Raw genomic sequence first — 72089 nt, forward strand, 5'->3', positions numbered from 1 at the left:
TCATATCAACTTTAAAGTTAATGACAGAGGTTTGTAAAGAATAAAGGTACAAAATGAGCCTTTTGTACAATTGAACAATTGGAAGCCTTCCAATTGTTCAATTGTAGAAATAACCCGAATCTTATCTGGTAATGATTCATTACAAGCCATTGTGTACTACGGAAGCGGTGACTGTTTTAAGCCATGTACTTTTTTTGAACTTATATTAAAAAGTGTCCTTCTCTTTCTTCTGCTAAATGGAATGTCCGTGTTTATTGTGAAGGTGAGCCATGTTCCATGTTTATACGTGTACCTGTTCATTCGTGTGAAAGGGCAGCAACACCTCATTCGGACACGTGATCCATCAATACATTGAACACGCCACCGGCAAAACATTTCAAAGTCGTACATACAACACTCCAGGAATATATAGAATGTTAGTAATATGTCTGTATTCTCATTCATTTTTTACTCAAAGCATATCTATTCATTAACGGACATAACCGTGGACGTATTATTTTCTATCATCGCAGCGGCGAGTTGGCTTGCAATAGTTCCTTTACCGGTTCCATGATGCAGTGCGCGCTAGGGTATACAAACCGTACCCTACTTATAGAACTTTTTATCCATAGGGTACACGCAGGGTATATTACCCTTAGAACTCTATGGCAGATTACACCCTGACCTATATTTTCGTCGCCGATGGATCGAATATATACGGGGCATGTTTTGGCATTGCAAATTGAGGTCATTCTTGAATAACAATCCGTTGTACAACACAAAATCAGTATGTTTTTGTTGTTTTGATTGTATATACGGTGTTTAATGTAGCCACAGCAATGCATTGTGGGATAACCGGAAAAGGTAAATTGGGGATATCATAAGCAAATACGGTAAATTGACCTCAATAAACTCGGATGAACAACATAACTTTTATTCGAAATAAATGTGTTTTAACCACATGTGAACTTGAAGAATTCAAATCTGAATGGGCTAGGGATAACTGTGAAATAAATGTAAACAACGTTTTATATGGTTGTACATAAATCCAAATATGGCTCGAAGTTGCTTCAAATGAATTTATTTAAACAGGGCCCAAAAGAGGATATGATGGATTACGTAATTAACGATGATGTTTAAACTTGGATATATAACGTCCAATAAATGCAAAAATTTTAGATCCCTTTAAAGGGCGAAACTCATGATAAGGTATTTCCTTTCTAGCTTAAAATGCTAGTGCAAGACAGGCGTTATATATATATATATATATATATATATATATATATATATATATATATATATATATTATATATATATATATATATATATATATATATATATATATGACATTACCCTTTACCAATAAAACCATTAACTACAAACAAATTGAATTTTAGAGTTAGAGGCTTTTAAAACCTTTATTCCCCTCTAACTCAGTTTGTTGAAAAAGTGAGTTACGCCCCTCTTGCACTGGGCCATCGATTTGTGCTGCGTCATACACTCGACTTCGTCTCGCGTGTCTGACTCAGCGCAAACCATGCAAGACAGTCATGCTGATGCTACACAGGAACGGGCGATATTGACAAATATGGCGACCACCATGCGGCCTTCCTTGCAAGAGTTGAGTGAAACAACCGATGCGTTGACGCTATACCATTAACGCGACGCCCATAGTCATCCAAACGTGGCCCAGGAAGGATACTGAAGCCAATAAAAACCTTCAGAACCGAACTTCAACTGAAGTTCACAGTTCTGTGGAGACAGATGTAACACCCGGTGCGTACACAACTACGTACAACAGCGCCCTATATTGACAAATGAGGCCAGAGAAATATAACCTTGTTCATCGAATTTTTTGGACCAAGGTTAAGGAGCGGCGAGCGAATTTAAAAAAAATTTAGGCCAAATGTAAACGCGGTCACTCGGACTTTTTTTGCAGACAAGGCAAAATAATATTTTCCCCTTTTAGGCTAACAAGAAATATCTCAGACAAGATAAACTGAAACTGATTATTGAATTCGACACAATATTTCAGACGTCGCAACAATGTGTTGACAGAGCTCAGTTCAGACACATCGGAAGTCTCATTCAGAATCCATCATGCCCGCGAAAACCCGACAAAGCGTAGGGCGCCGTCAGCGGCGGTACTTATTTGTAATGCAGAAGTATGAATCTGCCGAAATAAAAAAAAAATCGAAATCGGGCAAAGTAGAAGCGGCGATTCCGATGAACAATTTATTTTTTCTTTCTGACCTAAACTAAAATTATTAATGTTCAACCAGCACTGAGAGACAATCACAGTAGCCTGTAAATCAATAATACGTTTTAAAATTTATCAATATCGAGGCCTAATTAAAGGCGACATATTGGTGGCAGTAACGCTAACAGTGTTACCCCTATCGACTTTTAATATTATAAATCATTGGTACGGTCCTCTTATGTGTCCCATGATGATTTTCGCGCCAGGGTGAGTAAATCCTGTCATCAGAGGCTGATGATACCCTGCTACGATGCCACCAGAGAGAGAGAGAGAGAGAGAGAGAGAGAGAGAGAGAGAGAGAGAGAGAGAATTGAGAGTTTTACTGCGTTAAACACGAGACGAAGATGAGTGTCAGATGCAGCACAAATGACACGACTGGTGATACGACACAAGTAACAAAATTTTATAAATGAAAGAAAAATCCTTCAAGTTTAAGGTTTTACTTTTTCAGTGTGCATAAATGTGGAAATGTTATAAACGGTGTGGGCCTAAACAGGGTTCATTGATAATGTATACGGCCCGGTTTTCGCAGAAATCGACAAAAGCGAGACAAAGCCACCATATCTCAATGAACTCCCGAAGAAAGATGTCTTGACTCAAAAACAATATCATGGAAAGAGCAATCGTTTTTACAATCGTAACTGATCAAAAACTTCCCTGTGCTTTTAAGCTCTCGCGATAACGATCGCCGTACGGAGCGGAGAGAGGTGGCACTTTTGTTTAATATTCACAGTGAGAGTTGCCATGTCAACAGAATCGCGCTAACGCCAGGTGCTCCATTAGCTGCTTGGAGGTAGACAGTTCATTCTTGTTTTGACTTTTCGATTCTCCGTGTTGTGAGTTATAAAATCCTTGTAATTACTTGGAGTGTTAAAGGATGGCACTTGCGCTTTCCATATTGTGTATTTTGAAACATGATCTTTTGGTCCTTATAGTTGTATAGTTGTCGTAATTAAAACCCTGGCGGTGGTTCTATAAATGAATTTGTCCGAATTCTCATTGTTAGTAAAACGTGTGACTTCAAGTTAGCCAGAGTGAAGAGACAATGTTTGTACTTTTTTCTAGTAATCGAACTAGCTACACCTAATATGACGGTACGAAGAAGGCAATAAATTACAAAAAATTACATTTGCTATTTTTGTTAGTGATTACCTAAGCTTGTTTTTTTCCATTATTCTGCATAATTTAGGTGATTGAAAACTTGTCTTTAAATTCTAACATGATCTGTGTTATCTCAATGGATCAGGTCTGCATGATCTTTGTTATCTCATGCCTTTTGAATATTAAATGATACCTTTGCATTCACATCAAGAACTGATATGAACTTTAATATGGAATTCAAGCTGCTGGCTCGGTTTGAATAAGTAATTGAATGAGCTAGGCTTTAAAGTAAGGCTTTTAGCCTATTGTTTGAGTCAAGTAAAGTGCATCTTTACAACATTCACACCTGTGCAACTTTCATTCAAGCCAGGTATCAAATAGCAAATATTGCTAAGCGACGGTCACCGAAATCGACGGTCAGTCCTGTGATCGCGGCTCGTTGGTCGTATCGAGTTTATGGGTGTTTACTTAATGTCTCCTGTGACAGTAAAGAAACAGTTGCCATCACAAACAGACCAGCCATGAACGCATTATGCCAGGTGGAGCAAAACACTGTAATATTTAGCAAGACACAGTTCGCGAAATTTAAGGCTTTTAGGAACCATATTTCTCAATAATTTATGACCGGGCGGATACTAATTAATAGACTTGCCGGTTTCATCGGTACACTAAACAACGCTAACCCTTAACTACACCTGCTCCGTCACTTCGCTCGTCAACAAGTTGGACTCGCCGCTGTTGGTAAGTTTTCAAAACATCTTCTGTCAAACTTATTCATTTGTGTGGCGAAATCCTGCCTTATAAATGTCTTCAGTTCTACAACTACATCTTTGAAATTCACATGGTATTATAGTTGATTTAAAATGGCAGGAACGGTGTTATCGACATCATTTTTATCGTTCGTTATATAATAGCGGTAATGGCTGTTGGTGTTACCCTTACTGATTTCTTCAAGGTCACTTGCAACTTACTAATATATCGAGGTTTCTTATAATAAGTGCAGCTTCAGAGCTTTGTGTAGCCCTATATTGGAGCTGAAGTGGAGATCCACGGCAAGTATAAGCTTAAAAAGAGGCATTTGTTTCATAAACTAAAGCGGTGTTCTGCGCACTCTCCTGTGAAATTGCACGTCAAGTCCATGCAAAAGACGATAGATGGTTAACACACACCTTAAACAATAATTTGCAGTGGTTGATTAACATTTGAGATATGGTATAACCGAGAAAAGCAAAATTCGTATTTACCGGTGTGTAGCATGTAATGTCAGTCGTTACTAAGGGTGTAATATGTCAACCTTTAGACAGCTATATGTCTACCAGTGTGGGTGAGACGTATTCAGTTAGAAAATGATATTCACAAGCTGATAATAACGCACCTTTTAATCGCTTTACCTCCCCGTGTTCATCTCCCTCTGTCTCTTTGCGTCTAAGTTTTGATCTATCCGTCTGTCTGTCTGTCTGTCTGTCTCTGAATCGCTTACATCCTTCTGCCTGCTTGTCCGTCCGTGACGAAAGCCTATATAGTGATTCCGTATTTTCACAAATTACTTGCATGAATAAGTTATCACCCGATACTATGAGAACATCAAATCTCTGAATCCATCAGAAGTGTTCAGTATGTGAGATGTTGTAATAGAATTTATTTTTCTACAGCAATGAACGCTTTCGACCCGTCCTATCGCAGAGAAGGTCAGCTTGATTACGAACTAACCAAACTTCCACCGATTCCGTGCACAAAGTATGTCATCATAGGCGACTCGAAGAAGAGAAAGCAGCGAAGAACGAAGACGCCGATATGGAACCCTTACGGTGATCAGCCGATATGGATTCCCCAAAACAAGATGGACAAACGCTCTATCTACAGCGACAAGTACTTCGATTGCCCCGAGGAGGATTATTTCGGTGAGGGCAAAATTAAACGACACGAAAACGTCGACTTTGATGTTGATCACTGCCTTCTTCCTCGCCTGGCAGGGATAGATATCACCTCAAAACCGAGATCGCGGGGCTCAAGTCGACGTCGGCGGAGACGGAGACGACAAAGGAAGCAAGGGCAACGGCCTTCCTGCTGGAGATTCAACGAATATCACCTTGAGAAGTCGGACCACTTCTGCGAAGTACTCGGGCCCAAGTGCTGTGCGGTTTGCCACTCAAGGCAGACGAGAAACATGGCGGCGGCGTCTAGCTATGAAAGTTTGCCGGTGGTGGAACTGACGACAGCCAGCCTAGTTGCTCCGACCCTCGCATCTCAACTGCTGCGAGCTGCAAGGATCAGACGTTCAAATCAGTCACGGAGAAGGAACAGGGACGTGCTGAAGCGTGGTACCAGAGGAATCGAAGCATTGCCTAAAATCAAATTTGATAGAAAGTAATTCCTAAGTCACTACACTGAACACGTAAGATTTAATGATACAGCGAAAATTTGTCACACACTATAAATAATTAAGCAATAATTACATACCCCTCCTAGCCCATGATGGACGAAAGCAAATTTTGCATGACATGGAGTATTCAGTTTACTTCAGTCCGTTGGGCCGGGAGGAGGTGCCGTATTGCTATTATTTTATAGTGTTCGCAAAATCAGTGAATTTTTAGATGTACTAAACATCTTAGGCCACAACGCCGGATCGTCGGATACATCATCCGTAATAATCTTGCGGGATGACGTCACAAATTCACTGGTATTGACATTGAAGCTAAAAATCTTATAACGGATAACACGTTGCCCAGAACTAGATTTTACTCAAGCGAAAACTAAAGATGATGTGAATCATCGTGTGTTGCAACGAAATTTCTCCAATGATATAATATAGTCCTCCGCGTTGAATATGAGGTGTACCCAGTCGTAGTTTTTGTCTTTGTGTTGGTTTACCTGTACGTGGTAAAGTCTTCTGTTACAAATTAAATGAAATAGTTTTCGGAATTCGCCGATCAGATTCGAAAGTACGATGACATTTTAACATTCGACAGGTAGTAAGCTATAATATAATTTACGGTGCACTAAGCTTGATGCAGATCATGACGTGCGCGGTTCTTAAACTGATTAAAGAACAATATAAGACTACAGGCTTCAGCATTAAGTTGTACATAAATGATATAGTTGATATGCACGCTGCTTGTGAAATATTTTGATGCAGTTGCTGTGATTAATTTTGGAGAGACATGTCACATGACCTTAATTTATGACAAAGCGGTGTGCTTTTAACTCATTGTACATTTCACTACATGGTTTCCCCGATGTTTAAGACGGAAAGGTTTTACTAAGTCTCTTTGACCCTATGTTTTGTTGGATGTGCCCTGAAGTTTAAAGCAAGATGGTAATCCTCAGGCTTTTCGCTGTCAAACCTGCTTAATCGATAGCCGGCTTGTAAGGATCAATAAAATTATGAAGAATTGATCTTCCTGTGCCTTTACTCATGATTTTAATGTACTCTATCGTATGTATTACTAAACCATAAGTAATCGTTCTTTCTGGTTCAAGATGATTGTAAGATAGTATTATAGACCTTGTTTTGGTTGATTTTGTCTAACAATTTCACGGTTTTTTTTACTAAGGACGCACGATCTCGGTTTCATTCGCTTTTGTCGTTTTTTTTAACTTTATGCATACTTGATAAGAGGAATGTGTCAAAAGTGGTGATTATAAGTATGGCGTAGTAATGGTCGACTTTGGAGAAAAGGACATTACATTTCTCCACTGTAAATTTGCATTTGAATAGCACAATCTGAATTTAAATATTATTGTGTCTTTTCAGCCACAGTTAAAGTTTCTTGACAAAGTGTACATTCTTGACAGGCTTTGTTATTGTTTTGGCTTGTCACTTGATTTTTGCTTAGTCAAATAAAGTATCGATATTTTGAGAGATAAGCGTCATAGTGACTTGTATTATCCGTTATGTGCACTTGGTAATTTTCTCAGGCTGTAATAAACATTACCGTGAACTCATAGATGGCATTCAGTTATAAACTATATTTCGAATGTAAGTGATGAATTCATGGAAATATTATATTGTTTTGGGAAAACATATCTATATAACTGAACTATATAAATTAACTCATAAACAGGTAACAAAGGACAAGTACACCGTCAGTAAACTGGAATCCAACAGCTTTCATTAGTAGTGTCATAAATGTGTAAGTGTAACGTAGTGCCAGCTAGAGTACGAAAATAACAAATGTTTTGGGAATAGATGAAGGTTTAAAAGTTAGTTGTAGAAATTTAGCTAATTTCTACAAATGGCAAGAAACATCCCTAGAAGTCGGTAATAAAAGTGAACGTCAATTGGACGAGAAAAAGATACATTTTGACCAAAATGAGAAAGTAGTCCTAAAAGTTTGCATATTCAAATTTCATCATAATTTGAACGAAACCAATTAAGATTATCTGGGTGAACCCACTAAAAACTAAACCTGATTGTTCATGGATGAACAGTGCATACGTACAAGGTTTATCGAAAACTGAGAGAAAAATATCATCGCAAAACTAAAATAAAATCATAATATGCCATTGCATGATGTCGTCAAACACGTAAGAAGAACATCTCTAAGAAGCTGTATATACTCTCTCTCCCTGATACGCGACTGCAGACGGCTGCGAATAATTTATGTTGATCTATGATCTATGCTGTTAAGCAAATTTTATTGATTGTTATTTTATTGTTAAATCAACGTTTTAATAAAATGTGTTTCCTGGGTGCCAGCGGTTTGATCAAACACCACCATTATTGCACTACAAATAAGCAAAGGATTTCCGATGATATTGGTAATTTATTTAATTACGACGATTGTTGGAAAGTCTTGAAAGGTAAAAATACCTTGCTAAAACTATACGAAACTATCTAGACCCTCTATGTCTCTGTCTCCGTGTCTTTGTCTGTCTGTCTGTCTCATCTAAAGTATTGAAATCAAAGTATACTCTGCTCGGACGATGAATCACCGACCCATTGTCGGTCTCACACGTGAAGAGTAATCATCTGCAGATCTATTTATGTCATGTATGTTATTACCGATCGAGATTAATTTTGAGTATAAATTGAACAACGATTATTTTCCAAACCAGAAAAAAACGTTACTTAAAATTTTATCTTCCATGAATATTAAGCATTCACTGCATCCTTCATACCATAAACTCTTCAAATCACAAGGATTAACTATCACTGCTATAATAATACATTATCATTGTAACAATATAATGAAGACAAATGGCATATACATATAAATGTAAGATACATATCATTCTGCAGTCGTCGAGAATTGACTCCATCTTAACAAAACAGCTTAAAAATGCAATTTAAATACATTTTTACTAGCGTGTCATCTTCTTTATACTTGGTGCAGTGACACCAGAGATGATTTCTAAAGACGTTTTTCATTCTAAATTTGGGAACCTCGTTTTAAAATTATACCTTAGGTTAGTTTTTGCAATTGTCTTAACTATACCATATCATATTTCCTTGCAACGAGCCGTGTTGAACATTTTCAAGGTCGAACAAACCAAGGTACAAAGGAACCAGGTTCGGCAGGTGGAAACTGAAAAATAAAAACGGTAACCGTTATCACGGATAGCTCGATATTTTAAAAGCATTATGTCGCTTGTATAAAAGCGATAGCGTGAGTAATTACATTCGGGATTCATTTATTTCTATTGTGCTACAGACTTTCAACTTAAAGGTATACAGTCACCTGTAATCTAAATATGCCCAATTATGGCCAAAGATGCGTTCCTTGGTATTCAAACTGCCCATGTGAGGGCATTGTTTTTAAAAAGTGGCCACTCGCTTAAAGTCTGTGATTGGTTAGATTTTCTCCATCCATGGTAACTGTGGCAAATTTGGAACAGGTGACAGTATACCTTTAATCGATTAGTTTTTATCAGTAAAGCTATAACCTAGTAAAGCAGCACAAAGTGTGATGACACCTAACTATCGTCTAGCACGGATGAATATTAAAGGTTCATGTCTCTAGTATTTGACTACATTATTCACACGTCTGCCATTTTCGATTCCTCAATCAGTACATAGGCGACTATGTAACAACTTTGAACGCATAATGTTTTGACTGAACATTATGTATGAGCCCGACGAGATTAAGTTTCATTCGTTCCTAAGATACGTTCTCTCAAGTGTGGTGAATGAAAAAAAAAACCGTTTGGTCAAGGTTAAACGATTCATCTTGAAGGGGTTGCCTCATCATATCGAGCCGAAGTTGCATACGTTGAACCAACTTTCAAGAAATCTTGATATCAGGCAGCGTTTGGATATCTCTTTGCTTTTATTTTTAATCTAATTTCCTTTATGAATGAGGTAAACGTTCCCCGCTTCGTCTGTCTCACCATGCCTAACTGCCACCCCAATATATGTTTTCTCTTGCAAACGTAAAACCATTGATTGTGTCTCTGTGTCGTGACGGAATTTGCGTAGGTCAGGAAAGTAACTTAGAAGGCAAAACTACGGGAATGCGAAAAGTAATGATACCACAATAACGGTATTATAAAAGTAGCAAAGAGATGCGTAATGGTGTTCTGTTGTGGGGGGGGGGGGGGCGTGTTCGCTTGAAGAGAGCACTCAAAGAAATTAATTATGCTAAGCTAAGCGGCCTGGTTCTATTAAACATACACAGAGTCGCAACGGGTATTGTTTAAGGCGTGAAGCGGTTACGTATCCCATACATGTTCGCTTCGCCTCAGGTTGCTCTCGCCTCTCTTTTCCGAAGAGTGCCGACCATGCATCCTTCGGTAATTTTCGGATTTTCGCCAATTGTTAAGCGAAAGTATTTTCGGCAAAGTTTGTGTTGTTGTTGTCGTGTGGTGCTGAGCGAAATTGACGTGCTGGCGAAAACGGGAGTTTTTTGAGCTTCAGGAAAGTGAGTTTTACCGTTTTAAAAAATCCTCTCATATTTTTATGAATATATAATGAGTGTGTTTGAACCGAATTTGAAAGTCTTTTATCAATACTGTTTGTCTGGTTTTACTCAATGGTTTGCGGTCAGTCATACCGTCTTTTACACGTGCGTCAAGGAAGGACATGTTTATGAAACTGCTGGCGTGTTATGTTTTGATTGGCGTGAAGCAGTGTTTCTGGCCTGAGAGCTCACAAAGTAACTATAGTTGCTATCCGACTGGCAGTCACGATGCCATCTCGTCGTATTTTTCGCATAATCTCGTGCAATTATCAACCACAAACAAAGCCTCCAAAAAGTTTAACACCTTTGAAGCTCATTTTAATATGAAAAGCCAATAGTCTACCGAGACGACCATGGAACAAAAGGCATGCCGCGTTTCCAGTCTGTCTATATTTGTCTGTGACTGAGGGCAGGCCTTCTTAATAAATAATTTGATAAATATTAATTAATGATAAATAACTTGTGATTTGCTTTTTCAATTTACTGAGGCAAACTACATAATGCCTTGTCAAAGGCTAGAGTTTGCATTTTCAGACCCCCCCCCCCCCCGCCCATCAACGCCCGCTAAAACACAAAAACTTTTAGTTGTCATTAATAAACTAAAACTGAATATCTAAGTGGTTGATTGGTTGTCCGATGATACATACTACGGAATATCTTACAATATAACGGTGACCACTTCTCGATAAATTAAGTCCTATTTTCACTGCAATCAAACTGCAGACGTCACAGTTATAAAATGTAATGTGCTAGCGTATATAGGTACTTAAATCGATTTGGACAGATTTGGCATGTTGTGAATATCAAACGACAAAAGTGACAACATGTGAATTCAAATGACCAGTGCTAGTTTTCATTTCATCACTTTTTCTAGACGAATTCGACGAGGTGAAAAAGACTATCATAATGTAACTTCTCATTTTTATATAATCACGTTTTATTACAATAATATTGCCACTTATGGTAAGCTTGTTTTCAACTGTAACTTTATTTGATATCCAAGGCTTCAATTAGAATAATATAATGTTCTGTTACCTGTTCTGTAAAATCATCCTGGCAAGCCATTCGAATCGCCTCGGCAGTGGCCGGGCTGTCCAGCCGGAATATTCCGTTCAGTCCAGCATCTCTTCGGGCACTTGCGATTGCATCTTTAATGGCGAAGAAAACCGACATAGCTAAGAGCAAAGGAGGTTCTCCTACAGCCTGTGTCATGGATGTACACCGATAAAAACAAGAATTAAAAATAAAGAAATCAGACGGACAAAAGAAATTGCATGTATGTATTTATGGGGGATGTAGGTATGTACGTTACTGTATGTATGTATGTATGTATGTATGTATGTATGTATGTATGTATGTATGTATGTATGTATGTATGTATGTATGTATGTATGTATGTATGTATGTATGTATGTATGTATGTATGTATGTATGTATGTATGTATGTATGTATGTATGTATGTATGTATGTATGTATCTATGTATGTATGTATGTATGTATGTATGTATGTATGTATGTATGTATGTATGTATGTATGTATGTATGTATGTATGTATGTATGTATGTATGTATGTATGTATGTATGTATGTATGTATGTATGTATGTATGTATGTATGTATGTATGTATGTATGTATGTATGTATGTATGTATGTATGTATGTATGTATGTATGTATGTATGTATGTATGTATGTATGTATGTATGTATGTATGTATGTATGTATGTATGTATGTATGTATGTATGTATGTATGTATGTATGTATGTATGTATGTATGTATGTATGTATGTATGTATGTATGTTTGATTTCTATCCTTGACTAAATATCGCAGAACAGTTACAGAACAAAAGTATATTCAGTATTCAGAACTTCTATTACAGTAACTCGAGTTTCTTATATTCGCTTATTTCGGATTGACATCAATCTTTAATCAAACGATTGTGGTAAATAGAAGCTATGACTATGTCCAGTATTATGATTTTTTCCAGTAAGTTGGTCGAAATGCCTATAAGAAAAAAAAGTTCTCGTGTAAGCACTCACAGAATGATGTACAACCCTTATCATATAGAATATCAATGGTAATATCTCTGATATGAAAATATTGCTTCTGAGGGATATGTTTTATTAGATATATTTAAAATAGTAATGGCCAAGATGTAACAAATGTCATGTTTCTTGCTTTTAGATTCCAACTAAAGAGAGGTAAATCTTTAGTTTTCTGATGTGTATTTTTATTCAAGATAAAACATTATAAAGATATCACGTTTTGAACATATGTGTCTGTGAGTCTCGCGCAGTCCTCAACAGTTTAATTTTTTACAAAACTATACTCGTAAATATTTATTGCAAGTTTCATCTTACCTTGGAGGAAAATAAGAGAGCATTCTCATTTGGGCAGTTACTGAGTATTGACACATTGAATATAGAGGGCACGTCTCCAAATGAAGGAATTTTGTACATTCCCGGCCCCCTTGTTAGCAGCACTCCATTTGCAGAACGTCGAAGATCTTCCATTGTGAAGAGCCCATAGCCCTGCATGAAGGCACCTTCAATCTAGACAACATATCAGAAATGTGTAACAAGTCACGTAGTGATCAAATTAACACACGTGTTGTCAATTTATATTCTTCAGGTATTTTAACCGCCGAGTAAAATGCTGTTGATATGGTTCGTGTAAGAACGAAGGCAAGGCATAGGAGTTTCCGTAGATCAGACACAGTAATCATGGCTGAATGACTTGTTAACATAAGCTTGCATATCACTAAGATATCGTAATCATTGGCAAACGATTCGTCACAAATCTAAAATAAGCTTGCAGATCATCGGTATGACATACCATCAGAGACCGACATTCTTAGATCTAGATATTGGATCTATTCTAAAGAATGCACGTCTCACCTGGCCAATATCGATAGCTGGGTTGAGGCTCTCTCCGAGATCCATAACGATATCCGTGCGTAAAACACGATGATCGCCAGTAAGACAATCAATCTCAACTTCTGAGCATGCTGCTCCAACTGTGAAATACTTATATATGGCCCCGGGGTCATCGTCCCAGCTAAATTTCTTGACTGGTGTCCTAACAAAAGACAACAAGTCATCTAAATAAGTGGTTTTTTTTCAGTCATCGCGCCATCCGTAAGAGCACATGTGCTCTGAAGAATGAAGCTGCATCGGGTAAAAAATCGAATTTTCGATGACATAGCATCGGCAAAGAACACCGGAGATAATAGCTACCATTTTACCATTTTTACTTGAGTTAGACTGAAGGTCTTCAAAGTTTACAATATGAAGTCGATTTCTATGCTTGTTCTTGAAGGTATTACCGTTTTCTGGTGTCGTCAAAACTGTCGATGTATTGCTGAAATGCATGGAGATCCCTGTTATTTTTATATACCAATTTCACATGTGATTATCAATGAAAACCTTGGATGTGACTTTGAATTGTTGTTTCGCTTCAGTCAAACTGTCATATAAATTTCACTAAACATCATCTGTACTCTTACTCTAAACCTTCTGTAATTCGGGTAGGTCATTTTGATACAGACAGACGTTTTCGATACGCGGAAATTGAAACCTTCAATTACAGCATGGATGGTCATGCACATTTTGCATGAAAATTATTGTTTTCTAAGTAAGCCTCCAGCCTTTCTGCAGTGGTTCTGAAGGTTCTACTTCATCGGTAGATTATGGTTATCTACAGAAAGTGAGGGATTCTACAATTAACACTTTAAGTGCTGTAATTTCTCCCGCCAAAATTTTAGAGCAAAATTTTACAATTTTATGAAATTTTCTGTAATTTTTTGATATTTTTGGGCCAAGTGGACATTAAATTTCATTTACCACCGTTTTTCCTCAAAAGTTTGGCAAACTTCTCAGAAAATTGGCTTGGTTTTATTTATAAAGGGGACAAAAATAGACTTATAGCGTTAATGCTACCATACAGATGAATGAAGTTTCGAAAGAAATCAATAACAACAATTAAATTCAGCCAACGATTAAGGTACATATTTACGAGACTGTACATTTTCACAATGCCTTCCAATGAGCCAATTGTACTACTGTATTGTACACAATAATTGTCTCCTGAACATACAATCGTCTAGCTATGCAAATTAATTTTGAATTAAGTTAGCATCAGGTGATATTCCTCATTGATGCTTTAACAACGTAGGTTTTGTGTTTGAGTTTATCCAACATGAGGTTTTGAGAAAAAAAAACTGATATATATTATTTTGTGTATAGAAACTGAACACAATGATCATAAGTTACCAACTTACCTATAGAAACCAGTAGATGAAAGACAAGTCCTGTCAAAGTACGCAGCTTTAACCTAACATTATAAAAGCAAATCTTTATAAACATGGGTGTTACATGTTTCTTTAAAACGATAATATTTCTAAATATCTATGTCTAAAAGTCAATTAATGTTTATATGAATTAACGCCACTGGCCTGAAATAATAGGAGAAATCTACGGAATATGAAAAACCCGACATTTGGAAATTTATTACGTATGAGATAAAATTGTAAGAGGTTTATGTAAATCTCTTAAAAATCCATAGGGGATGTATATAGCCATGTATCCCATGAAGTAGGTCTGAGAAAAATTTGTGACTTCATATAACGTATTTTACAGACAAAAATTATGAAGATTTGATTTTTGTCCTTCAGTCAGTTTTCCTTCTTTTGTATTGAAGGACAATGATGACAAGGTAAAGGAGGTGCATTGTGCACACGTAACTTCAAATCGTTGAAATGAACTTAATGAATGGGAATAGATCTAGGGCACGAGGTCCAAATGACTTGATCTGTTGAGCAATACGCCGCGACTTATTTATAACGACTGTATATGTGATTGCTGTGAACTAATATTGCCATCTTACCCAATCTTCCCAAGAACCTTTGTTCATAAAAGGTTCCAGTCTTTGTAATATATTTTCACAAGCATCCTACAAAACAGATGAAACGTCTGTGACGAGATATATCAAATGTTCATGTTGTTATGCCAGCTTGTGCTATCATATTTACTAAAACCTGTAATTTAGTGTATTATATATATATATATATATATATATATATATATATATATATATATATAATGTTTATATATATATAATGTTTTATATATATATATATATATATATAATATATATATATATATATATATATATATATATATATATATATATATATATATATATATATATATATATATATATATGTAACCTCGTATTTTCCGCGGAACTGCATAACCTCTCGCCTTCGGCTCGAGGTTGCGCGGCTCCGCTAAAAACACTTGTATACGATGACGTCAAACAGAAAAAAATCCATGGGATTATATGTATTTATTCATACGTACTTAGGATGATATGATGAGTTTACATGGTCATTGTATGCTAAGAACAAGTTTACATAGTGGAATCTTAATGAAAAATGCACTTGAAAGAAGGCCGGCAGCATGTAGACGTAAGAAGGATCAAAAACTGGCAATATGTTTAAGAAATAAACGGTGTTATCTTTGAAGAATTTGAACATCTGCTTTGTGTCTGGTGTCCTTTCGCGAACCATTCCCATAAGGCAGATGCACTGATACTCTCACATGATCCCATATACACACTTATTACAAATACAGATTTCTGGGCTTTCAGAGAATATATTATTTAGTTGGGTCATGAACTATGCAGAGAATCCATTGTTTGTATCTACCCAAAGCTTGTCCTGGAATCTTTACAGAAATCATGATGCAGAAAAAGTAAAATATAAAATTAATGTGCTTACCCGTACAGCGTTACCATTTAATTCTGACGACAAACTGCCAGCTGTAGGTTGTGAATTCGGTACCTTGCTTGTATCGGTGTGATTTATGAAAATTTTGCTTGTAGGAATCTTCAAAATGCTACTTGCAACTTGTATCATCTTGGTGTGCAAACCTTGACCCATTTCTACTCCACCGTGGGATATTAAAACCGAACCATCTGCATAGACGTGCACTAGTGCTCCAGCCTTTTGAATGATTAAAAACAAAAGTTAAATCAATATATCAACAAGTCTAAGAAAAAGCAGTCAGAGCATTTGGCGCGGTCTATGCTAAAAAAGATTAAAATGCCTAGGTGCTTTTCTGTGCAAAGACGCCCTCATGGAGAGAGCACGTCAAATGGTTGGTGCTGACAAATCAAAATGTTAACAGTTGTGAATTGCTACGTCACCCACCAATGTCTACCTGCCAGTATAGGCAATAATGTTTCTCATTTTAGGGGAGATCGCCAACATGATTTTTGAATATGTCAGGTCGAAGAAACGTGTCACGTAAAATCATCAGTATGAACATCCCATCAAGGTGATGTTATGGAGTTATACTGCTCCGACCTGTAATCAAATCTCGTGAGGAACAAAAGAGTTTGAATACTAGGAACATGGAGGTCGGTTATTTCAATTTCTTCACTTTGAATTCTCGTAAATCTCCCTGTGGATGGGAAGATAATTGCATAATTTTGTCTGATGACGTTTCCGCGCTTACACCACAATATGGAATCTTCTTCTGAATTTCATCAGCCATCTGGACTTCTTCCAGCACTATGGCGAAGATCCCTTTCTTATGGCAGTGTCGAGGGAAACCCGTTTTCCGCAATGTACGCCCTCTGCTGGGTAATGGAGGGTATGAGATTGAGGCTGCCTCTAGAGAGGGATTTTGACAGGGCTGCCCAGACATTAAGTCAGGCAGACAAGACATATTTTATGAAGTCATACAGAAAGTCAGAAAGTCTGACAGTAAGTCAGTAAGTCAGACAGTAAGCCAGTGGGAGTAAATGCACCATGGAATATATCCTTCCTTTTTAAACAGACGTGACAAAAGGCCTTATACTTTATGAGCGTGGCTTGAACAAGGACGGTTGGGCAACAAATCGCTTGAGTTTAAATGCACGTTAGGTATAAAATCAGTTACCTCTAGCCAGGCGTATATTTTTCAAATACCCTTTAGTTTCTTAAAGAGTCCTCGACTCTGCATATCACAGATATGACTCCCAAACAGAGAGATAACTGGTTTGTTCCCCCTTATCATGCACGAAGCAAGGTTTCGTGCATGATCCCTTGCTTGGTTTGTAACTGTGAAATTTACAAAACTCTGCCGTGCGTCTTTGGCTGCAGAGCTCTTTAAAGCTCACTTTAAGCCACTAGCTGTTTTTTTTTCGTTTCCCCATTGCTGCACTTTTGGTAACATATTACCATCGGATGTTTAATTAGAATGGGACCAGCGAAAAAACGAGGATCTGGAGGGGTATTTTTGGTGCATTTCCCCCTACTACTAATGTTAATAAAAGTCTGCCATACCACAGGGGATTGAGGAATAGAGGAAAAGGGTCATCACCCCTCCCTCACTTACCCAGCCCTTGGTCCTTCTCATCAGAACGATGTTGAGTGGCTTATTATTTTGAAATAAGGCCAAAAATGGGTAAAGTGTTCCTGAACCAGCCTTTCCTGCGCTACTTTCAATCTTTGCATAAAGGGGGAGTTTACTGGGGTTGATTTTTAACAGAATGATGCGTTAGCTTTGGGGGTTGCTTTTATTTACAAAAGTAGACAAACATAGTAGCGGCAGTTTCAGTCTTGGGCTTCGTCAAAAGTATTTTGAATCATGGTGCAAAAACGCCCATCTGGTGCTTTCATCATGTGATACGGTAGGTACCATCTTCCGATGGGTATGGAATTGTTCACTCACTCACGTTCACACTAACATTCACACATTGTTTACACAACGGATACTTAGTACATACAATAATGCAAATGCATATAGCTGTAGCAAATTATATCTCATTAAGGCCAAAAAAAAAATTTAAAAATTGTTTCTCATCCTCGCGCGCGTCGACTTAGACCTGCCGCGTCAACCTTTTTTTACTGCTCATGAGGTAATAAAATGCAAAAAATAAACGCAAAAACACGTGACGATCGTGCATAACACAGTGCTGTATAAAACAGAACTGTAAAAAATAATTCTGAACTGTACACATACGTCACTGTAATATTAAACTGTTAAAACTGTGCATTGCTGTACAAAAAGTCAAACTGCAGAACTGTTGCGCTACGCAAATACCTTAGCAACACTGCTGTGCATTTATCTCTGCATACATTCATGTTGTTTTCATGTTTTTTGCACGTTGTTGTTGATCGTTGATGAGAAACAAAATTTTATTTTTCTTGGCCTTAATTGATATAATTTAAATTTGCACAGAGAAGGACTTTTAACATTTACAAATATATTCAAACCCCTCCCTATGTACGATTTTCTCTCTCTCTCTCTCTCTCTCTCTCTCTCTCTCTCTCTCTCTCTCTCTCTCTCTCTCTCTCTCTCTCTCACACACACACACACACACACACACACACACACACACACACACACATATATAAATACCTGGTTCATATGTCTTGCAGCTATCCCGACTGGGTATCTGACTGGGCAGATTGCTATTCCTCTCTTCTTCCAACGATTGTTGCTGGAAAAGACAGTTCTGTTTTTACCGGTTTTGACCGATTATCGGTAAATAGTAAACTTACGTTTGTGCTAAATATGGTTGAACCTGCGGGAAATCAAATTTATCAATGGTTTTGGCGTCATAACGATGGACAACTGAAGAGAAAACTTTGCATATATTTCGTCGTTGGTAGGCGACTCATTTCGAAATCGTTTCCTTTTCGGTAAACCCAAAACGGCGAACAACAAATGTTTGGTTGCTTTGAGACAGAAACTCGTATTTTATTTAATAAGTCTACTTTTGATCCCTGAACTAACAACCCTTCCTGCATCGTATTCCTGTAAACCGGCTCTTAAAGTATTGAGTACGATATGCAATGTAATAGTCAACTGGTGAATTCTTATTTAGACCAACATTAAGTAAATGGCACAGATGTTTACATGGAACAGTTATTTCCTTGTTTCCCAGGGAATAACTGACGAAGGGAAAACATTTCATATAGTCATGGACTGAGAAAAAAGTTCTTTTGAACATGATTTACAAGTATCTTTTCATTATTACTTGCCAGCTGTTCTCTGCTCATTAGTGGTTCCATAGTTTAAAAATATAATACTACCTATTAAAGATGCTAGTCTCTTCCTTACGACTTCTGAGATCGCTATCTTCCACACATTTCGTCCACATTTTTGCAGAGAGTGGTTTAATGTAACAGGATGATTGTAGTGGGTGACATCACCATCTTGATACATATTGATTTCACGAACCTAGATTAAAGTTGCAGAGAAACAATGACTTCAATAATTAATTCCATGTACACAATAATCTTTACGGCCCTGATACGGCTTTTGCGGCCCGAGGTCGTACTGCGGAAGGGCCCGAGCATGCGAGGGCCCGTACGCCCTACGACCAAGGCTGTGTTTACAAATGGAAAGTGTGTGGATAGCAACGCGCGTAGCAACCAGAATCGAGGTAGTTCAGAAATGTAAGCGATTGTCAATAATTGGGCACCGGGCCGGGGCTGACACTTTAAAAAATGTGCGGATGTGAGGGCGCTTTCTCCCACAGCTTTACACAGGCACGTGAATGTAGGTATATGATAATACTCCAACGTTTTTTGTCTGTATTTTAATACATAAGTATACATGCCAAATGTGTACATGAGAGTAAATTCTGTTGTATTTCTATCAAAATCACAAGATCAGTGATCAATGAAATATTGTAAGATTCATTTCCAAAAATCGGCTGACACTCAAATATTGGCTTTGAATTTTCTAAATTATGTCTTTTAAGGAAGAATACGCATTGGGGAAAGACATCGGAACTCTCAATCTTTTACGTTTTGTCTTCCTCCAGTGTAGGTTTGTTTATGAAGCTGAGAATGTAACTAAGGCTTTCATGGGGTTTTTCTTTAACTTCTAGTGTCGGGAAAAAAGGTTGCATGGTGACCCTACATTTTGATTCTTAACTTCACTATTGTTATTGTCATTTTCTATTTGTCCTTGGGCGTGGTAAATTATTCATTTACCTCGAATGATACTGATTATCGGATTTTTTTTGATGCGTGCACTTGACTTCAAAAGATAATGGTTTGAATGGTAGTAAAGAAGGGGTCGGGAATCGTTTCAAGGGTAGCGTTGTATATTTACGTATGGATATGGCTGCTGCGATGATGGGTGACCAGTGCAATTACATCCTGATTGCGTTACCACGGCCGCTACATAGTTCAGTGAAAACCACTGCTCATAGTGATGTGCAGGATACATTTGGCCCGGATGTTGATTATGTTGCTAAATGCTGACACTGCTTGACAATTTTTTTCCCTTAGTGAGAACAGTGAACGTCGTAATTGGTTAAATTGTGAAAAAAATATCAAAGGAGAGGGTTTATAATGAATGCACCTGAAACGTTATTTTATTACCCAAGCAAGATGGAATTCCAAGCTAACTTTGAAAGTCACTATAAGTGGATACTTTGTTTGAGTGTGAATACCACAGAACTAAAGTGTAAATCATAATTAATGTGAATTATCCAAACATAATATAGTAAATCATATGGACACAAATTTACATACGACCTGTCAAATAGGAAGACTTGTAACTTTCAAGTATACTGGATGCTTATGGCTGCCAATGAAATAACATCGCTTGTTACAAAATGAATGTGAAATCTAAAGAGGTAACAAAAGACTCATCCACACAAAAGTAACAACACTTATATTGTAATTACATACCTTTTCTTGACTTATCCCACATACGATTGCAATATCTGTTATCCATGTTTCTGTTACAACAAATGCTAGTGGTGTGCCTACAGCACGAAAGGCTGTGCCCGCTGGTATGTTGGTCCGGCATCCATAACCCCTGGCTCGTACGCAAGGTATGTTATACGAGTTGTCTAAACACAACATTGCTCGTTCCAACACCTGCAAAAAGAGTGTAAAACTCATAGTGTAGGGCTTTCCCAATGGGCAGACTACCAATACTTATTATAAAAAATACGATTACATGAGAAAGGATTTACTTCAAGGAATTGTTAAATTTTCTAATTTTGAATTTTTAATGACTATAGTCGATCGACTGAGTCACCCTTTAAGTCAAATGATCAAACAAATTACTTCAAGGTAATAATATCTAACACGATTGGAACTAGTTTTGGATGAATGGATCTTCATATATTTCAAATTTTTCAAAAATGTTAGGTGCCATATAGCTGAATGTTGCAATATTACAAATTACTCATAAAACAGAGTTTAACTTAAAAAGGAAAGCAGATGAGCTTACATTTTCAGATTAAACCGACATAACCTTACCACCCAATTATCCGAAATAGTACATCAGATAGATGTTTTGTATTTCTAATCCTCCGGCCACTATAATCAATTCCAATCGTGTTATCTGTTACTAAAGTTTCATGCATCCTACAATCATCAGACAGATAAAGTGGAAGGCTCATAGCCCAAAACTCTCTTTTTATATCTTTCGGACGTACCATTCTATTTTTAGCTAGTGTTAAAATTTCATAAATGATATTTGTTTTGGTGGCGACATTTTGAAATCATCGTACTACATTTCTCAGCATTGATAATATGTAGCTTTTCAAATATACAAATGTTGCATCGCTTGCTAATGCTAGAGTAGCTCGATGTTTTGTCAATATTTAATCACGAAATGTCAGAGACTTGGTCCTTGCTTTTTAAGCTCCATACAAATTTTGACACCTCTGTACTATTTTGTATTTTCGTTACGGAACGATTGCATGTGGCAAGTAGCCCGAGCGCCTTGAAGGTATTAATACTCTGGCGGATGTAAACCTTCTCTCTGTTGTCGTCCGTACTCCATCTTCGGCTCGAGTTGTGCGGCTGCGCGAAAACACGCTCGTATACGATGACATGAAACAGAGAAATATACCCCGGGAATATAACACGCGCACAGAGACCACACAAACACATGCATACATACATACATACATACATACATACATACATACATACATACATACATACATACATACATACATACATACATACATACATACATACATACATACATACATACATACATACATACATACATACATACATACATACATACATACATACATACATACATACATACATACATACATACATACATACATACATACATACATACATACATACATACATACATATATACATACATACATACATACATACATACATACATACATACATACATACATACATACATACATACATACATACATACATACACACATACATACATACATACATACATACATACATACATACATACATACATACATACATACATACATACATACATACATACATACATACATACATTTTCACAAACTTATATTCTCTCTTTAGGCTTTTTTTACTTACGAATACTGAGACGATATTGAAACAGCCCACGTTTAGGTACATCTTTATATCAAGGGCCTTGATGCGACCGTTGTTTGAACAGCCAACCTTATATTTTACCAAAAGTGGATGTCTCGTTCCTGTTGAAGACATGTCTATGTCACGATCCAGCATGCACCTCACTGGTATACCAAGCCTGAGAATTTGAAGAAAATAACTTGATCGATTAAACACCGAATAATTTCGCTCGTAAAACATCGTTTACTCGGAGCTAGAACCTGTGCATAAAGTCATAATTCAGAACAATCGCTCGCAAAATAATTTTACAAGATGGCGTCATGACATATTGACAAGCAATCTCAAAAAGGCCATTATTGATTGAGTTATTATGTAAGAGGGAAATGATTGATTTTTAAATCATTTGGAACTTTATCATCACAAAGGTACAGTATTTTGATATTGGTATTAAGCATGCCTATCTTAAAAATGGATCACAATGGCGATAGTTTCAAAAACTATTGTCATTTAACGAACATTACCTTTAGGAAAGCCATTTTAGCAATGTGTTCATCACCTTGACTGGGTTTGAGAGCTTTGCGTGCCAGTGTGTGCTTTATCGAAATCGAAAGTTGTGTGCAGGAAGAGATGTGTGAAGCACTGCTCGGTTATTTACCTACTCCATTTCAAGGATAGGGGTTAAGCCAAGCTGTTCTGACCGCAATCCTTTGCTAGGTAACTGGGTGCAGTCCGCTTGGCTTTTCCATCTAATAGGGAACTAACTGTGTGGATAGTTTGCTGATGGGTAAATTTATTCTGTTCCTGATTGTATATAAATTCTAGTTTGGCGATGTACTCAGTGCTTTGATTCAGTTTGTGTGCGCTGTATGATAGCAAGTATGTATGCGCGACGGCTTCATGAAATCAACAGCATAATTATGTTACAGCGGGTATGTACAAATTAGGTACTTTTTGAACTTTCTTTTTTAGGATGGAGGTTTAGAGAGCAGTTTTTGCAACGACGTCTTCGATAATTATATATGAGTCACTAGAAAGTGCATGTTGTAAAATCAGAGCTTATCGAGAACTATACTGAATTCACTCAGATATTGAACCTAGTTTTTCGGAGGTAGAATTCTGTGCAGCCGAATGGTTTTGATCGCTGACTTCTTGTTGGGTGATGAGGGGGCATACATGTAAGGTTGATATATTGTTCAAATCTAATATCAAAATTTGGTATTAGCAGAAGAATGCGTTTCAAAAACTGCTGATCTAGTTTTCCTGGTCTATGCCGGTTCTGATCCTGGCATGTACGGTTCCTGCTTAGGGCAATTCACTATCAAAAGGCTACTTAACAGCGCCCAGCGGGCACCAAACTTAACAAGTTTGCCAAAAGATATAGACTAAAGACCCTACCTGTGAGCTGCTACAGCTGCCATAGCGGACAATCTGAAAGAGGAAGACTCTTTACAACCAAAACCACCACCAATTCTCTTCACACGAACCGTAATTTTATGTTTAGGAATATTAAGAGCTGTCGCTATATCCTCCTGTAATGTAAAAAGGACGACTATAAACCTATAACGTTCACTTAAAAGAATATGAGATACATTTTAACGTCAATTAGATTCTACCCGTCTGAAGGATATTTAGGTGACATATTGATTCGTCATAGAGAATGCCAGGCATATGAAAATACGACCAACACGTGGTTCAGGTTACCACTGTGCTTCGTCGGAAAATACATTCTACCATTGAATGTGGATTACACATGAAATGTACCATATCCTATCAAACGTAATAACTGCCTAAAAGTGACACAAAGTAATGTTGCCTTGAGTCATACTATATCGTCTGGTGTACTTAATATATGCTGTCCTGTTGTCCATGGTTTTCTTCAAGATTCTCTATTATATTTAATTTGTTGTCCTCGACATGTAGCATGGTACTTCTGAAATTACAACGTTGACTTGTGGATAAAACTTGCTGACCTGTGCATCTTGTGCATTTAGCTTGTTTGCTTGTGCATTTCACATTTCGTCTTTTGCAATTTACTTGTTGTTCTGTGCACTGAACATGTTCTCCTATAGTGTAATTACAATGTTGTCCTTGGGATTCTTTTGTCTTGTGCATTTATATAGTATAGTGGTGCGAATTTAGTATGTAGTCTTTAGCGTTTAAATTGGTGTCATGTGCATTTGCAAAGTTAGCTTATGGGTTGAGCATTTTCTGTTGTGTTAAGGATGTCATGTTCATTTAACGCGTTGCTCTGTGAATTTGTCGTGTTTTCCTTTCTTTCGTCGATGATATCTATATTATTCTCGTATGAGCTTGTCTTGGACTTCAGTATGGTTTCCCACGCAACTACAGTAACGGCATTTCGCGTCATCGCAATTTGTAAGTGATAGTATGTGCGGCAAGGTTTGTGTTGTTGTTGTCGTGTGGTTCTGAGCGAAATTGGCGAGTTGGCGAAAACGGGAAAATTTTGAGTTTCGTGGAGGTGAGGTTTAGCATTTTAAAACTTCTTCTCACGTTTTTAGGAATATACAATGAGTGTGTTTGAAGCAAATTTGAAAGTCTTTTATCGATACTGTCAGATTTTACTCAATGGTTTACGGTCAGTCATATCGTCTTTTACAGGTTCGTCATTGGAGGAAGTGTTTATGAAACCGTTGGCGTGTTATGATTTTAATTGGCGTGAAGCAATGTTTCTGCCCAGACAGCACACAAAGTAAGTGTGGTTACTACGCGACAGGTAGCACGATGGCATCTCGTACCATTTTTCGCATAATATCGTGCAATTATCAGCCACGACCGAAGTCTCCAAAAAGACTAACATCTGTGAAGCTCATTTTAATATGAAAAGGGCATAGTTTATCGAGACGACCATAAAACAAGCGGCGTATCGCGTTGCTAGTCTGTCTTTCTATTTGTCTTTGGTTTAATTAATGTAGAACATTATTAAGGTAACTGTCCTTCATGACCTTGATTTCAGTTAGTCGTGTTTGGAATGTTCTGGAAATTCAATTAGTCATGTGTTTACTTTAAGTGGAGATATTTTGGAACAGCAATTAGCATATCAATAGAAGTTCTTGTTCTTACATTCTCTTATATAACCCTTAAAGTATAAATACCGGGACAGCAGACTTGCCGTCAGACATTTGGGATCGTGTCTCTGATGTGTTACTTCAAGACTTTGGAAACTCCAGCAGTATTAATTTCAAGACTTTTCAAGACCTTCACAGCAACGCTGTATTTATTCTGCGGTCTTTGTGCAACTTCACGTCTGCAAGCGAAGGACTGCATCGGTCTGTTTTACTATCTGACTGAAGCTTTAGTGCCGTCCCAGCTTATAAGTAGCCTGTAAACTTTTACAGTTTGTATTCTATCCCTTGACTTAGTGATTAGTTTTATTTTTCATAAAAAAATTCGTTTAAAAGGAAATTGCTGAGTCCACCTTTTGTTCGTTTGCTGTCACGTAACAATACAAATTAGAGCATTTGGTAATATGCTTTCAGATAATTCATAGTTTTAGCTACGGAAAAGCAAAATTACTGAATTATTAACTTGATTTTATAATATTTGTTTCTTCTGAGAACGCGACGAAGGAAACTGCACAGTCAAGAATAAGACACTATTGTTTAATCGATAAATGTCACAATTATCTTAACCTGTTTGAACTTATGTATTTACCTCATAGTAGATGTTTTATATTTTTATTCATTCAGTAAGTGCCTTGGTTGTTTTTTTTGCCTAAAGTGTCTGGTTAACTCAATTATTCTTGAAACGAGTGCTCCTTTTTTGTACATTGTTTCCATAAACTTTTGAACTTATGAATAATGCCAAGACTGTTACCAACAGCTATCAACATTTTTTAATGTTTTGTGGGCTGTTCGTCCGACAGAAATTGATTACATTGCGACATCGGTTTTTTTAATAGTGCCAAAATTATTAGTGACAACTTTCGAGCTTTTGAATGTTTTTTCGACAATCAAGAATTACCATGATTTTTTTTAACTTGCAAAGATTATTTGTAACAACTGTCGATATAGCTCATCGTGTTTTGCTAGTAATGGAGTTCGATATAAATCGTGTGTAATTTAACATAAGTGCAATTTGTCAATGTGGACATATCAAAAGTACAATATCTGAGCTCTGTTCAAGCAAACGTTTGATGCAGAAGACATTCTATCATTAAGTTCTCGTTTCTATAGTATTTTTTTCGTAAATATAGAATAGTGAGGTGGTTTAACGACAATATTGTGACTTTACAATACAACAACATGGTAAATGCAAGTGACAACAGGTTAAATACAGAAGATTTACACTGAGTGTAGTTCACATAAAGCAGTTACGCCTTTTCATAAGCATCTCAACGCTAAGTGGAACAGTACAAAGTGTTCCTTGTTAGTTGAGCAGAGGCATTTGAAGTAATTAAGAAATACACTGCCAACATGTGCATCTCTTCTTTATAACAACTTAGTTAGGTATTATGGAGGTTATTGATTGTTCAAAATTTACATGTTCTTATCCATGAATAAACATGCCGTTTCTGATTTTCAGAAACCTGTGGTAAAGACAGTATTCAATGACACTCAAATGCAAGCTGTTGTGTTTGCAGTAGGAGCGATTAAAAACCGTCGGATGGCACTTTTGTCAAACATATTAATTGAAAGGTGTACTCTGATGTATCCTTGCTGATTTTGTCCAATTTGGTAAACTCAATGACACAAGCATGTACATCATTTTACGACAATACGATCCAGCTCTGGCGACAGGTTGTCATTGATATCATTGTTTCAGTCCAAGAATACTCAACCATGCATTGGCTAATTTTGGATGAGTGTGAATTGCCTTGAAATTTCGATGCTGAGTGGCTACCAGTCATAGATGATATATTTTATTACAATTTGTACTACTTATCCTGATATCTCAATAGTCTCATTCGTATTACAAATCTGAACCCCACAACATCCTATCGGAGGGACAAGTATCATCATCATATCAGCCATGCATCATTAAAATTTGATGTTTTAGAAATACCTTCGATTGCCAAGTAAAATTTGCATACACTGTATTGAGGCTGTTGATGAATTACCAAACAGTGACTCTACTTCATACCTAAATACGGGGGTAATAAGTAATATCAAAGGTACATCTGCAACATTGGTCTCAATATTCGGAAAAGCACATTCTTATTACAAATCACTAACCTCTTAATATCAAAAGGAAGATATAAGAAATGCAGGTAGCCTTGCTTTATAGAGCGTTTCGCCCTTTTCACAATTTTCGTAAGGTATTTAAATCAAACGCCCTGAACGCTTTTAGCTAATTCGAGTTATTCTTTACAATGGACACTTTGGTTTATCAACAGTTTGGTCGTTTAATACCTGTACTATTGATGGCTGTTGAGTGCTTGAATCTAACTCTATTCCATTATCCTCAGTTGGGATTGCTCTGGTAACCTGGGTCTCCAAATAAAAATGTTCCTGGCCACCAACTTTCATTTCGCCCTCGATGATGTGGTCTGAATCTTCGAAGCCCTCCTGCACGCATCCCCTTTCAATCTTCCGTTGCAATTCATGGAACTGTTCCTTTGCAATTGCATCCTACGCACAAAACATAAGCCAGAGTGATTTCAATGATGTTGCTAAAATTTTATTTTTTTAAGGTAACCTCCATTAACATCGCACGATAAACTAATGGCTTACCTGGATAGTTATGACGGGTTCCAACTCATCGTAATTCACAGATACGAGTTTGACCGCTTTTTGTGCTATTTCATAACTGTCAGCAACAATTACTCCTATGGCTTGGCCAACACACATAACCTAAAATGATGGGAGAAAGTTTGGACTTATAAACAGTACCACAGCTCTCTTCATTGTATGTGCATTAATGGTTACAGCAGTTCTACGATATGTCAATATAATATTAATACGGAGAATGAGTCAGGACATTGATAATCGTAGAAGTTGTAATGGTGTAATCAGATTACTTCTACTACAGAAGCAAGCATATGATAGTGATAACTGCGGTTGGTCTCTTTTGGGTCGGAAGAAGAATTGCCTACCCATGAGGGAATTGGCCGGCACAAACCATGTAGGTAGACTAATCCCCTGAGAGCGGAAAAATTCCGCATTACCGAATTAACGGCTTATGACTCCCAGAGAGTAAATAAACTACCGATCAAGTAGAACAAAAGATCACAATGTTTATGAATATGACATCACCCGTGATATTTGTAGAGCAATCACCGATTGACAGTCAGTTCACACCTCAAGTAAGGTATCTTTTCATATGGAAATGATTTCGAACCTACAGCGTTTGTGCCGGGGAATCTTGGCATGCCGTAAAATATTCTTTCCGAAAACCTGGAGTCAAAGTAAGGCAAGGTACTTCTTTACAGACTCTAAGTTTGCACTGTCTACTTGGAATAACTTTATTCTGCGACTTGCAAAGGGATTACTCCGTATGAGTAAGAAAACAACAGAAGGGCAAATAAAACATCGTCACACACGTCCATTAATAAACCGAATAGTCTGCTTTCTCCACATGAATTCGTGATCTTTAAGCGCCTCTTGATGGGTTGAAGTTAGGTTAAATTAATTTCATGTTCTGAATAAATCAATTACTAAACGGTGCGCGCAAAGAAGTAAAACTAAGATGTCAAAAATGTATTAGTCATAGCAGAATATATCGTATCACTGTGATTTTGAAAGCAGCCCGTCTTTGTTCAATCAAAACGGCATCTTACGAATCTTAAGCAAGACTGATCTTGATAACCAGGAGGCATTTCTCACAAAATACGGCATTGAAACCAGCTGGCTGTAATTTGCTGAGAAATATTTGCATAACTTGCACCCTTGGCTTGCGACCTGAAATATATAGTATTAAATGGTGCCCTAGGCTTATTCAGACAACTCACCTTTTCCGATGCAAAAAGTTCGAACCCTCCTGTATGGTTAATGATGTTGTTCCCAGGTACGTCAGAATGTGACACAAACGCATGCACACCTTTCACAGCCAGTGCGTCCTTTGCATCAACTGACCTGAAAATATGCAAAAGTTTTCGTACTGATCAGAGGAAGTTTCTAATGTCTTCTGACTACTTTGAAAGTCATTTCAATGATATATTACACATGATTTTATGTCAGTGATAAATTCTTTAGTGGCTTTTTTAATGTCATGATTCAATAAAATAAGATCTTGTTCCCGATGCTGTCTCTCGCCCAGTTTAAGTGATGTATGTATTCATTGCTTCGATATAAAGTTTGTGTGCGATGTGTGATAGCTGAGTGTGCGAGCGTGAGTGCTTCATGGACTTTAAAATGTGTGGAGAAGTTGCAATCAGAAAAACGTAAAAACTTAGACGGGTTAATGAACCACTCTTTTTGAGAGTCGGGATTTGGCCGAGCGGTTCAGTCTGTCACTTGCTTCTCCGTTAGGTGACTGGATGACGTGGGTTCGAACCAAGATTGAAGACACTCTATTGATTATATAATAGACCATTAATAACAAAACCAAGCGGCTTGGGTCATAATGTGTTCAAAAAAATAACTACGATGCGGATTCCGAGAGAAGGCATTATGTAGAGCACAAGGGCATTACGTAAATGCTTACACAAATTTATACATGTATATATGAGGCATGCATGCATGAATCAATCCAATCATCCGTCCATTCATATATACACACAAACTTACATAGATATATACAAACATAGATACATACATACAGAGATAGATACAAAGATACATACATACAAAGGTAGATACATAGATACGTAGACATACATAGATACATACGTACGTATACGTACATACCTATATACACACATACAAACACAATATACACATACCTACGTACGTATACATACATACATACATACATACATACATACATACATACATACATACATACATACATACATACATACATACATACATACATACATACATATATGCAAGATGGCTTTCTTTTTATTTCTTACCTTATGTAGGCGTGAGCTTTTTTACTGAGCACAGGCACCATGTACAATTCCCCTGTAAAAGAGTTGTTCTCGAATATTTAGACAAATAGAAAATTTTTAAGTCGTATATGCACAAATGTCACATTAACGCCTAATGCTTCAAAAGATATTTCATCAGTAAATTTTACACGGTTAAATGAGATAAGATGTTTCTCACATACAACCATTACTGTTTTGAACGAACATTACCAAGAACGATTGTCCGTTTGCCAATCAGGCGAAAAAGAGAAGATTGAAGGAAACAATTTGTAAGAGTATCAAAGCCACACATTAAATTCTGACAGGTTGCCCCAAACAAAAGGCAACCATTTGTTGATACATGTACGTTCTACCAGAGGTTAAACGCATTATAAACGTCAATGTATGGCGCGCCTATTTGTTTCAAAATTATTTTAAATATTTGTGAGGATCCAGAAAAAAAAATCGCTGGGGTTTAAAAGACGAGTCAACAAAGAAAAAAAATCGCTAGGGGTAAATAATGAGGGGTACATCCAGAAAAAATCTAGGGGAATGAAAAAAACGTGGTGGAGGGGGTAACAACCAGAAAAAATTGCTGGATTAAAAAAACAGGGGCGTACTATTGTAGTGGCAGATCCAAATTAAAGATAGTCATTTGTGTCATTAAAAAAGAGCGGCGGGGGTTAGCGCTGGTGTAAATTAAAAATTGGTTGGTTAGACATTTGTGAGGATCCAGGGAAAAGTTAAGGGCGGGAGAATACAGTTTCAAAATTATTTCAGATATTTGTGGTGATCCGGGAGGAGCAAAAAATTGGAAAATCTAGAAAAAATCACAGGGGGGAGAAATACAGGAGGTATCACAATTCACTTTGAGAAAAATACGAGTGTATCATGATGATAAACTTTTCAATAGGTTTATGAATGCCAGGAAAAAAAGAAGACATATAAAAAGATACTGAGAAAAAAAACGAGCCGTGCTTGTTGAAAATGATAAGTACTTGTTTGGTGGAAAAATCAAGACAGGATCGCTACCAATCAAATTTGTGGAGTTGCCGTGAGCATTTCGCGAGCTACAAAAAACGAGGGGATGTGGTCCTTTAGCTTTCTCATTATTTTTGGTCAAGTAAAAAAATAAAGGGTGGTGATCCCATATGTCATTCATTATTTTCAATACAGAGTCAATGGTTCACTTGATTATGATCGAAGAAAGTTGACAACAAGGTAACCAAACTCGAAACAGATAAGTTCCTCATAATTTCACGAGACTAGGTCGCATATTAAAGAAAGTGCACGGTTATCAATTGTTTGTATCCGGATGTTTTGTGTCTTACTTCCTTGCGAACTGTAAGGCAGGCGGCCATATTAATCGATGCATCGGTCACTGATAGTCACTGATTGCCGAGATCCGACGATAAGGGACGCTCACACGTTTCACAACGCCGATGCTTCACGTATTGAAAGCTGGTGTAGGTAAGATTCGATCAATGCAAGTCGCATGAAAATCGGACTCGATTTGATAAAGTTACGGCCATTCGAAGTTCTCCGAATTGAGCGTGTGAGTATAGTCCTGCGTGCGATGCTGTGTGTTCCTGGCGTTAGACGTTATTTGCCCCAAACCTGTTTCCGAATCATGATAAATATCTGAAATAATTTTGAGTTTTGAAACTGTATCCTCCCACCCTTCACATTTTTGGATCTTAACAATTATCTAACAAATTTATTTTTTATTTGCACCAGCGCTAACCCCTCCCCCTCGTTTCTTTTATGGACACAAACGATTTTCGATAGGGATTTACCACGACAATAGTACCCTCCTGTTTTTTTACCCCAATGATTTTCTCTGGATGTTACCCCCTCCTTCGTTTTTTCAATACTCCTTTTTTTTTCTTTCTGGATGTACCCCCCACCTTTTATTAACCCCGGCGATTTTTTTACTACCGCAGTACCCTTTTCCTGTTTATTTACCCCTAGCGAATTTTTTAATTTAGATGACCCCTGTCGATTTTTAAACCCTAGTAATTTTTTTTTCTGGATCCTCACAAAAATTGAAAATAACTTTGAAACAATCGGCGCGCCGTAGTCAATGACTGTTCGTACACGAAGAGAGAATACCTTGTAGGGGCGTCATATCATCGACATAAACAGCTTCACCAGTTGTTTGTTGGAAAGCGGATGTATGGACTATAGGTCTTCCAACAGCATCGTCAATTGGCTGACCAGGTGAAACTTCCTATAAACAGTAAAAAGGATCCAATTGACTTAAATAGCGCCAATTATACCATAATTCTGTTTGATCAGAACTGAAGTAAGCAATGTTTCATTTTGAAAACTGTTGGAAAAATGCTATGAGTGAGAGTATTGTAATTGTCCTTACTGCAGGACAGAATTGTTTAAGAAAATTTTTCGATAGTTTGATATCGTTTGGTATATTGTTTCTTTTACTGGCCAGATGTCCACAAACATTGGTCGCTTTAGCCACATCATGGTACAGTATATCGACTGATGGTTTATTAACCGTATTAAATTAATTTCCTTAAGACTATCGTAATTTAAATTATTTTAAATGTCTGTTTCTTGTTAGGCGAAACTTTAAAATGGGCTCATTCCTTAGAAAAGGGATATCCAGCTATCCTACCTGGTACATTTGGGTGCTTGATATCATACTTTTACAAAATACCGGCAAACAGCTTTTAAACGATGATGGTACTGCCTCTTCTATGATCTGCAGGAAGAGAAAACAATTATTTCTACTTTGATTGGTCTTTTATCTGTATACTTGACATATCTTGTTTAATATTTACCGAGGGAATACCCTATACAATATAGTACATTATTTTGTAAATGTGAAATTGGGCCTTAATGAGAAGTGAGTGCATTTAATATGCATATCGACGTTCTTTAATAAAATAAATATAAAGTCCTACCCCATCAGCGTTTAGTTCTTCTAGCACGCTCAGATAAAATTTGAAGAACAAACTAACAGACAGTGTTTTTCGATATTCAACCATGCCACCTGGTGCAGAGGCAGACAAAGGAAGATCTTCATCGAGTAATTTACACACTTCATCAATCAGGATTGTGCGCCAACGTCTGTTAGCAACGGAAAGGCAAATAAAAAAAAACTATTGAAAGACTGCATAGATTGTTACAGACATCTAAGTAAGCAAAGTAGCAATTTTACAGATTCTACATCAATATTTCGATGGATGATACATGATATCACTGCTACAAATCTGTTTGTAAGACTACGTAGCATTTGTATTGGGGTCGTCTTCTTCGATTTCTCATCAATCCTCACCATAGTGTTCCCAGGCAAACAGCTTGCGAACAATGTAAATTGTTTGCTAATTAATTGACTATCATTGTGTTTGGTGCCTTCAAACAAGAACAGGAATTGCGTTTCAGAAACTGACAAAACCTTGACAAAATTGTAGCTGTAATTTGATACTGCAGTGGTTAAGCATGAAACAAAATACAAAGAAACTTCTCATTATTTTCGCAAAATTAAAAGGAACGAAAACAAGTGTTTTATAGCTTGGCCACATCTTTTAATAACTTTCAGGAAATGCAATACCATGTAGCCATTTCTTTCAAGGTCATACTATGTTAATCATGTGATATTTTACACAGTAATAGGTTTCTTATAGCTTACCACTGACATATTAAGTTAGCTGAAAAACTGACTTTGTTACCTTCCAATTAGAGAATTTATGGTTTTCTCTGCCATAACCGTTGTTGGCGCCATTCCGCCATAACTAATCGCCAACTCCGATACAATATCGGTACCACTCTCAAAGACGACTCTCATTGCAGCATTAACGATAGCAATATCGTCTTCCCGTCTGGGTGATTGCTTATAGCAATGGAAGTATTCATTCTGTACAGCAGAAGCAACGAACATAAAATAGATTTATAATCACGTAAACAACGTGTGTGCATGTACAGGAAACATCACAACAAAAGAGACAGACAGAGACGAAACGGTAATTCCAATGTGTACTTACTTCTCTGGTAAGTGGTAGGTGGAGGTATAACAGTATTTCATCGTCTTCAAGGATGGTCTTCCTATACCCAGTGAAAAAATGCTTATCCATGACAAGTTGTCTTGTACGAGCTGCAGTATCAATGAAATGATCAACTTCATTTTTATTTAAAAGTCCCACGGATGAGTAATAAACGTGAACCGGTCACTCATGACAACTGAGTGGCCAAACACAACACGACAATATTAGATATTTATTATTATATCATACCAGTATATTGATGGCGCAAATACAGCGATCTGATTTGTAGAGACGCGAAAAGAACCGTGGTATATTGGCGATATACCACGGCTGGCATACGCGCGAGCTCTCAGCTAGAGCAAAAATCCTTTTTTGACGTTCCATGCCAGAATTTCAATATACTGTTATGATATAATAGCAATAAATCACACCCAGCGACGGTATACCACTCGATTTTGACCAGTTCCTATATGCACTCGCTATCACTCGTGCATATATGTCGTGAACTGGTCAAAATCTCGTGGTATACCATCGCTGGGTGTGCTTTATTGCTTAAAGAAGAGATCGCTGATTGTCACGGCTGCTGTCCTTTGACAGAATATGCTAATCTTCATGAATAAAATATTTTACATTTTATATTTGGCGTATGCCATCGTCTCTGAAGCTTGATGTTTGCTTGTTCTGTCAAAGAGTTCAAAGAAAGATACTTAAATCATAATTGTACGAAACTATGATAATTAGTGACAGTATACTTACAAGCAGATGCAACTGTTACCTTACATCCAGCTGATAGGAAGATTGGGTTCAGGTCGGAGATCGGACTTGCTGTCATAATGTTTCCACCGATAACCTTACAGAAAAACACAGTAACAGTCCATACAAACAGGCAAATAAGACTATATAGTAACATTTATGTGTGGTTATAATATGTAGACGACTTGCTTTCCGAATAAAAGATCATGATAGCCCTCAGAAAAACTCCTACCGTAACATAATGTAATAAAGGGAAAGCGGCTGCACACATCGCCTACACTATTTTTTCGTTCTCTGTGTTCGTGTTAGATTTTGTGTGTTTGGCTATTGGTGTAGATACAAGCCATGGCGAGACGTAGCCGTAATCTGGCTGTCGAATGACAGCTTGATCCTTTGACGCTACGTTTCGAAACCAGTGTGTGGTTTCTTCCTCAGTCGCTTTTTGATACTTGCTCTGGATTTTTGTTTCACTGTTTGTGGTTTAAAACTTGTCAGTGTTTTGTTCATCCAGTCAGGAGGCTAGAATACTTATCTGTGGATCAGTTTGTTGTGTTTCATTTGTTTGAAGAATTTGTTGTTAAATTCGAATGTGTTGTTTTTCAGAATACTGTTTAGCATAACTAAACAGGTATTCTGTTGGTGGCTTATGAATATTTGTTTGTTCATTGTTTGTTTTCGTTTCGCTGTTTAACGCTTTGCCGACTGCCCGGATGGCGTCATCGTGTTGTGTGCTTGTGTACATAGATACTGCGTCTTAACTAATGTGGCTAAGATAGCATTGTTCGGAACTGGACTGAGTCCATTTTCCGAAATGTCCGAGACTGATCTTTAAATATGACTATTGATTTTGAGTACATGGCCAAAACACGTAGATATGAATAAAGAAACTTAAAAAACAAGTATAAAAGCTTTGAAATCTCAAACCATACGACTAAATAATAATGTTACCATTGAGTGCTTGAATGTTACCTACCGCTGTATTCCGTATTTGTCGACCAGCGAACCATCGTAGCATTTCCACTACGGCTGCAAATATGCGAGTTTTGCTCTCTGAAATACAATAAGAACAAAAACATTTGCAATTATATCCAAGGAGGTTACACACAGTAATATATGTTGACGCAGTTTACGTCAAGCTGGTATCACGGTGATTTTTTAAAGCCCTTATTCAATAAGCGTTTCTTCATAATACCAGAAAGGGAAACAAAGGTATACAAACCAATAGACTGATATAGGAAATATCCATTTCCTTTAACTATTCTTTGTGATTAACTATGTTTCCTGATTGTGTCTACAGTGTGCAATGTTGTTCTCAATAATACATTATACGCACTCAGCATCGAGTCCGCATTGCAAAATCAGTTGCTAAGAGATGCCAACTTTAGATGTATTAAAGTGGCAAGATCCCATTCTTCACTATATCAGTAACATAGGCCCTCGTCCTCCAAAAAGGTAAAACTACATATGAAATAATTTTATCGTTTTACATGTCTTAATAAATATTAGGTCATCCCTTCTCAAAATTCTGATTTCTGTTATTTTACAGTTTTGAGGTTTCAATATATGAAGGTTCATTTCTAAACAAGAATTGTTATCAAATATCATGCATAGCGCCCAAAGTATTCAATGCATTATCACGTTTTCATTCATTGAATGGTTTTTATGTTCATTAATATAAAAGGAAAATGAGCAAACTCCAACACGATTTTATTGAAGACAAATGCATTTTAACTATTAACCGATAAAACAGCGAGTTACCATGACTCTCCATGCGAGTTATTTTTGATCCTCAAAGTGGGACATGGAACACAAAAATAGCAACGACATCACACATATTGAAAACATCTCGAGCAACCTCGTACGTTTGAACTTTGATGTACCCCTTAAGGAACTTTAAGAAACATCACCAGCTGGCCATGACCTACCTGATACGCGTTCAATTTGTTCCTTTAGAACATTTTCTACTGTGGATAGCGAGACTGCAGCTCCAAAGGTTACACCCTCATCGGTCACTTCCACTTTCGTTAATTCAGGCACGTTAGATGGGGCAAGGTACACGGGATAGAACTGGTCTTTGAATTTAACTTCAACTCCTATTTGTGTAAAAATATCGTCGAATAAGAGCACGTAGCTTACAAAGGCTCGGATAAGTGGCATGTAAAAGTTTTGGTTCTAGACGTGTGAAAAAAAACCGCTTAGTAAGCAGTATATATTACTAGTATATTACATGTCAAAATATTAACTGCGCATCTAACCATTAAATCGATATGAGCTTAAGTTTACTGACAAAACCCTCAAGTCCTACAGCTTTCTGGGGCCTACTTTCGGGAGGTTTTTTAGTAGTGGGTCAAGTCAAACACAATGCATCGTTTGCGTTGCCCATTTTTCTGAGTTGATGACGGCCAGCGTTGTTGTTGCCGCCTGTAACTTTGGTTACATACCATTGGATGAGACGAGTATCGACATTTGTCGATATTTCTGCTTCCTTTTCGATTTAACTATGACTACACTTTACGAAATTTGCACCTTGTCAGAACGCTTCCGTCGCATTAATGAGTGTGCAGGAAAGAAAAAGAGAAGAATTAAGATTTGCATTTATCATCATGCAAAAAATAACGCCCTCCACCATCCCGAAGGTATGATAAAGACAAGGCACTTCGACGGGTTCTGCAAGCATTTGATACACAACTTTCATATGGAATTTGCTTGCTTATGAAAAAATATTCTAAATGGAGTGGCGATGTCAATCTTGATGCTATGAAAGGTGTCTTACTGGGTTTAAAGGAGACGAAAAAACTATACCTATTTCGGTATTTCCATTTACCAATCTTGCATGAGGATAGAGGTTTTTAAGATCCAATAGCCTAGCCAGTGTGGTTGGTCTAATCCATTTGACTCTATCATTAGAGAATTGAAGAGTGTTGCTGTGGTACTTATCTGTATTCTGTAAAAACCATACAAGATTGTCTGCTTCGTCAAAAGGTGTCCGTATATTCATAAATATTGATGGCAGTTTTTTTATAAATGGTACAAAATACCAAATGTATTGTTTTTGTATTCTACTGTAAACGTTTTATTATAGACTTCAACGCTATAAAGTGACTTCTTAATAAATAAATAAATAAATAAATAAATAAATAAATAAATAAATAAATAAATAAATAAATAAATAAATAAATAAATAAATAAATAAATAAATAAATAAATAAAAACATGCACCATATTTCATACAAAGTACTTTTTCAGACCGACTTCTTTATTTGCTTACTATATATTGAACTCGCATGTAGGGAATTGAGGATGAAGAAAATATCAGTAACATTATAGGACGTTTCTCCAGACGACGCCAATAAATACTGTAAGAGTTTTACTTCAATAATCACATCACTACTTTTTACAGTACGTAGCAATTAATTTTAATTGGTAAGCACTTAAGTATTTCGAATAAAATAACAACAACAATACGTATCGAAATCTACACCTTACCATAAGCTCCGGAGGAAAGATTGGTTCTTGTGTTGGATCATATGGCAAAAACTCACTGGGTTTGAACAGTTGGGTCGCTACCTATGACATAAAATATGGTCAATCCATAGTTAAAGAGTGATAACCAATCACTGAAACAAAGCTCCTTTATACTAAGCGGAAAGAGAGCGGGTAATAGGGTGGAAATATGTAAAATGAAATGTGATCTCTATGATAGATCATCCGTGACATTACGTACGTGTAATATTTGAATAATAATTATTATTATTAATATTTGAATTTGCACTCTTATCGATTATTGCAATGCAGAAAATATCTTGTTTGTTAATAATTTGTTGAAAATCACTTTTACAGCTAAATGATTAACTTCTACGCTGTCATTAATATTTACTCCAAGTCATCAAAGTTATAGAGAAACAGATATTTTGGTCCTTCTACAATAGGAAATATTCTAAGTATTTCTTCAACATGACGGAAGCAATAAAGTCCTCTAATTGGTAGTACTTTATAAAGCAAAACTCGTGTAATCGTATCAAAAAAGCAATGTCAAACTTGAATATCTGTTTAAGTTGATATGTTGTCCAAAAGTAGAAAGAAATTAAACTTACTCCTTCTTCACAGCCATTCAAGCCATTTCTGCAACATTCGCTGCCACCATTTCCTCCACAGCAGTACCCCTGTGTCGATGTAATAGACTGCAAAAAGTGTGCTAATTTGCAATTGTCAAGTGTTTCTCACACATTTTGAATTATTTGTAATCAAGAATAACGTGAGAATGGAAAAGCCCATGTGGATGTGTACAATAGTTATGTACATACAATTAATATTTGCATGTGTTCATGTACTTGTATCATCAGTTGAGACATCTATGAATCAATGCATACATACATACATACCTACACAAATACATACATACACATATACATAAATATACAAAGAAAAAAATCCAAGCATCCATACGTAAATGCATTCATATATGCATGTATATACCGCTCATACATGCATATAGTGATACATAGATGACATAGATTCATTCATAGATGAATGCATTCATTCGTGCCCGCGTACGTCTGAACGAGGTGAGAATAAATATATACGTACGTACACATGTATATACATACGTATGTATGTGCATGCGTGCGTGTATGCGTGCTTGCGTACGTACTACGTACTTACATGCATGCATGCATGCTTGCATGCATACATACGTACGTAGGTTCATACGTAGGTACGTAGGTACGTACATACATACATACATACATACCTACATACCTACCTACCTACCTACCTACCTACCTACCTACCTACCTACCTACCTACATACATACATACATACATACATACATACATACATACATACATACATACATACATACATACATACATACATACATACATACATACATACATACATACATACATACATACATACATACATACATACATACATACATACATACATACATACATACATACATACATACATACATACATACATACATACATACATACATACATACATACATACATACATACATACATACATACATACATACATACATACATACATACATACATACATACATGTTTATATTCCTAGTACCTTCGTAAATGTCCTAAATCCTTCTAATATCGGTCGATATCCTGTACAACGACACAGGTTCCCCTCTAAAGAAGTGACGACATCTTCATAGGAGGGTATTGGGCTGTTCCGCAAGGTCGTATACATAGACATCACAATACCAGGTGTGCAAAAACCACATTGAGAACCATGGGCTTTAGCAAGGCGTTCCTGAGTTGATAAAGAGTATAGTAGAGAGGAACTGAAGCAGACTGTATAGTAGACCAGTAACATGGAATTAAAGAGATATCCAATAAATCACATTTTGTACTTATGACGATCCTGGCTTAATGAAATTGTTTGAGAACTACTTTCAAAGGCTGCCATAATCTTTCCCCACTCTTAACAGAAAATGCAGCGTTGTGTATGTGCTCTAAAATTGGTAATTGTGCCAATACATGCAAAATGATGGTGCTATACAGCACAATTTTATGGAAACTCTAGTCTATACTTGTTGGGGGTTTTTTGTTTGATAAGCGACCACGAGTGTCATTCCAATACGTATTATTTTCTTAGATTCCCCAATACAAACACAATCGTCCTTCGATCTAATTGCCACATTATTGTCTCAAAAACCTAAATGCAATCGAGGAGCAAGCATATTTCTCCATACCTGTACGGGGTGTAGTTTTGTCTTCATACTGCCAATGCCCTCGACTGTAGTCACTGCCAGGCCATGCATTGCACACACCGGAGCCAAACAGGCATTTACTGAAAAATGACTATTCACACACAAATATGAAAGTTGTTGCACACACTTATAATATATATATATATATATATATATATATATATATATATATATATATATATATATATATATATGACACACACAACACACACACAAATATATATATATATATATATATATATATATATATATATATATATATATATATATATATATATATATATATAATATATATATATATATATATATATACCCATGCCCATTTAGCTTCATCGTACTGAAGTTAACCGTATAATATCAGCCGTGATATTTCATGGTAAACGTCGATATATGTACGATAAACGTCATCTGTTTTGGAATGTTCCGAAACTACATTTGTATAAACAAAATGGTTACTGCTCTCCGCCTGTAAAGCGATGTCGACGACGTACAAATTTGAATGGTTGCTGAATACGGAAACAAAATGTTGAGTCTTTTAATGTTTTCCCATGATTTTTCTGTTTAAGTTTTTGTATTTTTTAGACAGATTCTTGCTAACAGGTAGCGAGCGCGTGGCGTGACAGCGATGTCAAGCGCGCGACATCTGTTGACATGGCAACTCTCAGCGTAAACATCCAAAATGGCGGTACCTCTCCGTGCCGTACGACGATCGAACGCGATCGGAATCAGGAGAGATTTGAAGCAAAGGATAGTTTTCTATCGGTTACAATTGCAATAGGATATTGCACCTTAAAAAGTTCGCTCTGTACGACGATTTTTGAATCCCTGAGTCTGTTTTCTTGGGGTTCTTACAGCAATGTCAAGCATGATTACGGTAATGTTGACTTCAGCGTATAGGTTATTAATGAAGTCTGATCACATAGTATATTTCAATATTTATGCGCAAGGCGTAACGAAGTAAAGCCTCAATTTTTGAGGTTTTTCGGACTATGAGTAAAATTCTAGGCATGGGTAAACGATAAATCGGTTATTACCAAATATCGACTGTTCCCTTGTCGTATGAGTGTCATTTGTGCTGCGTCAGACACGTGACGAAGTCGAGTGTCTGACCCCGCACAAACGACACCAATAATAACCTCTGAATATACAGATGTCTTGGTTGGAAGTTATAGTGCTAAATACGACAGTAGGGAGCTACTTGCATTAGGATGCATAATATCAAAGTAACATGTATTTTTTCGTGAAATATAAAATGATTATCGTCATGGTCATCATCTCTATCATCATCATCGCCACCACCATCACTACCACCACCACAACCACCACCATCACCACCACGTACACTATAATAGCTGCCATCGCCACCATCTTTATCACGTAGGCCTATATGAGAATATGTCATAATATATATTATCTCCAAAGCAAGGGACTATTTGTCCGACGTTAGTGGGGCATAGAGTCTCCTGCATCAAGGTAATATATAGTCCCTGCTTGGACAATACTATTTTTATTACATGCCTCTCTTACATATAGAGTTCACACCAAATTTTTGTGTTTATTTGCAAATCACAACCATATGCCTTATTTCCATGAAAGACGCAAATCCCTTAAAAATAGAACGATTTCATCATCGAGCGGTGCACTAAATATTTAAATGACTGTCAAGCGGTTTATCTGTTTTTCAGATATGGTTTTCTAAAATCCGTATTTCCTATGTGAGAGACGTAATTTGATCATTCGTAAATCCCGAGGTTGTCTAGTTGAAAACAGTTCAAGGTCACCTTCACTCAAATTATGACTATGCGGCCATTACGTCGTTAACAAGTTACAACTGAATCCAACGGGGATAAGCAACGTGCGATATATGAGGCATGCAATAACTTACCTTATCTCCTTGCTAATATAGTCATACTTGGACACCATAACAGTACAGGCTCCGCATCCTCCTTCAGCACAACCAAGTTTTGTACCGGTGAGTCTTACTGCGCATGAACGTTAAGGGTAAACCATGAAATTGACCAAGCATCGGAAATTCTCGATTAATATCAGAGTTATTTGTTTTTCAAAACGTAAGCAGCACCTACTTGTACAATTTCTGCGACACCGTTAGGTGAAGGTGGACGCGAATAAACACCCTTGAACATGAACATTTGATACTAGCTGAAAGGGATTGCCAGGAATCCTAATAACTTTCTGTAACTTTAATCCTAACGACAGTCATATCAACTCCACTGCACTAATTGTTACGGTAACCCTTTTAGGAAACGTTGTCGCTACAACAATCTATTTAATAAAAGGATTTTTTCTCTCGTTTTAATTTCTTGGTTGACTGCTATCTTTCATGATGACGCCTCAGGTATGGCGGGATGCGCGAGCAGGAAGTGCGCGCATGACTCAAGCATATACAACCTTGCTCGTTTACACATGCTATAAAAGACACAGGGCCGTGATAATCTGTCAAATGGTGAACCCACAACCGATGCAGGCAATCATAACGATAAAAGCATATCCCAGAGCGGACTGCCTGGAAATAGGGGAAATTATCGTTAGCCATGCGAACATGTTCCTGCGGCATGTCTCACCTTCTTTAGCATTCAGCAGGCTGAATAAGTTGACCTCTGATTGGTTACATCAAACCAGGTAATGTATAATTAAAATCATTAGGATCATTTACGTCATGTATTACTTTACCTTCGATGTCTCCACTACTTCTTTCCATTTAAGTCATTCCAGTGTCTCTGTCAAGGGAAACTGGTTATCGACTTCTTCGAACAATAACCTTGATAATGATGTACACTCATATCTCATTTACAACTTGGCGCTCACTGGACGCAGTCAAGAATTTTTACAGTTTTCACAATTTTTAACGAATTTATCGCACTCACTTGGATCAAACTTATTGTTATTATCCAGACCAATTTTTGGTGATTTGCTCTGGTTTATCGTTTGATATTAATGTGTTGTCTACAGCGCTTCTGGACGCCACAGACCGCTGTGACTCGGGCACGGCTCTCACTGCGACTAAGGAACCCATCCATGTTATACCCGGGTGTATTTATACGCAACATAGATTTATAATGATGGAAGCATGACAGCAATACAGACACACAGACATTTGAAAGGCGGTTACGTGGAGAGCTCTCTTTGCTATATTTTGCACATTCCAAAGTTTAGTAAAAAATAGAAATATATGCAAAATATAAGTAGACGAGAGTATCTGTCGATTTACGAAGTTTGACGATACAGTCGTCCTCAGACCGAATAGGTTTGTAATGATGGAATGGCAGTAATACAGACACGCAGACATTTGGAAGGCGTTCAGTGAATAGCTCTCTATGCAATATTGTGCACATTCCAAAAAAATGTAAACATATATAATATACAAAGCATACGTAGAAGAAAGAATCTTTTGATGTACCGAAGCTAAAGGATACAGTTCGTCCTCAGGTACCTAAGCAGGGTCATCTCAGGGTCTGCATTGGACTCTGTGACCTGCAAACGGAAATGTTTAAAATCTTTAATGTGCATAAGTTGGTGCAATATAGGGTAAAAGGGCCATAGAAACAAAGTCTTATTTCTCATTTGGTGTTTTACACCTACAGGGTATTGTACGCCTGTCCTTATTTGCTGGATACAAAAGTTGTAAAACTCTAAAATTAGAAACTATGTTTCATGCTATCGACACATTAGCGTTTTTGGTCGGGATTAATCGAGCCGCGATTCCCCTTGATTTGGACCATGAAAATACTACCGCCTAGAAATACAGGCAGGGAATTAACAACATGGCCTATCTCGTTTACACATTTAAAATCCTCTCAATAATGTTATCGCTCACATGGAGGTATTCAGCGTACTCCTTCAATGTTCTTATGTTGTTGTCAAGCTACTTATTAATATGTTTAATATCTTTTTACTTTATTAATGGCGTGGATTTGATGAAATATATATATATATATATATATATATATATATATATATATATATATAGAATTGTAGAATGCCGTCCGTCTATGGGGAAGTGATAATTTATACTTCTTTTGCATCTTTTCTAATGTCAGTAGAAATCAGAGTATTGTATGTCAACTTATCGTGAGCTTTCTGGCATCGGTATCCCCCAAAAGGCCAACGCCCTTTTCGGGGAATTCAAAATGACCACCATAAGGAAAAATGGCTGCCAGTGAAGGAAACATCCTTGAAGAATATTTTCTTGGTTCCCTAACGGCGACAGCAGAAACCCAGATTTATGAATATTTATTGAACATACCCATAACATGATTTCACATGTAGATGTTATGTTACTGCTACTTCCATGATTGTTATTTTTTCAAAAACAAAATAATCATGACGCGAAGGTTTCTACATGGCATGCGATGATGGGAAACAAAAAACTTTTTTGCCGAAGCATATTTGCCTTGGTTTGTTAATTATCCTCTATAAATTAAGGGACAATAGTTATTCTACCCAAAAAGTGTTTGCGGACTTTATTTGAGAGTGCTTCTAAGTTTACTAACTAGTAGTATTTTGGGCATGTGAAGCGACAAAAGCACATTTGTAGACAACACTTATGGCTTAACGCTAGCCACGCCGTAGCATATGCACCCGGGTTCTTTAACTGATGTGGTTACGTACCAAGTATAGAGAACGAACCATGTATGTGGTATAAAGTAAAAAGACTAACCTCTTTATGATTTAACCTGACATTTTTTAGATTTAAAATCTTTGACTATGGGTAGTGCTTCACATGCTCAAGGTGCTGGCAGCGGTATTCGTTGTTATTAAAAAATGGTTTAACTTATAAACACCACTTTCTCGTCTTGTAATTAATCAACTGTTCCTTCAATATAGGTACCAGGATGGAGCTAGGATACTATACAACAAGAGGGAATGGAGTGAAGATATCGATAGTGAAAATTGGGACCCTTCTTTTCAATCATTTTCTCCTAACTTTCCAAGCATCCATTCCTAACTCTTACCCAAAAAAATAATTTATTGCCCCTTTCAAAACATAACCTTTGACCTCATTTCCATAAGAACACACATCTTTGACGCCATCGTCATCATGTTGAAAGAGAATGGTTGAAAGATTCCTTCAGGGAAGTTTGAGCAAAAGTTTAAGTCTTTCACATTCGATTCCATATTATTTGTTCCATACAAACAAAACGGTGAAATCTGCAGCATTCACGCCATCGGCTTCAAAAGTAGCAGACTCTGCCCGGAAGGTTATAGTTTCAAAATATGGATTTCGCTGAAACTGCCCATCGGGTGCAATCTACGGTAAACCTGTAATCCCGTTATCGACCTGTCATTAAATCGACCTACCGTTTTACCATTTACAAAGAATATCAACTCATCGTTCGTTGTGTTCGCCATATTCTCTCCGCTCTTTAACTGAAAAATTCAAGTTCGCAATTTCTGTTTCGACACCTCCCTACAATTGAGCTCAGAAAAATGTATTGTTTTTATGGGAGAGTTGAGTAGCATTACGTAACGATCGCAAACCCCTAACCTTTGTCACTGCATAAAAACCCAATAATACTTACTGTATTAGCATGGATTATCGCCTGTATTTAGCTGAACAGTGCATATACAGATGAATACAGTCAATAATCCATCGCTTGTATTCAGCAAGCCTGTATTCATGTGGATTCATGTGAATTCACTCGTATTATTCTAGAATAACATGATAAGTTTTCATTGATCTATTGATTTAAAGAGGACATAACCGATCGTGAACACGTTTACTTTCGATACAAATGCCTGGGGCGTAACATAGAGCGAAGCCTATTTATTGTCTTTATATTACACGGCTACTTCAGAATTAATCATAGTTTAGGCTATCAATCACTACAACGTTGAACGTTGACATGACCTCCGCACTTTGGTAAATCAACCCAGCAAGCTCCTGTTTGATGAATTAGACATTCGTTCTTTTTTCTTTCTTTCTTTCTTTTTTGAGTATTACCATGATATACCTGAAACAATCGAATACGAATACTGCACGGATGCGACTCAGGTTCATTGGCACGTATTTTCAATCTTCACATAGAGGCCAAATACCCGACATGTTGGTAGTTTTTCATCAGCTCGGTCACCGGAGACTTCAGTAAATTTGTTAGTTTTTCAAAAAACAGTGCGTATACGGGTGTTTTACTCAAAAAACACGTGTTTTTTTTTAGTTTTTTACTAAAAAATGTAAGTACAAATATAAAGTTGACCTTGGTTATCTGTTTACAGCAAGAGAACTGGGTTTTTGAAATTCGCTTTTGTGTTCTCACAATTAGCCTTCAAAGTGTCAACTTGACGATTTTTGCATAAATGATCGTCCTTTGTTCACGTTTGTCAAGATATCTTCACTTTCAGGCCTTTGACCGGAAATTTGAGACACGGTCTTTCAGATACACGGGTGAATTAGGCATATCTGTCCAGGGGCCGCCAACTTGTATGTATATGAAAAAAGCAGACACTGTCAAAAACGGAACTGAGAAAATCGACGATTTGTGTAAACGACTCATTCATCACATATCGTATAGTATAGAAGTCCAACTCACTCACTGTTTTCTGCGAATTTCCTAGCACCAGTACTAAGATGAAATATTTAGCCATCAGTTTTGTGAATTTAGAACATGTTTCGAATCTCAGATCGTGTGAAAATAGAAATTGCATAGTGAAACGGCTATGGCTTGGAGCCAGCAGTGGATAGCATTTACACAACAAACACAGTAGAGTAATTCATAGTTCAATCCATTTGTCGAGCGCTTAACTAGCATATTAATCTGGTTACCAGAGTTCACGGTCAAAGGTGAAAATATCGAAACCTTTGTAAAATAGTCTAACTAAACGATCGAGACCTTGTGCTGTCGTTGCGTCGGGTTTTCACTTGTTCTCAGCTTGACTACAGGTCCTCTTTGATCAAACTAACACTCATGCCGTTGCGTAGAACAGTAAGAGCTGTCATCGACGTCGTGTTCCGAGAGAGTTTGACTGCAGTCAATAGTGCAGGTACGCAATCAGAAGGTTTCGTTCAACTAGCAATACCAGTGCACATGATTTCTGAGATTTTTCGCGTCGTAATAACTTTAAATCAAACTCTGAATGACCGACTATTTTATCCCCAAATCTTTATTCATCGTAATGTAAAATTCTCTACACCGTTAATCTCTCCACTGTATAAGTAGAACCAGCTAAAATCAAAGAAAAGCGGAGCAGAAGTCGAATTCGACTTATGCAGTCCGTACCGATCGTTGTAAGTCATTGATAGGTCGTCGTCGTACGCAGGGAACACGTTTCAGATAGTTAATAAAGTTCCGCAGAGAACGACTACAAAATCCTTGCTAATATTTTCTGAGTACACATTTGACTTGCGTGAAATCAACCTCATATAGCAAAACATTCTTGTTTCGGCACTTATACAAGTTTCTTTCGGGTTAATGTCAGCTGGAGTCTCCAAATTGTGCGAGTTACATGCAAGTTCAGACAAAACAAATTCCCTCAGTAATGATTTCTGAACTCTCGCAATCCACTGTGGTTGACGTAAATTAATTTTTTGGAGTATATTAAAATAAAAAGGCAAGAAATGTTTTGAAAATTAACAGATCGGCGAACTTGCTCTTGTGGATCTGCGGTACGGATTACATGTTATGTGTGAATGACTCGGAACCCAAGCACTCGCTCTCGGAAAAAATGATCTATAATTAAACGTCTTAGCGCATGCAGTCACTGTCACGAAAAGGCTGCACGATGTTAGTGGCTGCGCCCTCGACCAAATCGGAATCTTCACTGCGTTTTGACGGTCAATCGGACTGTAGGTTTTGATTGTTGTGCAGTATGAGCTAAGGTCGGACTGTTTTAAATCACGGACGTAGTACGTCCATACGTTTCGGTCTTTTTGCAATTAGATATCTATCAGATCAACATCTGTAGCACATTTCATCAAATTTAATGCTGTAATTTTTTATTAATAGCACTAATTATAAAGTTCATGAAATATGCAAATGAACCCTTGATTAACTTGACACTGCTCAATATTTCATAGCACAACTAGATATTTATCAGATCAATATCTGTAGCAGGTTTCACCAAATTTGGTGCCGTATATATTTATATACCCAATTTCAAAGTTCATTAAATATGTAAATTGACCCTTATTTAACTTCACACTACTGAATGCTTTACAATACAGTCAGATATCTGTCGGATCAGTATCTGCAGCAGATTTCATCAAATTTAGTGCATTTATTTCGGAGTCATACGACTAATTACAAAACTTCATGAAATATGCAAATGAGTTATTTATTAACTTGACACTGCCCAATGCTTTTCAGTACAATTAGATACCTATGAGGTCAATATCTGTAGCAGGTTTCATCGAATTGGGTGTCCTGTTTTCATGTCCGTGAAATCGCTGATATTTACCCGATATTTTTTGACGATTTGGGAACCCTTATATCAATACTGGACGAATGGACGAATCACGATACTAGAATGACTTGACTTTTGTCTCGGCACACTGAGTGTGTGAAATCGCCGATATCATATTTATTGGCGGTTTTGGGACCCTAACATCGATACTAGACGATACTCGAATAACGTGACTTGTGTCTCGGCAAGCCGGGTCCGTGAAATCGTCGATATTTACACGATATCTATCGGCGATTTTGGGACGCTAGTATCGATACTAGACGAAGAATGACTTGACTTGACTATAACTTCGATACCAGAAGATATGCAATTGTCAAATCGGAGTTAACCTCTCTATGTTGGAGACTTCACCACCTTAGATCTAGCCATGCCCGACTTTGCTTTATCCACCTCTCTCTTCGATATAAGACCATATTAGAGTTGCCAAATCTCAGGTAATTATTCGATATATGGGCACTTTCACCAACTAACCGATCTGGCCTATCCCGACTGTGCTGTGTCTGCCTCTAACTTCGATTCTAGGAGATCCTATACTTATCAAATTGTGGTAAACATCCGATATATATTTGAGCTTTCACCAACTAACCGATCTGGCCAATCCCGGCTATGCTTTGTCTGCCTATAACTTTGATACTAATAAATACTAGCTTTGTCAAATCGCCGGTAAATATCCGACATTTCACTACGTAACCTTACAGATCTGGCAAAGTCCGAATTTGCTTTTTTCCGACCAAAACTTTGATATTAGACGATACTAGATTTGTTAAATCGGCGGTAAATATCCAATGGACATCAAAGATTTTACCCTCTTACAGATCTTGCCAAAACTCGACTTCCTTAGTCCGACTCTACTTTAAAAGTAGACGATATTAGATTTGTGGAATCGCGGGAAAATATCCGATATATATAGGAGATTTCACCACTCTACACATCTGGTCAACTTGTCCGATGAAAAAAGAGTTTTACACGGTGACGTAATTCACGAGATGGTTGTACATCGATGAAAAATTGTTATAAGGGGCATTCTTATCATTTCACCAACGAATTTTAGGAAAAGTGTCTTTTTCCTTGTTTTGACAAACCGTAAACATAAAAATGCCCTCTATATTCCATGACTTTGAAACAAGGCAAGGCATCCATCTTTCCATTAGAGTGTCACCAACAGGTCGAAGTCATACTGACGTGTCGCGTTTCCTCCTGTTAGCTAAGGCGAACATTTGGCATATAAAAACTTAGACCTTTAGAGAAGACCGGTCTAAACTGATCTCTAGGTACGACATATGAAACTCTTTCGATCCTATACTTTTCAGGTCATATATTACTTGAACGGTCAGAGCTATGATAGGTCCATCTTGACAGAAAACATAAATCGGGCTGTCATTAGACAATTTAGACCTGTATTTAGACCATCTCATATTAATCGTAAATCACGATAAGGGATCGCTGCGCACAGCCTTAAAATAGCGAAACATATTACCTGAAGTAGCCACAGTTTCAGTCGGTAAGTCGGCGTATGGCGAAAAATTAAATTTCGGCTTCCATACTAACAAAACGGTGAATCTAAGTGCATTCACTCAATAGGCTTCAAAAGTATGTCATGTACATGAACATGAAACTCCATCGGGTGTAGTCTACTGTTAACCTGTAATCTCGATACCGACCCGGCATTAAATTGACCTACCTTTTTGCCATTTACAAAGAATATCAACTCATCGCTCGTTGTGTTCGCCATATTCTCTCCGATCTCTAACTTAACTCAGCACTGAGCGATTCAAGCTCCCAATCGTTTCAAATGAGTTCATAAAATGTAATTATTTGTGATTAGACAGTTGAGTAACATTACATAATGATCGGACAACGCTCGCCTTTGTCCTAGTCTAGTAGGAACAATATCAGAAATTCCGTACTCCGCCAGAGAGATACGTGTATAATGATCATCATGCTGATGAATAATGTTTCATTGTTGCACAAATTGGTCTGCGAACAAAAGTGGACAAGTCTGATCATGTACACATTTACTTCCTATACAAAAAATGCCTTGGGCATAAAGGATGTCATATAGCGAAGCTTATTTATTATCTTTAAAATACGCGACTATTTAAGTTCCCCTGCTTTGTCTAAGTATGAATTAATGTCGACGAGAACAAACGCTAAATAATCATAGTTCATGCTCACTACAACAAATCATTCCCATGGTGAATGTTGACATGACAAATGCGGAGCTATGCCCAAATTGACCATCATAACTCGGCTTATATCCAGGCCTTTTTCGCGCCGGGTTTAAGGGAAGTAAAACACTAGAAGGTGTTTGACCTTTTGTATTATTCACTGGTAATATTAGCTCTGTGTTCATGGGGGCCCTTAAAAAGTTATGAAAGTTGTAGCAGCGCGCTTGACTTTTTAGATGTGATGGCTGATTGTGGTCTAGAATTGGCTCTGTTCTTATCACAACTGAATCCTAATGGTGCAAACGGGATTTTCTCTTGGTGATTTTCAAATCGATCGCTGTTAGATATAACTATATATGTTTAAGCAATGAAGCCCACCAAGCGATGGTATACCACGAGATTTTGACCAGTTCACGAAATATATGCACGAGCGATAGCGAGTGCAAATATGAAGTGAACCGGTCAAAACCGCTTGGTATACCGTCGCAGGGTGTGCTTTACTGCTATTATATCATAACAGTATATTGAAATTCTAAGATGAAACGTCAAAAGGAGATTTTTGCATTGGCCGAGAGTTCGTGCGTGTGCCAACCGTGGTATAACGCGAATAAAGCACGGTTCTTTTCACGTCTAGACCGATCAAATCGCTCTATAATAGAATATAATCATTAGATAACCATGTTAAATGGGCTGTTAGATAACCATCAGATGCTACGTAAATCCTGAATAAGTAAACATTTCACAATGCTGAATAGTTCCTGTCATCTTTGTCTGCCTGCCTATGAAAACTACGATCTTTTGTGTATTGAATTTTAAATTCTGTAAAACGTTATGCTATTGCCATATTCATGATTATGAATATTGTTGATAACATGTATTAATTTTTCAGTCTTGTCTACAAACGGTACTACGTACACAAGAACAACAAGAAAACCATTAATAACACTACTAAAACTCGGAAAAAACTATAAAGTCAAAATGTCGACCGTCAAGGTGATCATTTTTGACAAAAGTGGACTTCATGTAATCAAAAAACACGCACACACACGCAAACATGAACTCACACTAAACCGTAGTAAAAGAAACGAGAAAACGAACGAGAACATACCACAGAAAAACAAAATGCAAAATTAACATATTCGTAAATACCATAGTTCATGTGCCCTTGGAATATGAATCCCACCACAGTAGGGTATCCGACCAAAATACTCTAATTTTTGCTGAGATATTTGGAGCATTTCAGTAATAAGATTCTTCTTGAAACCGTACTTGATGAATTAAAGTCGGCAATATCACTTAAAGGTCGTCCAGGTTAATTCTGATCAGTTGAACAGAGTCAAGTTAACTTTGAATAGTTTCAGAAGAAAAGAAAAGAAGATCGCGTTGATATACTTCATGATAGCCATCAGTTAATTTTACGTATTAAGCCGACTTTATGAATTCGGACAGTTAGATATTAATTTGAAACAATGACATACAACACACTTAAGTGCCAGCTAATCTACTCGCTTAATTACGGGAAATTCCATGCAAAACAGACACAGAGAAATACAGTCTCAATGTAATAAAAAGACGTTGATTTACACACACAAGGCACTCGCATGAAATAAATTCCACCTAAACAGTTAGATATTGCTTCTCGAAATTCCTTTTGCGAAATATTGATATCATCATGAAAATCAACACAGTTCAGGACTGTCGTGACATATCTTTGTTCTGCCAGTACCTTTTACTAAATTCAATAAGAATTCACAGTAGGTTTTCCACAAATAAGAAATATCCATATGGCTGCAAAACCCTTCCATAGTGGTTGGAAACGTTTAGCACAACCGTTTAAGTGGCATTGTGCACCGAATAATAAATATTACATGAGTGTTTTTGGGACAAATTAAGAGCTAACACTTCTCTGGTACCCTACACTTCTCCTCCGGGACCCTGACGCGGTCATTCGTATACAACCCACTCTGTATATGCGTCTTGTGCAAGCAATGTGATGATGATCGCAAACTTGGTCATGAAAACCTGGAATTTCAGTGTCTGTTTTCAAGTTCATGGATCTCATCCTTATAGTTACGTTGGATTTTGGCATGGAAAATCGGTACAGCCTTTTTGTCGTTTATCATCAAAGTGATATTTTTTCTCAAATTTCCGATCGATATGTTCTTATATATCACATGTAAATAAGCTCTGTAGCTCCTGATAAGCCAAGGCAGAACGCTTTAAAGAATACGATCAATTATTTACAATACAAAGTAATATTACATGTAACATATTTAAGCAATAAAGCACACCCAGCGACGGTATACCATGAGATTTTGACCAGTTCACGACATATATGCATGATCGACAGTGAGTGCATATATGGAGTGAACTGGTCAAAATCGAGTGGTGGTCTACCGTCGCTGGGTGTGATTTACTGCTATTATATCATAACAGTACATTGAAATTCTGGCGTGGACCATCAAAAACGGATTTTTGCTCAAGCTGAGAGCTCGCACGTATGCCAGCCGTGGTATATCGCCAATATACCACGGTTCGTCTCGACCAATCAGATCGCTGTATTTGCGCCATCAATATATTGGTATGATATAATACCTTTTATTCATTCTGCAATCGTCAAAGACTAACTTACGGGGTTTTTTATCTTTTTGAGACTCTATACTAAGCAGTCGATTTATTCTTGGCCAGTTACAAAAGCTGCAAATAATAAAGATTGATCGATCTACGACTCTAAGAAAATTTATTAAATTTATACTTGATTATGGAATAATCGTTTTAATAAAGATATGTTTTTTGGGTCCCAAGTGGTCTGATCACACATCGGTCATCATACTTAGCTACAAATCAGTACCTGATTTCTGATGATATCGATAGTTTATTTCATATTTATTTAATTACGATGATTTTTGAAATTCCTGAAAGGTATTATAATACCTTGCTTAATCTATACGAAATTATTTAAAGACTCTCTGTCTTTGTCTGTGCCATTTCCTGTCTGTGTATCCCTCTGTCTGCCTTTGTGCCATCAGTTTAAAGTAAATGAATCAAAGTGTATGTTGTTTTTTGTAAACTTACGTCACGCAACACTGTGAGTGGAAACACAATTTTAATGAACTTTAATATTAAACATTAATACAATATGCCTATATCCCTGCTAGTACGTCTCCTTCCAACAATGACTCTATAATACTAACCTGTCTCCAAAAACTAGTCAAAATATCAACAAACGCACCAAGCAAAGAACACAAAATACATGTGACTTGAGGTCACATGATAGCGCCCTCTGTGTTGCGTGACTACAATTTTTGTAAACTTACGTCACGCAACACTGTGAGTGGAAACAACAATTTTAATGAACTTTAACATTAAACATTAATACAATATGCCTATTTGGAGAGTTACCGTTGCTGTTTTGTTAATGTTCTGTGTTACAAATCAAGCACTTGGTCTGTATAATCTGGTGGAGTTTTGCTGTGCACATAATGGTCGAAGAAAACAGATCTCGTTTTCCACCTTCCAATTTTCATGACAATCTCTGGGTCAATGTTAGCAGTGATTGCAGATGTAGCCGCAGTAGGGTGAAAATCCTTCACATCATACTTTCCTCCTAAACCAGCAAGTTTAATTGCTTCATCTAAAATTCGAGCCATACTAGGGGCTTCAACTGCATGATAAGGTGCATTCAAACTGATAAATACTGCATTATTACTTGGTCTTACCTCGCTTGTACGTTGAATATAATCAAGCAAAGTCTTAACAGGGTCTAGTTTGTCAATAGTTGAAGGTGGTAAACACACCTCAAAACCTGTACGACTAGTATCATTCTTAATACCAAAAAACGTGATATTGATACTTTTGTCCTCATTGAATCGCAGTTGGTTGGTTGAAAACAAATTGGCTCCTTTCTACAAGTTATTTGGGTAAAGGTTTGCCCTTGTGGAGCAACATCTGATGGGCGAAGACCCGCTGTTAATGCAAGGAATGTTACTGCTTTACAACGCAACTGTTTGATACTCAGCTTTTCATTGCCTGGCCATGACATAACAGCTCATGAAAGGCTGATACTGGCATTGCCGATGAATGTTTTATTGGTTCTACTGTACTTGACTTAACGAGAGATGACATAAAGTTTGCTATTATTGGTTCATTCATAAGATTTGGGTAGTTAAATGCACTGTACAGACTCCCCAATGCGGCGAAGGCTGATCGTAATTGTGATCTTGGTTTACGAACTGTCAGCAATTTTGCACATAAAATCTGCAATAATAGCTGTATCTAATGGTGGGAAATTTATCTGTCTTTCCACACAGTATATGTAAAACTGTCTGATAAAACGATTATATAAGGTAAGTGTTGAGTCAGCCCAACATAGGGGGTATTGTTTTGTTGCAAGATATGACCATCCCCCGGACCATCCTTCATCCATCAGTCTTTTCTACCAGATATCCTCCAGGCATATATCTTCAATCTTGGGTTTCTCCTTGGCTCTGGCTGAGTTCCCATTTTCCAGAATGTTCGGGGTGAGTTTGGTAGACGGAGTGGCGTAGCAACAGTCATTCGTTTGAGCTCCTGGAACCACGGCTGTGCGGGCCAATACGGTGCAATCACTGTTGCATCTGCCTGTTGTCGCTGTACCACCTGTAACACTTTTGGCAGTAATCGGAACGGTGGATTCACATAATTGTTGTGGTCTCTCCAATTTTGTTGTGATAAAGCATCGATTGCGGAAGACAAAGGGTCGTACCTCAAACTGTTGTAAACTGGTATCTGCGTGTTTGTCATACTGGCACAGCTGTCTATACTGTGAGGTCCCCCACATATCGTCTAAAATCCGGAAGAGTTTTGGGTGCAATCTCCAATCGTAATGATCCACTATCCTGAACATATCTGCCTGGCAATTTGTTTCCCCGGCAAGTGTTTTGCTGATAATTTTATTTGGAAGTCGTGAGCTTCCATCCACACTGCCTGCACTAATTGTGTCATTTCTGGACTGCTTCCACCCAAATGGTTTAAATATGCTACTGCTGTGACATTGTCTGATAGTATTTGAAGTGTTTTGCCTTTCACTTTTGTGGCAAAAGATTTCAGTCCCATCAGTATCGCCATGAGCTCTCTGTAGTTTGAATGTTTCATTGACATTTTTTTGTCCAATGCCCTGCCGCTTCGAAATGAAGGCACATAGCACCAAGCACCATGCAAAGAACACAAAATACATGTGACTTGAGGTCACATGATAGCGCCCTCTGTGTTGCGTGACTACAAACCATCGATCCATTCTCGATTTCACACGTACAGAAAATTAATATGCAGATATAGTCATGTTATTATCGATACGAATTTATTTTATTATTATTTTGACTGTAAAGTGAACAAGGATTATTATCGAATCCAGAAGAAAAAAACTTTATGAAAATATTATCTGCTACGAATATTACGCATTTAATCACTATATCTTTTCTACCATAAACTCTATAAATCACAATCATTCCTAATCAATACTGTCATAATACATAGTAATGATAACGATATATACAGGGTATACATATACGTGTAAATATACATATCACTATACATTTTATCAAGAATTGACCAAATCTTAACAAAGCAAATCAGAAATGCAATTTTAAAAGCATTGTTACTAGCGTGCTATCTTCCCTATATTTTGTGCAGTTGCACTATTATATGAATCTTCAAGACGAGTTTCTTTTAAAGTTGGGAAACTCTTTGTAAAATTATACCTTTATATGGAATTGTTTTTCTTAAATTTTATTCACCTATAACAGTTTACAACTATCTGCCATCTGGATATTGCCACGTGAGAGGTCGTCCTGATACATGAACCATACAATATCATATATTTCCTTGCAACGGGCCATCTTGAACATTTTCAAGGTCGAACAAACCAAGGTACAAAGGAACCAGGTGCGGTAGGTGGAAACTGAAAAATAAAAGCTTCAATCATTGTCATGGATAACTAAATAATGTGAAAGCATTGTGTTGCTTGTATAAAAGCGATCGTGTCATGAAGTAGAAGACAGTCCGCTCGAGATTCATATTTTATTTTTTTCCGATAGACTGCCCTTGCAATTGATTAGTTTTATCGGTAACAGAACAAAATGTGATCACACCTAAGGCATTGATAAAATATTAAAGGTCTGTGTCACTAGATTGCAAGTTATTATTATTAAACTTCTGCCATTTTCCAAACTTCAATCATTACATAGGCAAGTGTGCAACAGCTTCGAATGCTTAATGTTTTGACCGTACATTATTCTAAGAATACGTTCTCTAACTTGTGGTGAATCGAAAGACCTTTGATGAAGGTTGAATGATTCGTCTTGGAGGGGTTGCTTCATCTGTTCAAGCCTAAGTTGCATCTCGATGTCAGGCAGGGTTGAGATCTACATTTAACATTGTTTTTTTATCTATTTTCATTTATAAATGAGGTGAACGTTTTCCGCGTCGTCTGTCTCGCCATACCTCACTGCAGGTAGGTAATTGTTTCTCTGTAACCTGAGAAAATCTGCGTAGGTTTGGAAAATAATGTATGGGAGGTAAAGCTACGGTAACTTAGCGGCATTATGCGATATATGTTATGATAAATCATTAGTCATTTGCTTTCTCGATTTACTGAGGCAAACTATATGCATTGTCTAAAGCTAGATTTTGCATTTAAACTATCCTCCACTGCCCGCTAAAACACATTGGCCTTTAGTTGTCATTACAGTGAATTTCAAAATAGCATGAAATTGCAACATGCTTGGTTGATAAAAAAAAAAAAAAAACATTTTTGGCGATCTTTGTATCGACCCGTACACACTGCACCGAGAAAAAACCTGTGCTGTTTCATCGCCGAGAAATGCGATAAAGGCAATATTAGAATGTTCAAGAAGTCAGTGTACGGGTGACTTTTTCAAAGGGAGAGGCAACACTGACGATGTTGACAGTGGCACAAGGAACGTCGTATTGGGTTAAATAGTTGCAAAATTTATCGAAGAAGAACATTTGTAATGAATGCATGTGGCGTCATTTTCTATTGCCAAAAACGTTTTTCTTATCACCAAAGCACGTTGTAATTCGAGGCTATTTTGAAATTCACTGTAATAAATAAAAAATTGAAAATCTGAGTGGTTGATTGGTTGTCCGATGATACACACTATGTAATATCTGACTATATTATGGTGAACACTTCATTATTAATAAAGTCTTATTTCCACTGCAATCAGCTGCGACGCGTTAAATACAATATGATGGCGTATATAGTTAGGAACTGGTCAGTTTCTTCAGCCTGGGGCGTTGGATTCATGGGGTCACCATGGTTTTGACTTTGGTGATGGGGTCACCATGTTTTAGAAATGCTCGATAAGGGGTCGCTGTATTTTTATTTCAGGCATTGGCTCATACTTGCATGGAATACATCGTACAAGCCACGAATTGCTTCATTCATGTGCAGTTTTCGGCTTACCTTTGTGCGTAATTTTAATATGTCAGAGATATATATAAGATATATCTGCATGTGAGTTGTAATTATAACTAGGATCAGTCTATAGTGCTTGGTACCAGGTTGCAATGAAACTGGGTCTCGAGAGTAGTATTCAGAGGATGAAAAACAAAACTCTGTTCCAGAATTTCTAAAACATCGTCACTGTATCAATGTATTGTGGAATATTAGTCTGAAAGAGTTGTGGAAAGGAATTTCACTACAATACTGCCATTGTAGAGTACATCAACATTTTTGGTTAAAGTTTTAGAAATAAACTCTATTTTGAAACAGAGTCTCGTTTTTCATCCGCTCCATATCTGCATGTATACAAATTGAAAGTCTGCTTTGCAAAGCGTCATACCATCCATAATTTGCATCATTCAGTTACAGGTTTCGGCGGGCCCTTCGGGAGCGAAATATTAATATATTACAGCATATCAGACGTATAGGATGTTTGCAAATTAATAGTCTACTTTTGCAAAGCATACCAGTCATTATGAAATCTGTATTTGTACACAAAGCATGGCAAAAAGCCGATCTTTTGCTGTTTTTTCCTGTAAGAGGTTAGTATAAGAAAGCAACATGCGCTAATATTTCACAATACATTGATACAGTGGATAGTTTAGGAACCGTCAGTTGTTATCAGGCCGTGGGCTTGGGCATTGAGGGAGGTCAAATTTTACAAACTTAGCCTGAGAGAGAGTCGCATTTTACATCGGTTTGTTTAGGATGTCCGCAAAGTCTGAATGATTTGTATTGTACAATATTGACATGTAGAGGGAATCAACATTTTCGGGTTAAATCACAGACAAATAGAAGAAACAGACTGGCAACGCGCATGGCTTTTGTTCAATGGTCGTCTCGGTAGACTATGGCCTTTTCATATTCAAATGAGCTTCACAGGTGTTAGAATGTTTTGAGACCCTTGTTCGTGATTGATAATTGCACGAGATTATGCAAAAAGTACGACGAGATGGTATCGTGCTGCAAGTCGCGTAGCAACCATACTTACTTTGTGAGCTATCAGGGCAGAAACGCTGCTTCACGCCAATCAAAACATAACACGCCCGCAGTTTCATAAACACGTCCTTCAATGACCAACTATTAATAGACGATATAACTGACCGTAAACCATTGAGTAAAACCAGACAGTATCGATAGAAGATTTTCAAATTTGGTTGAAACACACTCATTATATATTCATAAAAATGTGAAAGGATTTTTTAAAATGGTAAAACTCACTTTCCCGAAACTCAAACTTTCCCGTTTTCGCCAGCACGCCGATTTCACTCAGCACCACATGACAACAATAACATAAACTTTGCCGAACATACTTTCGCTTAAAATTGGCGAAAATCCGGAAACTACCGAAAGGAGGCATGGTCGGCACTCTTCGGAAAAGAGAGGCGAGAGCTACCTGACACAGTAAGTGAGGCTACTCACAATGCTCCATGAGTTTTACACACGGAGATCACTGAACTGACTTCTGTACACAGAACAACTTGGTCCATATTTCGAAATTTTGGCAACATAGTTCTGATCATCATAATTTTCCCACTGTGAATAATGAGTAGATCAACCCTTTTCCGCGGAGGAGATAGCAATTGTATAATTTTGTCGACATAGATTTTTGACAGCCATACACAATATTTTCAAGGAAACTAAGGGAATAAGTTGCATCTGTGTTGGCAAAAGAAAGGGTATTGATTTTTTAAAAAGGAAATTTGCATGTCTGACAGGTGGTATGATGAGACCATCTTAGTTGCTGATAACTTTATCTTGACAAGTGTGCAATTTTTAGCACCTCCAAACATCAACTTCTCATTCAATTTACTCTTGAATTGTAAGCATAATCAATAATTTTGGAACATAGTCTTGACAAATAATCCTGAACTTAAATTTTAAGTTAAAAATTGTTAAGAAACTGATAAAATTGAAAAAGCCTTTAGCAAAAAATGTCTGTGTGAACAAATCAAGGGGAATTGTGGGTAGCCTCACTTACTGTGCCTGAGGCGAGGCGAACATGGATAACTTATGTAACCACTTCACCCTTGAACAATACCCGTTGCGAGTCTGTTTCTATTTGTCTGTGGTTAAATACCAAAATCAAATTTCTTGTACGTATGCACTTGTAACCACCTTATTAAAATCAACTTAGTACAGTTATATCAATAATCTTACATCTATTTATGCACAGATATTGCTTAATTTAGACCGAAAAGGAATTATTTTAATTTTATCGTACATTTATGTGTACGGTAGATCAACCGTATATAATTTACGGTGAAATTCCCATATCAATTTTTTTTACACATATGAACTTGTATCCACCCTATTCTGATCAAGTATACTAATTTTAATCATCTAACGTCTATAAATGCACAACTATTGCTAGTTTTATAATTGAAAAAAAAATATTTATAGTTTTCTAATAACTCCTATATATAATAGTGGTTCCACGTTTTCGGTAAAATTCCAAAATCTATTTTTTGTAAGCATATGCACTTGTAATCAACTATTCTAATCAAGTACATTTATGACAATAATCCAATGTCTATATCTGCAAAGATATTACTTGCTCTATATTTGAAAGAAAATCATTAATAGTTCTCTCGTAGACGCCTATGTAAAGTATATCATCATTTTTGGTGAAATTCCAAAATCAAATTTCCTATACACTTATGCACTTGTTTTAGATTAGCCGAGCGGTTATCTCTGTGGCCTCTCCGCTGGGCGACTGATGCCGTATGTTGTGGGTTCGAACCCGATTGAAAACTAGCCGTATTTTCTACCCGGGGCTGGTAGCTCTGCTGGTGGACAAAATTCGCCCAGTTAAAGCGATGAATTCGTTTCTTCGCTTCGATAAAGTTTGTATGTGCGATGTGTGATAGTGAGCATGCGTGGGTGAGTGCTTCACGAATTCTACAACGTGTGGAGCGGTCTCAGTCAGAAAAAGTGTTACAACTTAGTCGGTTGGACCACTCTTTTTGGGAGTGGAGATTTAGCCGAGCGGTTATCTCTGTGGCCTCTCCGCGACTGATGCCGTATGTTGTGGGTTCGAACCCGATTCCTGTAATCCCGTTATCGACCTGGCATTAAAGTCGACCTACCTTTTTACCATTTACAAAGAATATCAACTCATCGCTCGTTGTGTTCGCCATATTCTCTACGCTCTCTGACTGAACTGAGCAAATTCAAGTTCACAATCGCATACACTTCTCAACAGTTGAGCGCATGATCAGGAAATGTATTATCAGTGATTAGAGAGTTGAGTAACATTACGTAACGATCGCACACCCTGGCCATTCTTCTTGTTTGGTATAGGAACAGTATCAGAAAATTCTATTCCGAAAGAGAGTATTGTAACGATCGTACGTGATGATGAATAATTTTTATTGTGTTACAAATTGGTCTGCGAACAAAAAGTGGGCAAAACTGATCGTGAACACGTTTACTTCCGATACAAAGAAAATGCTTTAGGCACAAAGCGTCATCATAGAGCGAAGCCTATTTATTGTCTTTACAATACGCGGTTACTTCAGTACCTGTACTTTGCCAAGGCATTAATTAATATTGAGGAGAGTGCACGCTAATCGCAGTTAAGGCTATCCACACTTTACGAATCATTTTAATGGAGAACATTGGCATGACTTCAGTACTTCGGTAAATCCACCCAGCAAGTTCCTGTTTGATAAATTTGATATTGTTCCTTTTTTTTCTTTCTCTTTCTTTCCTTCCTCTTCCTCTTTTTCCCTGCATGTGCATTATTACTGACCCCAGTATGTACGGGTAACCGGGATAGCGAAGTACACGATGACAACCAAAAGCAGTCGGCCATTTGGCAATGCAGCGCCCTCATCAGCTTCAAAGTTTATCTCACTAGAAAGAATATATCCTTTGCGTGTCTAAGGGACTGGTCAATTTCTTCGGCCTGGGGGTCCCTTGAATGTATTTAAATCTTTCGGCCTGGCCTACCCCTCGGCCAACTTGTGACAGTCGCGTTCTACCTTAGTAGTTTATGCCTGGAAGACTTAAACTTTAGCTCAAAATTTCGTTGAAGAAAATTACAAACATTCTTAGTCAAAACCGAGAAAAAAAATCAGGGGGTCACCATGCATATGTTGGGACAAGAGAAGCAAATGACCTTAATAAAATTTTCTGATGTTTGAAATTCAAAATGACAGTCATTGCACTTTTGAGCTTGCTCTATGAGAAACAAAATTGAAAAAATATGACAGTGAAAATCATAACTTCAAATGGAGCTCATACAAGTGGTTATCAGAAAAGTATAAAAATTCTAGAGTCTGTAGATTTTCTCACATTATACCTTTATGAAACTCTGAGTATTGACAAACTTTGATTGTCTGAACGGCCTCTTAAATTATTCAGCGTGCGAAAAGTGCCCACCGGTTCGATTAAAAAAACTAATGTTTAGACTTCACTCCAGCACTTTTCTCACGGCGATACTTGTTAGGCTGGGGGGTCAGTGGTGCGGGCGACGCCCTAAGAGTGAGATTTTTCGCCTTGCAAAACGCTTCGGAGACGGTCTAAATGTGGCGTAGACACTCGGATACTCACATGTGAATAACTGCGAATTACAATGTCGTAGTTAGAGAACAGCGCTTATCGATCTGAAATTTTCGAGTCACAGTGTAAAGTCCCGGCACGCGTTGCAGTGTTGACTCGGCGGAGTGAATAAACATGCCTTGAGTGTAATCAAACGAAGGATTTATTTCACACAGATCGATAAAGTGCAGAATAATAATACCGTTTATGTCGTGGCGATGGGTCAAACCTCCACAATTCAGTCTTTGTGTACTGCTGATAGGCTGTCCACTGACTGGCGAATAGTGCTGTATGTTCTACTCTTCCTCTATTGATTGAAACGGTTTATTAAGTTGACTCGTTTCAATTCAAGAATCCTTGCAAAAACAGTAAATCAACAAAAATGTAAGCGGATAAGGCTTATTTTGACGTAAGACAGTATTACTCAAACGACGTTAAACAGAAATTTAGAATTCACTGTACTCATAGAACAGTACGTGCGGCCAAGCCGGCAGCTCCGATAACAAACGACATAATATGTAGGTAATCCAACGGTTTATGACGTTGATCAGCGCGCACTGATAACGTCATCGATTTTCAATGACCTCTCGCACCGGTCACTATGACAACAGGTTAATGAAATGCTACAAATCCATTCTGAAGTCTGCATGTCAGGCCATAGTCTATTGTCCCGTCTAGCTGAAAGCTAAAGGTATTCATTCATTTACCGAGTTCACGCTACAGATTTTGCTTCAGCAGTATTACAACAACCTCAGAATCGGATATCAGGTTTTCGGCTTGCCAATTCCGCCGTTGCCCCCAGCAATGAGCTAGCTGGAAAACGACCATTTCGACGTGTTCTGCACGGTAAACACATCTCCCACCTCGGTGAAACAGGTCAAATAGGGCGGGCAGTTCTGCTGTATGGTACGTACTTCATCTTTCAGATCGAACTTATTCACAGCTCCCTTCTGTATACTGACCCCATTTAGGTTTTTACACCGCTTACTTTATATAAGATATTAATGTTTGTGTCTCGCAATGAATATCTGAATCAACCATCATGTATTCATAAATCAATGTGGCTGAGAAATTGATTAGTTATTCAATCTAAAATCACATAGTGAAATATGCGGGTACATAATATGACAATGCCGTATAGCAGATAGGACTTGGACATGAAATTAATTGTACCTAGGAGTATCTATTACAATAAAACCTATCACGTTAATGAGTTAACTCAGTGGCCAAATAATTGCAAGTTAGAATATATTATATTACTTAATGTCAACATGTTGCAGGTTGCTCTAGCAACCAGTGCCTCGTGTGTACACATATTAAAATTCGTCTTTTTCTGAGTCGAAAATATCATTTCAAAAAGTGAGACAGCTTGCGAGCAGAGCTAACATGGCTACGCGTTGAGGACCAGATGTCTGTGTTATGTTTTGTCCCTGTTTCTTCGGTTGGTATGTAAGTTAAAGGTAATGGTTATTTATATTCAGTCCTCGGTCAGTCTCAATCATCCATTTTTGTGACAGAAAACATCATGAACGGCAGACTGCGCATGTATTCAATTAAGATATATGGACTAGCTCCTTTGGCACTTCGTAAAGCTTAAACAGGTTGCACAGCGTAACACGTTGCACGGTAGGGCTGGCGGCAACGTTATATGGCGAACAGAAATAATGTTTTGGACAGCAAAGCTTATGCCGTCCATGGTTCACTGGTGTTAATTAAGGTAGTATGCGCCTCGAAAGTGAAAGACTTAGACTTTTGCTCAAACATTCCTCCATGAAACTTTCAACCTTTCTGTTACCGAGTCAAGAATAAAAATCCGGGGTCACCGTGCAAAGTTTGGTACTAGAGAAATACATTATCCTACATTTAACGATACTCGAAACTAAAAATTGCCACCATCATGTGTTAAGTCTATGAGTAAAATAATAAGATTTTCGATTTTTTAAACTAAGAGCCTGAGAGGTATTTTTTATACTAATTGCTTAAAAATGAGCACGCAAAAGTTAAAAGTAGACCGGAAAATAATCAACAAACTCGTGAACTTGAATATCAATCCAGGAAGCACATTCCACCTTAACACTCACGCTTTGCCTCGACTCCTTTGTAGATTGGGTCAAAAAAATAAATTGTGCTGTTCCGATAACATAATTTTCAAAAATAGGGTAGCTAGGTTGGCAGGGATTTTTTACTTTTAAAAATATTTTTATTTCTAAATATGCATTTTTCAGGGGTTCAGGGAGATCAAATTAAAAAATTGAAATTTTTATTTTTCCCCATAGAGTTAACACTAGGATGGTGGCAATTTTTAGTTTCGAGTATCGGTAAAGCCACAACATTTCCAGAAAAATGTATCATACATATAAAAGGGGAAAAACATAAAAGACATCCTCGTTCAAGCAAAAATCAAATGCCAAGTAACAAACGCGTGATTTTACGGGTTTTTTCTTTCATTTTTTTACTTCCGTGTTTACGTAGCTCTAAAACGTTTAGGGTCGGCAGGTAAAAAATAGGGTAGGTCGGGTTGTCGGAACAGCACAATATTTTTTTTGTTCGGCCTTGGGTGAAAAGACTTGAATCTGACATTCAATATTGGTTATTTTACCACATGTTCGGTGCGTAATCTGAATGATGTTATCAAAAAACCACCATTTTTTACAAGGCAGTTTTGTTACATGCTATACCATACAGTCTATTGTAAGCCGCACAGTTTGTCCATATGGCGCCAGAAAGAGCATCTGCTTCAACAACTGTGGAGATGGTCTTAATTGATATATTGTTCATTTTGACATGACTATATTTATATTGCAAAATTAATTGATTTGATAAAAGATGTTAATCCCTCGGTAAATTTACAAGTTACATGCATTCCAGGTGTGTTTTTCTTATAATTATGGACTAAAACTGTAGAGAGAAACAATAGTATCATCGAGGTTCAAGTTCGAATTATGGTGACCTTAAGCGTGTGATATTGTGACAAAAGGGTAACAGTTATCTGGCATGCCCTAAACTTTACATTTTTACAAATAAATGTAAAGAAAATAGCGATGTACACACTTACAATTGCCTTCTCTGACAAAAATTTGTTTTGGCGCTTCAGACGACACATTGAAGTATTTAGGCTTGCTTGACCTAGACGCGCCTTTGTTGTACGCCATTCATGTACGCCCGGTCTGTTGGAGATCTTCGATCCGAATTCCATTCCAAAGCAGATTACTGTTCTAAGTTCCCATTATCCTTGCAATTAGCGTTCCATGGGTGATCATTCCCGCATAATGAGAAGTGGAAGTAGTTGGATGGGGAAATCGATACGGTTTCTCTTTCTTAGCAATCACGGTGTTTTGGTCGCCTACCGTTTGGTGAAGAGACGATATCTCACAAAAAAGAAAACGGTTACGCGCAGAAAACTTTGGCTTACTCGCACTTACGGAAGCATTTTTCATTTCCAACTCTTTAATTCGGGAAAAGAAATTGTTCATTTTTATATTAACACATGAGAGACAAATTAACCCTTTGAGTGCTGTAATTTTTCCACCAAAATTTTAGTGCAACATTTTACTAAATGTTATGGATTTTTCTGAAATTTTTTTGATAATTTTTGACCCAATGTATATTACATTTCACTGGCTACACTTTTTTATCAAAATTTTAGCAAAAAATATCAAAAAAATTGACAATGGTATATTTTATAAAGGCAACAAAAATTGACTTTGGCGCTTAAAAGTTTAAATTGAAGATGGATGGACACGAATCGATGAATAACAGATTAGAGGGTCTTCCTCCCGGGCCCTAAGCGACAAGTAATTAATGAGAATTTAATGTTCAATAATTTTCGTTGTCGAACATTTTAAATCCTACCACAGTTAAATGGCAGAGATCCAACAAAGGACGATAAATATTAAAATAGGCAATCTTCCAACCACCGGGAAAATTGTATTCTGGAGCTTGTTGGTGTCATCCTACGATCTACAATGTTTTGTTTTCCCAAAAGCCGACCGCGTCGAGTGAAATGGACACCGGAAATATGATATTAACGTTGTCAAGGAAACGAGTCAAAGAGACGCAATCGCGGGTTAAAGTACTCCGTAATGTAAATTTGGATACTTTTAACTTTATTCAATGATAGAATGTATAATGGAGCATCGTCCTGAAAGTAAATTGTACTGCGTCTTACATTAAAATTTCTACATTTCATGTTGATATTTAATTGTTGCAAAACGATTTATGGTAGAATATTTATACTGTCTGTATAATTTTCAACAAATGATGAGAAATTCAAGTACCTTGACTCAAAACTGGAAGACAGCATCTATAATATCATTTGTTCGACATTTCATCTGATATGACATTATTAACCTTGCCTCGGTATGAGAATATTCTATTCGCAGGATACTTTTTGATTCTATATGTAGTGTCAATCGTCAAGTCAACGAATTTCAACTGGAAAAAAAAAAGAAATTATATCCGTTTGTGCTCCGATTCATGCCAAGGTTATCTTGACTGCATGTGACAATTATTTCACTGACATTGAAGCTGTTATGTTCTCAGAGTTGTTTATCATAAAATCGTTATTAAGTCTGATATCGGTAATCACACAATAAGCGGTTCGTAAACATAAAAAATGTTTCATTAACTCGTTTTATAAAGAAAACAAAGATGAAATCTTGTCTTCGTCGGGACTGGTTCAGTAATAGCTTATGATTGAAAGCTGAACCAGCATTTGACTCCAATTGTACAATCTCGGTTGCCATTAATTCGATTAATATTCACTTACTAGCCCTCATCTCTCGTATGAAAATTTATTCTATTTGACAACTGTTAATTACTCATTTACAAGGCCATGAAAAACAATCAACCACTTCGACCCAGAGCTCCTCCGTGTCTTCAAAACGTAATATAGACATATTCAGAAGACTAGGAAAACAAAACTATGAATTTTAATAATCGTGAGAATTTAATTTCCTTGAAATTTCATTCACATTCATTTCATCAATATCGTCAGAAGAGGGAATAAACGATAGTTTTTCTATCACTGAAAAACTCACTTTTTTTCTCATTTCATACTCCTTCAATGATGAAATCACACATTAGCTTGGCTTGAACAATGTATGTACTGTACATTCAAAAAGTTGGTCACCATTGGTGTTTCCGCATCACTATGGCGACGCACTTGACCCGAATGTACAAGGGTGATTCAATTTAAAGTTGATTTGCCATGATACACATCACGTGTTATCAAATTAGACAGACCTTTGAGCGTCCCGTTCCTACGGTTAATGTTCGACCTATGTCACTGTTCTACGGTATGACCTTTCATTATTACTTGTAAATATTAAACAGAATTGAAAGAGTTTTAGTTCTGAGCATGTTCAAAGGCTTATTATTCAAGGCAGCTAAAGTGTTCACCATTTACTCGGAATGTCTTGACTCTAGGTTGGCACAGGTCACATGGTTTCTACCTATAGCTATCGATGAACATGAAACCTTTTGTACCCGACCGTCTTTAATTCAGCCATAAGCCAGAGGCAAACATTATATTCCATTTTTTGATTTCGACATTCCGTTTTAGTGAATTTATAATGTTGATGGCGAAATAGTTCAATGTAATGTAGACGTGGTCTGAGAAAGAACTCGGGTTTAAAGAATGAAACGGCATATCGACGGTACATGTTATACTTGCTCTGCGTTAGAAAAACGAGTGTACAATACTTTTACTAAAAACGTTGATAAATGAATGCAATTTCACTTGACGAAATGTCTGATGATTATTCACGTTTTTCATATACAAATTAAAAATAATTATCGAACTTAGGCTTCAATTTTTGCACTGTCCTAAATTAATACATTTTACATCTTCTGTAGGTAAACCTAGTTGATTTTTTTTCACGACAATGCATCGGACCGTTGAACAATTCTTTTTATCCGAAAACCAAACTATTTGAATGAAAACACAAACATAAATACCAAACCTGGTATGCAGTGCAAACTACAGAACAGAGAAAACAATTGACTCTTTATGGTTGAGAAATTTTCATATAAATTATTGCATTCTTTCGTCTAACTTTTAAATTGCCAATCGATTGCACTAAGTTAGATCTTTTGTTCAGAAGTTTTATAAAGTTGTTTACATTTAGTATTATTTACAAGTTGCCATAGTCTGGAGTGATTGCAAATTCAATTTGTCCATACCCTAAGTACCTTTACACAGTCTGATCGTGTTTCAACGCGAACTGAACATGCATAGTTTGTATAATCACCTCGTTCGACATGCTGTAGATCTCGTGTAACTGTCTAACTCTGTATTCTCGCTTGTTGCCCTCTGGTACCCTGTCGGCTTTTTAAGATACATTTTTCCAAATTCCAAAAACAATGAGACGCCCCGTGCAACAGTGTCGTCATGTTTCAGGAGGTCGTCAATTTTTCATGAAGGAATGCGCTCCCATTTTGTTGGCTTAGTTTGAAAACTAAAATGTAATTCATCCTCTGAATAGACTTGCTGATAATGAACTTCATCAAAAGTTTACTACTCTTAGCCACAACAGGAATTGTATCTGTGTGTTTTAAAATCAAGCGAATAATAATTATATATTCAATATCTTAGTTCTTTTGTGAACCTTGACAATTAAATTTTCTTCCTAAGCTAACGACTTATAAACTTTTTAAGGTAACTTTCTTTGGCGTAAGTACGAATCAAGTTTCCCGAATTCAAAATGCAAACAGGATGCAATGCTTTCTGACATTTTAAGAGAAGTAGGTGAAAAGTTTCCCTGTCTAATGCAAACAAAGTTTTGCTATATACTCATATTCCCTGTTAAGATTGACACAAATTTAGTATTTGGGTATATGCCGAAATGAACACCATGATGGTATCGGTCATGATATGATAAGAAGCATCGGATCTTCAAAAATTTGCATTGTGACGTATTATTCAAACGCTAGATTTCACATTCTCTGTGTTGGTATTGGCGGAGAAAACTACTGGAATGAGTAATATAAAGGGAAAAAACGGTCAGAGAGGCCCTATGACAGGCGTCTTTATTTTCTTTGTTCGAATGACAGCTTCAGTTTATCGTTGTGAGACACAATTAATTGATTTTCGATTCATTTGTTTTGTTGTTAGTCCCTTGCGCTTGTGCGTTTACTTGTTCGACAAGTCATTTCACCACGGCTAAGCCTTTTCTTTCAATTTTACCTCAATATCACTCAAGACAAGGTCGGGAAGATGGAAATCTTTACACAATACCACGGTGTACTGGCTGCTGTCCTGCAAACGCTTGGTGTCTCGTCCCCTCGGCAAACGATCCGAAAAGACGTGACCCTAATTTGTCTGGTCGGCGGTACTCCATTGTTGAACGACATAACGTTTTATTGCCAATGTGACTTACAGGTGTCGTTGTAGAGGTCATAAGGTCATGGACGTATCAGATTAAATTTTGATCGGCGATAATTGCATACGTACCACACTGTTAAGAGGTTGTAATAGCTTTTGTTAAGACTTCATTTAAAACTGATACCTGAGCAACACACAACATGACGTTGGAATGTCAACATTTGTCGTCGAAAGTCACTTTTTGTCGTCTGTTCAGAAATGACTTCATAGGGTAAAACAAATGGCTCCGTGCTATCCATATAGCGGCTATATGTGTTACATTGTCAAAAACCACCTTCAAAAACGGAAAAGAATACGTACAGGCATCACCCTTGCCAAAGGGTTCGGCACAAAATGACATGAGGGCCCGCGGCCTGCCATACAGATTCACTTGTTTGTTTATCATGACAACACGATTCATTGTTCACAGATTAAACCCTGGCGACCTGTCGGACATGCCCATTAGTGTTGTCCGTCGACTTTGTACCGTGCATCCATGGGGCCGGCTTTCACTCGATAGGTGAGACAGTTTTGAACCTTATTTTCCGACTGTGTTGGTGAAAGTTCTCTCGTATGGTTCTGTCGTGTTTTTGAGATTTCTGTGGTCGAAGGTGTTCTCGTCGACCCAGCAATGACTGTGTTGTTTAGTTATTCCTGCGGGCGTTCCAGGATCGATCTGGCTTAACGTGAGTTGCATGATCACGGTAAACACGCCGCTAGGTAATGCCACACAGAGTTGATTGGGACCGTAAACACGTACTCCAATGAAATTCGACTCTCAATGGATCATTCGACAACAGGGTTGAATTCCAGAACCTTGTATCAAAGAATGAAAGTGGCGTAGGTTGTTTGGGACTAAAACAGCGGCATACTACATTGAATCACCTCACCAAAATTCAACTCATGTCCGTGAGTACACGATCAAGAAAGCATGGGCTGGTTGACTCACTATTACCAACCGTACGCAGGTATAATTAGCGTAATACAGCCTATACTGAACCTTTCCATATACCTCATAAATGCCTGTATAGCA

At 37.3% G+C, this 72089-nt stretch overlaps 2 protein-coding genes across 3 annotated transcripts in view; one reads left to right on the top strand and one right to left on the bottom strand.

Moving 5' to 3' along the window:
* Positions 1-8662: 8662 nt before the first annotated feature.
* On the bottom strand, positions 8663-51273 carry LOC139150001 (xanthine dehydrogenase/oxidase-like). The gene is made up of 32 exons (XM_070722144.1): positions 51158-51273; positions 44493-44550; positions 42944-43040; positions 41041-41149; positions 40410-40598; positions 39415-39483; positions 38807-38887; positions 38123-38264; positions 37246-37413; positions 36294-36370; positions 35324-35417; positions 34568-34677; positions 34256-34440; positions 33488-33653; positions 33199-33285; positions 32676-32793; positions 30567-30618; positions 29502-29625; positions 28285-28404; positions 27964-28182; positions 23990-24123; positions 22598-22772; positions 20942-21133; positions 19273-19475; positions 18651-18732; positions 16022-16246; positions 15127-15192; positions 14522-14574; positions 13140-13320; positions 12603-12794; positions 11275-11442; positions 8663-8868 (listed from the first exon to the last, which is right to left on the bottom strand). Exons 1-32 carry the CDS (start codon positions 51206-51208, stop codon positions 8818-8820), a joined length of 4038 nt encoding a protein of 1345 aa, XP_070578245.1. The 5' UTR covers positions 51209-51273; the 3' UTR covers positions 8663-8817.
* A 13047-nt stretch (positions 51274-64320) lies between these two features.
* The window catches only part of LOC139120338 (uncharacterized), a 13587-nt gene continuing 5818 nt past the window's right edge, over positions 64321-72089 (top strand). Inside the window, exon 1 of one of the 2 annotated variants that reach the window (XM_070684685.1) lies at positions 64321-64599. The gene's annotated coding sequence lies outside the window, so the exon portion shown is untranslated. Of the gene's footprint in view, positions 64600-71444; positions 71577-72089 lie in introns of those variants that run through there. The other variant, XM_070684677.1, reaches the window with a different exon arrangement.

The sequence above is a fragment of the Ptychodera flava genome, chromosome 2 (genome assembly GCF_041260155.1).
Source record: "Ptychodera flava strain L36383 chromosome 2, AS_Pfla_20210202, whole genome shotgun sequence".
NCBI lineage: Eukaryota > Metazoa > Hemichordata > Enteropneusta > Ptychoderidae > Ptychodera > Ptychodera flava.

Coding starts and splice junctions, on each gene's coding strand:
- LOC139150001 (XM_070722144.1), bottom strand. CDS start 51,208: ATGGCGAACACAACGAGCGATGAGTTGATATTCTTTGTAAATGGCAAA. Junction 38,888..39,414: donor TGAATGGCTGTGAAGAAGGA/GTAAGTTTAATT, acceptor TTTATGTCATAG/GTAGCGACCCAACTGTTCAA. Junction 14,575..15,126: donor AAGGTTCTTGGGAAGATTGG/GTAAGATGGCAA, acceptor TTATAATGTTAG/GTTAAAGCTGCGTACTTTGA.